Genomic DNA, 72089 nt, shown 5'->3' on the forward strand with positions numbered 1-72089 from the left:
TTACAGAAGGCTAGTTTAGTTGTACCACACTTTATCACCGTTTGGGGCACCAATGCAAACCTATCCTCTGGGAAAAGAAATAAGTACTCGAAAGAAAAGGATCTGTGCCAAACATTTTGTGGCACAGATGAATGCTTGTAAAGATGCAGTGCCCAAATATAAAGAAGTGTTTTAAGATGCATCAACTACTACAGAAAAAAATGAATGGAAGGAAAGAAGGGATTCTTTCAGTCAGTATATACTTACTGGAAACACAAGCCCACCAGTGAACTGAATATTTGTTGGAGTGATTCCGGCAGGCACCCTTTAAATCACCTTCCTTTTCCTTTGTTACCTCATCTTTCAAGTATTCTGGGATTTAGTAAATAATTATGAATACGACCATATACTGTTGTCTGCTATTTTTTCTATTACTAGCATGAGCTGGGGCATTTGAACAAGTAATTCACTGGGGACTATTGTTCCCAGTTTCTCCTAGGTTCTGGTTTCTGCCTATTTTCATTGGTGCCCTGAAGCATTTCATAGTTTTGTTGCTTGAAAAAATCAGCTGCAGCACTATATTTACCTGATCACTCTCACACAGCAAATTCAATCAGCAGAATCCATTCTGCGGCCACTTGTTTATTTTTTGGTGGTGGTGGTCAATTACACAATGACAATTGTCAGGACACTGGAACAAGACTGTGCTCCCTAACAGGGAGGTGAAATGATATTTCAGCTGGTAAGTAGTAGAAGCTCAATTAGTACATGAATCATTTAAAACCAAATTGAACACAGCAGTCAACAACATTCTTTTGGGAGTAATCTTGCGCTTGCAGAGGGATCTGTCTACTTAGCAAGGTAGCCTCAGGGCTGCTCTAACCTGTGCCTGAGGGCTGACCCTGCACACAGAAGCCCCAGGATGAGGGGAGGGCTTAGGTAAGAGTTCCTCTTTCTGTGCATTCCCTCCCTCCCTCCCCAAATTGGACCGTGCACTTAGCCACCATACCTGGAGATCTGGCCCAGGTATCAGCACTTTGTTCCTTAGCCACTTCTTCACTATCCAGCTGCTTAAATCGAATGCCATGGGAACATGAAACTGAAACCATTCCTTTTAACATCATTGCAAAGGCTTCTTTTTTTCTCTCTTTTATTCCCACAACTTTTGAACTGGCAGAACAAGTGCAATTGGGATGTTAACAGCAAGCTGGGACCAATTGCAGCCATCAGACTTAGGCACCTAATTCCTGCTTCTAAGTGTTTAGGATGAAACCCCGTCCCCCCCTTAGGTCTTACAGATTTCACCACACCATTTCCAGGTAAAATTATTGCTGCCATCATGTATTGCATTCTATATCAGCTTGACTATAAATTTGTATAATAGTTATCATATTCAATTATATTTAATTTTTAAATTTACTTACTTCCTCCGCCATGTCTGCATCTATAGATGTAATCACTGGATCAATTAAGAAGTCAGACTCAGAGAAGTGGCAAAGAATCTTCTGAAGAAAGCACTGAAAACTAGGTCTACAAAGGGATCCAACAGAAATACATGCCTGCCCTGCACAGTGCAGCATAGGTGAAGAATGCCAAGTTAGCACAGACATACCTGGAAATGCTAGCTTGGGTCTGAAAGCAGTTTAACCATATCAGTGCATTATATCTTCGAGCTTAATGTTGTACTGGCACAGGTATAATACTTGCAGTATGACAGCTGGCACGCCAGTGAGAGGTGGCTCAGAGGCCGCAGTATCATCCTGCGTCATTGAATATAGATAGGACCAAAGAGGGGCTGAGGTCCCAGCTGCCATCCTCAAAATTCTTCTCTGCCTAACACCAAGGTCCCGTAAAAAAGCTCATAAATTTTTACTTGTATACACAGCCAGAAGCATCTTAACCTTGATAACTTTGAACTGGATCAAGTTTCCTCATGGAGATCCAGAGCCTGGTCAAGAAAAGGGATGAAGAAGGAGGCAACATCCTGTTCTGCCTTTTAGTTGCTAGCTTATGCGAATTCCCATGTACAGATATCTGGACTAGGAATGTTTAACTTTCCAGCTCACTGCCCACTGGTCAAATTCTCAGTCTTGATTTAGGGGTTCTGTCCTTACCCTGCTTGGGGACATACTTTAAACGATAACCATGGCAGCTAGTAAGCTAAATGATGAGTTCCCTGTGTTATCCAGTAGTAAATGAAGACAAGAGGTTTCATGCTTGTTCCTCAATGCGTGTTTGCTCAGAGAGACTGAGTGTCTCCACTCAGGATGCATCCCTCCCCAGCGCTGGGTGTTTAAGATAGGTCAGCCCCTTGAGCCAGAGAGAGATTCTGTAGATACAAAATTGGGCTAGGGTTTCCACAAGGGAAAATATATCTCTGCTACTATAAAGATCGCAGCTTACTCTTTTCAGTGATTTATATACTGCTAGTGTATAAACCTTTTTGTCCCTATATGAACTGTAAATGGTAGCCACATTTTTTTCAGATATGACAATCTCATGCAGTAAGTTATTTTTTTCCATTAGAACACATACCATTAAATCCATTATCCTTTCTAGGTTCTCTGTCAGTGCAATCTATCTCTTTGCTTTGCTACAGTTAATGCCACTATTAATTAATCTTATCCTTAATTCATACCTCGTATATTTTTTAAAGTAAACGTAGAGCTTGAAATGAGCTGGACTGACAGATTGTGAGATCAAAGGCACAGATCCTCAGAAATACATGGGTACTTAATTACTATTTAGGTACGCAACTTCTATTGATTTCAGTAGTAGTTAGGTGCCAAAATATCTTTGAAGATTGGTGCCAAAGTTTGGATTCATGCTGTAGCACAAAGTTCCCATCACTAGATTCATTTTGAGGCAGACTGTGTCCAAAGGTGTTAGAACATAGTGCAGACTCTCATAGTCCATTCGGTCACGGACCTTGCTGCATGGATGTGAGTGTAACTCTACTTGCACATGTAGCTTTATGATAGGACAAAAGTTTCTACCCAGCTGATGGCTGAGCAGTGAGTTCCACCAACAATTTATACGCAGTTGGAAAGAACTACTCGCTCCCTTCAAAACTCTCACCAATGTCCAGGGACAAAAATCAGAATTCTCCATCTGTGATTAATTTTGTATTCAAAATGATGAGGAGGTGGAGGAGCCTTTGCAATTTATACAGGACACTTAGCTCAGTCTGCATCTTGTCTTCTTACATTGTCTCCTGTGGATAGGAGAGAGCAGCTGTTCTGCTGAAAGTGGTTGTGTTTTTTAAAATACTGTGGCTGAAGCAGCAGTAATTTGAATGATGGGCTGCAGCACTGCACTATTTTCCGTTCTGCCGGGTGGCATGCAGTGGCATGCCGCCTGTCCCTACACAGCACAGCATGCCAGAGTGCACTTGCCTTTAAGCCTATAAGCAGCTCCAGTGAAGGCAGCCATGACTCTGAAGTTAAGCATTGCTTAAGTGCTGTGTTGGATCGGGTCAGAGTGCTAAGTGTTTTTTCAGATTGTATCTCAAATGTCTTAGCAGCCCAAAGAGCTCTACCTCATGCCCTGAGGGCAGCTGCTTACTCGTGTACACTAGGTTACATTAGCAAGCGATACCCAGATACTCCTACTTTCTGTATGAACAGAGATAATAGGACCCCTGCTATCTTTCCTCAAGTTTGCTTACTTATACAACAGAGTTTGATCAAACTCCAAGGTAGGCTTGCTATGCTCTTTAGCAAAATTTTTCTTCCAATAATATTGTAATGTTTTGTATTGTATTGCACTGTAATATTTTTCATATCAAAAAGCAAAATGCCTAATGCCTATCATTCCAATGGAGCAGCAACTTTAGCGGAGGCTGAGCTGTCTTTACTCCACAGAAAAAGCAGCAGAAAGTAACTCCCTTCCAGTTACAGGGTGATGTAGCCCTACAGACATGCTGGAGCAGGCACTCTGCTGCTCCCTTCTTACATTAGGGGTCATCTGCACCACTTAGCCTCATTACCACTGAGGACACGAGTCACGTGGGACTGACCGAGCACTCTCAGTTGTATTCCTCATCATCTGAAATGAAAGAATATTAAAGGAGCTTGACACTCTACTTCAAAGGTCAACAAATAACTCTCAGTGTCTCCATATATAAAGCAAATGACAGTGGACAATGGGCACAGCTTTGTCTCCTGTGCTGGTTGTAGTTTAAAGCAAAGTGACAGGAAATAATGAGGTTTAAATTGGTGAATTGGTTTGTGTGTACTGGGGATTAACCTGTAATACACATTGCACCCAAATTACAGAACTTCAGAGAAGAGCAGCTTTAAAGCATTGTAGCACACATGCTGACTGCAATGATATCTCATTTACGGAAATACTGGTATTCCTCATTACTGTCCCATAGTCACATATCATTAGATCAACTTAGATTAAAATCTGAAGCTACCTGCAATAAAATTGAGTGGTATTAGAAAATGAACACTGCTGAAAACTGATTTTAGTAAGGTGAGTGGTAGAGAACATGAAGTGCATCAGCTAAGATCTTGTCCAAATGTTACATTTTTACTAATACTTCAGCACCAGTATTAATGAATGAAATAAAGTACAAAGATGCACAGGATGACTCATGCATTTATGCTTTTTAGACAAAAGAATGGGATGAAATAACTGTGCTGCTTACACCCTTCCAAACACTCCCCATAACAATCCAGATGTAGATTGCACAGAGAAAATGAGTGGCAGCATATAGACCTCTGTGTCACCATATGTCTCCCTGTGACATGAGGAACCACTGTGCAGTCGCTAACATGTTCAGAGGTCATAAACAGTAGGTAGTGAGTTCAGCAGCAGTGAGTAACAGAAATGACAGGATGCTCTGCATCCTCTAAATCTGCTGCTGTTTTCTCTTGCCCTTTCTAGTTATTCTAGTGGGTGGGGTTTTTTGCCCCAGGAAACTCAGCCTGAGCTCACATGAAATGGGGTTAGCAGTGTGACAACACAAGTGCTGTAAGCTTGATGGGTTCAAGGATTCTCAGGCACAGGATTCAATATAAATTAAGCTGTAAATAAATAAGGACTCTTACTCTGGGAAAGATAAGATTCAGGTGAGAGAGAGGACAGAGCAATGCAATTAATAGTTATTACACTAAAGAACCTTTATCACCAGCAAATGATATTATTAGGGTTGAAGGCAGTAATTTGAGCAAATAGTTCCATTCACATGCTTTAGTTGAAGTAGGTCCCAGGAGACTATTTAGTGTGCTGATGGAGGCGTATTCTTTGGGTCTGAGAGTTCCCACTGTTTTGGCTTTTTTTTGGCCTTTTAATGTCTTTACTCACCGCCCCCACTCCCCCCCACCAGGCAGAACATGAGGATGACATCTGACATAGCATAGTCAATTCCAAGCATTTAAAATCTGAAGAGAGCACTCAAAATACCAGAAAGATTGACTTGTATAAAAAATCAATACGCTGAATTATTTCCAAATCAAAATAATATTCCTTCTGATTTTTCTGCGTGTAAATTTCATTGTTTGAGGAGGTTCTCTGTTAACCATGATGCCTTGAAGCTTGTTCTGACCATGACAAAAGAAAGATTCCTTTTCACATACTCAGATACCTCCAGAAGCTGAGGCATTGCAAAAAGCAATAGTGCTGTGCAAAAGGCAATACTGCTGTGTTAGTTTCTTGGCTGACTGCCCTTCTGTGCTCATCAAGCCTTCTTGAATCTATCCTCTCTAACTGGGTACCCTTGAGACTAACAACACTTTATTTTTTTTAAGGGATTCTTTCCCACTATTACCCCTATCTTCAAAGTGCAAATTTCTCCTTAAGCACATGTTTCCTCCTGTAAGTCAAAAGCTGAAAGCTCCAACAGTGCCTTCCTCATGATCAGGGAGGTGTGGATTCCTCTCCTGCCCTCCAGAAGGACTCCATCCCTATTTTAATTTTCAAATTATTTGTTGGTTAATGAGGAGCACCTCAGGCTGTCAGTGTCTGAACAGTCACAATGTCACAGGGATGGAATATCTGCCTCTATGTATTTAATCACACGATGCAATTTTAATCAACCTGCAAAAAAACCCACATTAAAATAGAGGACAGATCATGCTACAGTTAAACTGTGATTTTGCTGTTGAGATAAAAAATTGATATTAATGTTCATGCTGCAAAAGAAAAGTGTACTTCACGGTACATAAATTAAATATATGAAGTTTGTTATTTTATAATACATTTGTCCACGTATTTTAGAGTATTGTTCTGTTTTATTACATTTCTGATCAAGACTAATGCTCATTAAAAAATCTAATATGACAATGAAAAATTTTATATGGAAAATTCTTGTCCTCTATTACAATTGCTATCTGCTCCACTTTTTGGAAACCACAGCAAATTAGTCTTGGGCCATGGTAATCTTAATTATATCTTGGAATAGATGATGTTGGAAATATATTGAATAAACTCTTTTGGTGAGATTGCCTCTTAATGCAAAATCTCTATGTTCATATGCTTGCATTATTTAAATTACAAAAGGCAGGCATCTGAAAAACGGGATGCTTTGTTGGGCAGTCATATTCATGAAAATTCATTCAACTGTGAGGGGGGTCAAAAAACAGGGGGGAAAAAACTGCTTGCTGATCAAAATGTAACATAAGCTGCGCCATTTCATTTAAGCAGCAAAATGCATAGACTAAAAAAGAAAGTTTTATATGATTTCAGAACTGTGTTTCTATGAATTTGGCATACTTTTAGCTAGATAGCAGTTTTAACCCATCTATTTAGTTGTTTTATTTCAAAAAGACAGGAAATAGGGGCCATTCTAATAGGTGACACAAGCACTCTGCAGATTGAGTGGCTGATGATACTTGTGAAGGTGGCGGATGAGACCTTCACCAGCTCCAAGGCTTTTCTTTTCTCCAAAGTTGTATCAAATGGAAACGTTGCCTCTGTACACAACTAAAAACTTGACCAAGCTTTTATCTCATCTCAGTTGGCCTGTGAGAAGTATGAAATAAAGCATGACTTAGCATAATGGATCAGCTGCTACCATGATCACTTTGCAAGGTGACTCTTACTGCTGGCACCGTAGCATCAGCTGGATGCTCACTGTCTTGCAGTGTTCCCAGAATGGGGGAACTTGCAGAGCTGCTCCAGGAAAAGTGGTCAGGACATGTGCACATGTAGTGCAGGTGATACAAGTGGCAGGTTCAGGTGTGCCACATGCAACAAGACACAATGATAAAAGCGGTTCAGTTACAGTAAGCACTGCCATGGGCTACATTAAGGGTCCCATTTCACTCCCATGACATTACTACCCATTGATAAGGAATGTGTTTAAATAACACTTAGAGGAAGGGTCTTTGAGCAGTGATGTAGAATTTGCTCAGGCCTCCCCACACTGCAGCCCTGTGGAGAGCCAGCAAACTGTCTGTGGGCACCTGAGGGCACACTAAACTGCTGGGATATGTTTCATGAACTGCTCAAAAAAAATTGCAAATTAATCAGCTGTTCCAGCTTAATCTGATGTTTGCAATGTACAGGTGATATACTGAACCACAAACCAAACTAAATTGAGCAAAGCTGTCTGATCTTGTACCTCCACTGTAGAGGTTCTCATAGTCTCTTCATGGAATTGATGGTGTTATCAGATTTGTGCAGGCCTTCTTTCCCTCCTCCGTTCACTAAATTCCCTTGAAAGACTGTAGAACACCTTGGCATATACTTTGTTAAAATATTTTTCTCTAAACACTCACTATCTCCTTTAACTTCTTAAGGTAATTTAACTCCCAGAGAAACATCTCCCTCAGCAATCTTTGTCGCTATATTTCCTTGAAGACATTCAGGATTCTAAAATTTAAACAGCAACTGCTGTCTGTTTGGTCAACCTACTAACAAAATGCAGAAGTGGTTACATGGGAGGCCAAACCCCACAAAGCCCATGAGCCTAATCAGACACATGAGGTTCTCAACCATTCAAAGAGTGCCCTCTTGCTACAATAAGACTCAAAGAGACCAGCTAGTGGTATTCAGATCCAAGTCAAAGACATTTTAAAAATGTGGATTTCTAGGCTTTCTTCTCTAATCTCAGAGCACAGTGTCTAAGCTTCAGATGAAACCACCCGCTGATCAGATTGGCTAAAAGAAAATCTTCAACACTTGCTGCTGTACACCCCATGAAGCGCACCTCATCCTGTTAGACATCAGTGGCATTCAACCTTGAAAAAGGAAAAAGTGGTATCAGGCCCAGAATCATCAGCAGTTGCAATTAAGAGCTCTGTTCTGGTGCAAGGCTCTGCCACCATTATGGGACCTGGAGCAGCTGTCACATCAGGCACTGTTAGGGAGGAGGAGACAACTCTCAGCCCCACCAGTAAATCTAGTGTTGATGTGGCATCTTTGACTGACACTTAACTCAGATGAACTACCAGATAATGTCAGCAACAATCGTAGCTCCACCACAACATTAAGGAATAGACATCATTGTCATAAGAACATTTTTTAGGCATAACATGCTTGCTCCCCCATCTTGATGAGATTTTGCCTATCCTGTTTAGAGGCTATTTAGGTATGCTGGTATTCAATAAGAATGATTTGTCTCTTTCCATCTTGTGATAGAAGACAGGAGTTCTCTTTCCCTGTATAAGTCTTTATATTTCATTTCTGTCTTTAAGTTTCTTACCCTTTATCATTTTGATTGGAAATCAGGCATGCATTCTAATTTAATTTTTATGGAAGAGATTTTTGAAAATATATTTCCTGCAGTTCAGCACCTTTGTTCCTCTCTGTAATCAAATTTATATTTTGACTTCATAGAGTGCTCTTTATTTACAAGTAAACTTTCCAATTAATGAAAATATTTGGATTTGCCACAAGACAATAAGGAACCAGAAGGAAGTAGTGATCAGTGCTAGCCCTGATGACAACTATGTTCCCTTTCTTTTTATATTACAAAACCGACAGAAGAGAAAGAAACCTGTTAACACAATGACTTTAAATTTTGGGATAAATATATTTTTTAATTTTTTTTTTCCTAGGGAGAATAAAGGGAAAGAAGAAAGCTAATGGCTCTATATCAGGGACATAATGAAAAATGTAGACATTTGCAAACCAATATAGAAGATTTATGAAAGACTTACAGGAAAATGTGGAGCTAAATATTTTCTTTCTATATATTTTAGCATACGTAACACAAATATTGGAAGTGCACAACTAGAAATAGTCTGTTTGAAAGACATAAAAAATTTTAGTCTGTCACAGACTGACAGGCATCCTTCAGGTGAAAACAGAACTGCCAAGTATACAAATATTAACCGGGGGTGATAATGGATTTCCTTCTTATATTCTGAGAATGTTAAATTATCTGTTGCAGAAGGTTCCTGGAATTCAATAAATACCTTCACCACATTCAGAATTCCTTATTTGGGAGGAATTTTGTACAATGATTAGAACTGAAAGCTAATACATCCATCTCTCTATGTAAAATATACACTCCTGATTCACCTATTGGAGCTGTTTGTAAAGTTGATAAGAAGAGTCTATCAGCACTTCCTGGCATTGAAGATGTAGGGTTTTTTCCATGTTTTCTCCATTGTAGGCTGAAAAAAAATCTCTTCTTCTTCCCTAAAATCATTAACTTCCTTCACCCAAGTCAGCATTTACAAGTAAAGGGCAGAGAAATCCTTCACCTAGAGTAATCAGCCACAAGTTTCTCAAAGGGACCTGAAGATCTCCAGCATTCAGAAGCGAAGCCTCTGCCTCCCACAGCAGCTTTGCCCTGCAGCTCTGCACTCCAGAGTAGAGCACGTGAGCAAAAGCAAACAGCCCAATTCATTGTGTTATTACCAGCTCCCAATCAAAAAACACTCCACCTCTATTCAAAATCTACTCAAAGGAGACATACAACTGAACATACTTTCCAAGGCTGAGGACATACTGGCTATCTAAAAAAATACATCTTGAAGAATCTTTCTAAAGTTTTCGAAGTCTTTATCTACAAAATAGATAACTCCTTAGTTGCAACCAAATTAACCCAAACACCAATGCACTAGGCAACAAAAGGGAGTGATTTGTTAAGTTATCCCTGTCCAGAAAAAAAAAAAAAGGCTGTTGAACATATGCTTAGTTTTAAACACAGATGGAATTAAGTATGTGGTTCAATTCTTTTCTAAGTCAGAACTAAAAATTGAAAACCATAGCTATGTAATACTTTGCCATGTTACAGTAGAATCAACTAAAATGTTGCCATCATATTCTTTTATATCATTTCAATATCCTGCTTGAGCAGGGGGGTTGGACAAGATGACCCTTCCAACCTCAGCCACTCTGTGATGCTGTGAATACTGTAGAGATGAAAGCATGTTTCAGTTTTATACTTATTCATAACATAAGTAACATAAAGAATTGTCATTGTTTATGTAAATACTCACAAAATTACAAAAAGGCAAATGTGTCATTTGGATCATTCATTTTTCTTTATTGAGCTTTGATGAAATACAGTCCATTTGAAATATTTCCAGCAACCATTTCAATTCCAAATGCTCAACACAAAAACTTGGTATCAGAGTTCAAACATATAAAGTTACTTCTCATTATAATTTAATATTTAACAAAGCTAATCATTTTGGATTTTTCATAATTAAGTTTACAAAAATAATGTTACATTTATAAAATAAATCAGCTTTTCCCAATAAATTACAGTGGTGTTCTCTTATTCAAAAATGTAATATATCGTACAAAATAGATAATAACTTTTTGTCAGATAAAATACTAAAGTATATTTTTCATCCAGTACATTTTGGCAGTGTGTGAAAACATTTTATTGTACAGTGTAAAGTACAGTGTGAAAACTAAACCCATTAAGCTATTATGCACATTGCTTATATAAGGCAAGCGTGGCCAACTTGAGGACTACTTTTTATTTCCAGTTAAATGTTTTTAGTCAGACCAATATTTCCACATTTATGCAACTGACTTAATTAATCTGACTCAGTAAAGTCATGCAGATCCAACTTGAGCCAAACACTTTCTATGACAAGTACACAAAAGTGACTCCCATCAGTCAACTTTCGGGCTGCTCAGTATCTCTCACTCATGCTTTACCTTTGTGTTTCCTCACAAAGCGTTGGTGGGCAACTTGTAAAAATAGCACAGTCCGGATCCCCCTAAAGTTAATGGCAAAACTTCAGTACTTTATTCTGTCATAAAAACTCATACTAAAAGGGACTTGTAAAAAGAACAATGCATTGATAAAAAATAAACAGTAACCAGCAAAAAGAAAAACATACTAAAAAGCAACAGGTAAACATTAAGAGCTACTGTATGCAGACTTTACAAAAGCAACTACTTTAAAATAACATAAAGAAACACAGCATCTACTTGGTGGTAAGTGTGTTCTCATTAAAGCCTTTTGAACGTTCAGGTCAGCTCAGCATTCACTGTGTTGCATTTCCTGCCTGCAAAAATGTATATGAAGAATCATATCAGTTTGTTTGAGCAACGTTTAAAGGTTTAACTACACCATCTTTGGATGCTGTGATTAATGCAGGTGTCTGGTTCAGGATGATCAACATCTCACCTTGCAGAATTTCTGACTCCACTATGTTTTCTCTTTGCAATAGTTCAGCAAACTGCAGTATTTTATTATCTTTTTTTTTCTCTGTTTGTCTCTTACATAACTTCTGGGAAGAAAGTCTACTTTAAAGTACTAAAGCAAAATCATTGCTGTCTGGAATAAATAAAATGTGCAAAGTGGTGATTTTCTTATGACATCAGTATTGTATGAACAACAGATCACTTTATATATCATAATAGATCATTTTCACAAACTGTAACTGAGTATATGCTCAAGTGAGCATGTGTCACAAGGTCCCCTTTGTGCAAATCCACAGAGGGTCCAAATCCAGATGGGTTATTATAAACTCCAGACACAAAACTTAGTCAATGTTGGATCCCTCCAAACTGGAAAGGAAGGAAGAAGAGGAGGAGAAGGGCGCTCATCACAGCAAGTCAATTCACCTCAAGCTTCTGAAAACTCTTAAAAATCCAGAGAATGAGTATTTGGTGTGCTGGCTGTCTTCTGGCTTGAAATACCATGACTCAAACCAGGAACATCTGGAGCTGAACTCGGGCATGTCTGCTGCTTGAGTTAGTAAGCCATACCTCCCCAGACACAGAGCTACTACATAACTACAACTACTCTGTAGGTGAAGTTTAGAGTGATTGCTGAAACATGCATTCACCAGCCAGTTAGGCAAATAAACACAATGGCTACATTTACACTAGTAAATCAAACAGTACAAAGTCTATACTCCAGCCCTGAGGTCAAGTGGCATGGTCTGGCCATATTCCTAGTTATACTCTCTGCGCCCCTAAAGCGAGGTGGCCATATCCAAAGCATGTAGTGAAAAGTGTCCTAGACTAGCCTAATTCCCAAAACGTGCCCAGAAATTGTTTGGGAGAGTACTTGTTAGTCCTTACCAAAAAGCATACCAGTCGCTGTCCTAATAATTTAGCAATATAAATGCCTGCACCCATGCCTCGGCACTGTCCAATTGACTGATACAGACATTACTGTGTATGCAGATTTTAAAAAGTCCCCAAACATATTTGCACGTGGCAGGCCCTCTGATTCATACAAAGAGGTAAGCGGGGAGGATTCAACTATTTTGTTGAATTTTTACTTGAAAAAGATGGTTCTTTCAAGTCAGGATTTTTTAAAAAATTAATTGGGTATTTCTGTCCATTATTTTCTCCTTTTTATTTAATGCATGTGCTTTGTTTGGTAGCCTACTGTTTTACTATTTAAGGAATCTTGGCTTTTATTTGATTAACCTGCTTTTTCATGTCTACAATTCACAGCTAAACAAGCGCTAACCAGTTCCGTCACAATGAAAAAAAATATACACACATCTAAAACAATAATATTAAGACAACAACTGAAACAGGAAATAAAAATTAAACTGTGCAGTTAAAAGATCTAAAAATAATATCAACCTCTATACATATTTGTCAGACTGCAGTGTCCACAGTTACAGTTGTATGTCACACAGCGGCAGTCAGAACAGTGAGTATTACTTGCCAAATCATGAGGTGTTTTAAGAAACACCCACAGTAGTGGCTGCTGAGGAAATAATTTCCTTTATCATCCTGAGATTTTAAATGTGCAAGTGTCCTACCAATTTATCTAGTGCATAAAAAGGAAGGAGGGAAGGAGGGAGGGAGGGAGACAGACAGGGAGAGAGGGAGGAAAGGAGGGAGAGAGGGAGAGGAAGGAAAGGAAGGAAGGAAGGAAGGAAGGAAGGAAGGAAGGAAGGAAGGGAGGAAGGGAGGAAGGGAGGAAGGAAGGAAGGAAGAGCAAGACAGACAGAGGAACATTATCACAATGGTTTTTGTTTCAAAATAGATTGCTGTGCAATGACTGAAGCCTGATTTGTAGATATTTTGTATTCTTGCCCAGAGCCTTGTGGAGGGGAAGGTAATGGAGTTTCTGGAGTTGCTGAAAAATAATATAGAAAGAATTACGTATTTTTATATTCTGGCCTACTCTGCATACACATATACCTACTACTGCCCCAAAAGGAAGTTCTGTTACATTTGGCATGCTAGGTAACTAGGCTATTTTAATCATCAGAATTTTTAGTTTATTAAAAATTGTGCACATGAAACCAATGATACATCAGAATGGTGCTGAATTTTTAAAATTAGATTAAATTCAGGTCAAAGTCTCTCACTTAACACTGTTTATATACATACATTTTTAATGCACAATTATTTTAGTTTAAGAATGATGATGAAATACCTCTATGAACACTGACAGGCCACCATTCTAATTAATATTTTTAACTGTAACAGTGAAATGTTATGACAGAAGGCTAACTTGCAATTACTTACAAATCTGTTCTGTATGTACAGGAGCAGACATTGAACTTATGAGGATAGTTTGGCCAGTTAATGGATCTTGGGCTAAGTGAGGATGTACTGGGTGATGCAGATGACTGGCATCATTAGAAGTACCTGCAAAAATAACATGAGCACATATCAATTCAAAAGAGCATGTTGTTGCCAGCGACTTATACTGCAATAATTACATTTCCGTAGAGCAAATATTTTGATTGGCAATTTGAATAATTGCCTCTGGGTATTCATTAAACAGTATAACCAGACTTGAACCATATTCAGCGCTGTGTTTATTTTCACTGTTTTGACTGCATTAACAGTGGATTTCATGAAATATTTGTAAGAATTCTTCCATCTGCCTAGGGAGTTGTATGTCTAGATACCCAGGAATGACTGAGAAGTACACAGCACAATCTGAGGTTGTAGGACTGTAACAAGATGAGCAGCCAAGACAAGAAGGCTTTAGCTAACAATCATATGACTCAAAGCTCAGCCAGCAAGGCAGTGGTCAAAGTGCTTGCTTACATCATGATTCCCTCAATGTCCCAATATGCTAAATTCAACATAATACAACATGGTAAATTTAACAAGTTCTTAGCTTACCTCCCAGTAACATTTCCTGAAGCAAACTGTCAATTTTAACAATTCCAAATAGTTTAACCAATTGTATTTGCTCAATCATTTGCCAAGTGATGCTCTGGAGTGTAGGCAGTAGAAGCAGAAGTTCTCCAAATCTGCCTCGGGAGTCATACTGACGGTCATTAATATAATCCTCTAAACTGATTTGGACTTGGAACCGCATGTTCTTAATCTTCATTGGATTACTCAGGCCCTTTGCATCTTAAATAATGACAAAAACTTAAAGTCAAGGCAGATTATGATTTGGGAGGAGCATCTTACTTTTTTTCATTTTATTCTTTTCCATCCAGCTAGATAACATCAGCAGATACTACATCAACAAAAATTACTTTCAATATAGTCATGTGTACAATAATTATGAGATATATTTTTGAAAAGGTACCTGGATCAAAAAACACAATTGCTTTCAAGCAAGCATACTCATTGTCATCTATTTGAATTTCCTGGAAGGGTCGAACTAGTTCGTCTAGAATCCGATTTGCCACTCGGCTGATCTCTACTTCAGTACTGTTGCGATGGATTATGTAATTGTTGCCTTGGAGAGAAAGAATACCAACATATGGATTGATATAAAGACTTTGATGTAACATACTAGATGTAGCCCATTTTCAAAAGCACCTTTTATTTTGTTTAATCAAATAGTTTAATTTTTTTTTAAGTAATAACTCTCCTTTGTTTCATACAAAACTGTTCTTTGCAAGTAGAGTATATGTGAAAAATACAGCTGTCACCCAGTAAATAATCTGTACATGTAAATATGCTAACATGTACAGTTACTGATTAGTCCACAAGACTGAGGTCCATATTTGAATGCACAAGCATGGAGCAAGTAGGCCTTTATCTTTACATAATAGATAAATATAATGGTAAACTGATCTTAAAATTTCATCTTCCCCCATTAAAATAATATATCCCAAGCTGAATGATCAAGATTTGACAATTGGACAAAGAAGCCTTCTTCCAGAGGAGGCATCAGCAATGTTTCTAACAGATGGTTCTGCTACTCCTAGCAAAATTTAGAAGCATCTTAAAATTTTCAGTAAAGAATGACTTTTCCCTGCTTTTTTAATTTTAAATTTTCATTTTGGGGAAGTCTCCACCATGGCATCTTAATTCACTTTCTGTGCAGAAATCATCTAACTTAAGTGGTGAGAACAGCAGAAAAGCCACAGAGCTTCCAGCAGCCACCAAGCAGTTTTTGAAAGAAAAGCGGATGATTAAATCACAAGAGATCCATGCCAAAATTACTCATAAGCTATACAGATATCTACCTCCAAATATCAGAAATAAGCCTTGGAGCCTCAAACTGTTTCTTCTTTCAGTATATATGCTGATATTGGTGATGTTGACTATAATTTTCTACTTATTATTTTCTCATTATTTTGCTTATTATTTTCTCATTATTTGTCCTTATTATCTACTAATCCTAATAAAACTGCAAATATTTCCTTTTTATTTCTGCTAAATTTGTCAGTAAAACTGTATCTAGAGAAAGAACTAGGTTAAGAAGGGAATTTGTATAGTTTTTAATTTGAAAGGATTGCTGGTTAGAGTAGTATCTCCAGAACAAGCCCTTCCTGTCCCTTTAATGTTATGATATGTGTAAAAAGATATTCAAGTTGATTAAGAGCTATGAAAAGGCAGGCCCAAAGAGGAAGGAGGACAAGTAGTGGAAAACCCCGCTGTACCACACTACCGGTGAAGAAACCAGTTTGAGTCCATATTCTGCATAGTCTTGCCTCACATCAAAAATCCTGTCTAAATCCTGTGCATTTTCTCACAAAACAGCCCAAGTGCTGCACATGTGTAATGAGACCATTTTTGGCAGGGTGTGCTTCAGACTGTGTGCTGGTTTTGGCTGGGATAGGGTTAATTTTCTTCATAGTAGCTAGTATGGGGCTATGTTTTGGATTTGAGCTGAAAACAGTGTTGATAATACAGGGATGCTTTAGTTACTGCTGAGCAGTGCTTACACAGGGTCAAGGCCTTTTCTGCTTCTCACCCCACCCCACCAGCGAGTAGGCTGGGGGTGCACAAGAAGCTGGGAGGGGACACGGCTGGGACAGCTGACCCCAACTGGCCAAAGGGCTATCCCATACCATATGCTGTCATGCTCAGCATATAAAGCTGGGGAAGAAGAAGGAAGGAGGACGTTCAGAGTGACGGCATTTTGTCTTCCCAAGTAACCATTACACATGATGGAGCCCTGCTTTCCTGGAGATGGCTGAACACCTGCCTGCCCATGGGAAGGAGTGAATGAATTCCTTGTTTTGCTTTGCTTGCGTCCGTGGCTTTTGCTTTACCTGTGAAACTGTCTTTATTCCAGCCCACGAGTTTTCTCACTTTTACCCTTCCGATTCTCTCCCCCATCCCACCAGGGGGGAGTGAGCAAGCGGCTGTGTGGGGCTTAGTTGCCAGCTGGGGTTAAACCACGACAGACTGGCAGAGTATTGTGTCAAACAACGCTAACAAATACTTCATCACATCACTATGCACACAGGCACACCTCTCATCGTATTACTGTCCCTCTGTGTTGTGTGAATGAAGGGAAGACATGCTTCCACCACACGATGACGTCCCCTTCCCTAACAGCCATGCTCTCTTTCTATAACCCAGTGAAGGAGCCGTTTCAAGTGACCAAGAATATGCTTATGCTGGTGTGGCTCCTCACCATGTCATGGATGCACCCATCTCCCACATGGCAGGGGACAACAGGCATGCTGTTTATATGTTGGCCACGTGGCGACTGTCAAGGAAGCAGTGAGAGGGCTCTTGGGAAAGTGAGTTGCAGGGAACAGGCTATCCAATTTTCTAGCCTGTAGGATCTTCTCTGACTATGTCTGAAGGGCTCTTGGGAAAGCTCCAGATAAATTATTTTAATGAAGACTGAAATTAGTACATAGGCCACAGGTTGGCTGCTCCTCTCTTAAGCAAAGTTGGGGGTTTTTTTGTTGTTGTTGTTTTGTTCTGTTTTTTTATGGGACAAAGGTGCAGAAAGGATGCTAATGTAAGGAAACAATTTGTCAGGAACAATAAGGGAGTTCCTGAACTCCTTTAATTTGTGTTTTCTGGTATCCAATAAACCTTTAGCCATATTAACTCACAGGAAACTGTCCACCTGCTTTTGCTGGAACAGGGAACGTGACATTATGTCATTAATAGCTATTTAGCATTCACAGAATGCATTGCTTTGACTGTGCCAGAACAGTTGTCCCACTTAAGTGATTACATGGTTGCTAATGTACTATAACATCATCATTATTAATTAAAACAAAACCAATATTTACCTAAAAGTAAAATGTCCTTATATGCCATGGACCGTTTTGCTGCTCCAAGCAACAGGTGTTCCCCAGCATGTGCTCTTAGTAAGGCAACCTCAAGAAAAAAACAGCAGATTCATTAGAATATAAAGCAGTAATTTCCAATAAGGGCAAAAGAAAAGAGGATGCATATTACCGTGAGTGTATTCAGCTACAGGTACATGTTTAAGACTGTTAAGATTCTAATGTAAAACGTAAAGTGAATATAAAAACCTTAACACTGTACTAACAGCACACTATAATTAAATTGTCATCCTCTGTCACTTCTAGCATTTGGTCTAGATTTTAAACATATGGCTCTGCAAAATACTTCTCAATAAATACAATACTTGCATTTATTTCCTAGTGCCTATTCCCTTAACAAAGTTTTATCTGGAATTTTAAGTTGATGCTAAAGACTCCAATGGGCTGGAATGAACTGTTACAGTAAATTCAGCACTATCAGTGTTTCATTTTTCTAAGCTTGAACCAAAAATTTATGTGGCATTTAAAAGAGCTTTTTCCTCAACAAAGCCAGGCATGCTAAAATATCCAGTACTGTCAACAAAGAAACCTGATTCATACCAGGAAGGCACTTAAAAATGTGGTCATTAGTTTACCCTTTGTCACCTATTTACTTTCCTTTTTTTTCATGTCTGCTTGAAACTTCAGTGCTAGCCTCTATTTCCTCAAGGAACCCCTCTCTTGCCAAGTAATTATTTTCTTACGAATCCAAGGCAATACTTTATGAGTGATGTAAAGGTACACAGCACCTAGGGATACTTAATGTGTTAAGACTTTTCGGGTTCTCAGTAGAGTTAACTTATCTGCTCTGGCCTGCTCTATGGTTTGTAAATCAGGCTGATTCCCAGATCAGGAATTGTTTGTTCAAAACCAGATGGTTTGTTTTATAATGTCCCTTAGAAAGAGGCTATCACAAATGCAAAAGTGGCATTTGTTTTAACTCCTAATACCTTTGTCACTACTCTTCTAAGGTACTTAAGGTTCCTTAGTATTTCCCAACATGTACTCTTCAAGTACTGCAGGGGTGTTTTCAGCCTATCTTTCTAAGCTGATTTTTTTTTTTAATACAGACAAGAACTTTTTAAAGAGGTCTGATCCTTTCTCTTTTCCTTCATGCCATCTTAACAATAAAAACAGCAATATTTTTGCTTCCTTTTGTTGCCCTTGTGTAACTGATGCATTTAAAATTCTCCTTGTTTCACATGAATAGATTTTTAACTTATTCTGATATGTTGAGCTTGTGCACACATATCATATTCTGTGGGTCTGCAAAGACATCATTAAGCTCCTATTTTGGGCGGTCTCCTGTGGCCTGAAACACCTCCATATTCCTGAGGAAAAGTATAAGAGGGAATGAGCTCAATTTGAGTCTCAAACCCAAGGATGATCTAACCCTCCTTGTAGGATTTTGTTAAAAACTGAGAGACTGAAGAGGCAAAAAGGAGGAATTACTCAATGCCACTTCACAGAGTCATTTTTCAAGCTGAATCAGATTTTGGTGGACTGGAATCAAGAGATCCTGAGCTGTGAATTAACCTCCTGCCCAGGCAGCCGGTGAAAGAACTGCTTACCACAATGTGGAGACACTGGTTCTGAGTGTGCCAGCACAACTTACTCTGAAACCCAGTGATATATTAGGATATATTACAGATGTGATGATAGATCAGAACTCTGTCATAAAAAAACCTTAAGAATTTTCAAGGTTTGATGCTTTTTTCCCCCACATTCATTATATAAAATGTAATTTTAGTACATTGTATTATATGAAAGATTATTTGCTATGGATTGATACCAGTACATTTGGCATTTGTTTGAGATTCTAATGGCTTTTATTTTTTGCAAGTAGAGAAGACCTGCTTCAAATTAAATAACACACTGTCTTAAACCATATTATAATGAAAGGTGAACTTGAAATAAATATTCTGCAAGGACAGAAAAAAACATGGCTTTTTTTTAGAAGATTGTTTTCATTTTTGCATGCAGCTTGGTATCTCTGCTTCCAAAAGAATACAGAAAGCACAAAACACTGAAAGACATACTGGTTTGCTGCTGCTTTTGTTAACGTGCTTGAGCCTTATCAATTTCCTCTATTTTTCTGTGGTGGTGCAATTTCAAAACTTTACAAAATTTTAAGATGGTGGGTCTAGCACCCAGCTCTATTTGATCAGACAAAAAATTAGTGTTTAATCATAACATTTAAATATCACAAAAATAACAGGACAGTAATTAAAGTTCTCTCTTTGGTCTCCTCTTATACCTGGTCATCCAGTGGCAATTCACAGAAGCCTGGAATATATTTAGCCCATTCGACCAGGACCAAAAGCTGTTGCTTCATAGATTCACAGACGTCACTAATACCAGCAATTTTCTTAACATTTATGTCAGTGCTAGCACCAGGACTGGAGATTGAGATCTGGCCATAGTGAGAGAAAAAATTAGCAATGTTAACTTTCATATAATTGCATTTTCACTGGTTAACAGCATATTTAAAAAAAAATCGCAGCAGTAATCATGCATACTCTTGAGAAATTCCTTGACCATATGGACCATTAGTCTGCATGTAAATTATAAAATTTTAAAATTATAAATATTACCAGTGTCTATTACAGTATGTTAAAAATGACACTATTCATATCATGATACAATATCTTCTTATTCCAAAATACTGTTTTTAAATATACCAGAGCCCTTATTATTTGTAGGGGGGAGGTGGGTTTTTTTATTCCTTTAAAATGGTTGGCATTTACTTCATTTCAGAAAAAAAGAAGAGCTCATAGGGGCATGCAGTAACATTAAGGGCAAAGAAAGAGAGAGATAAAGGGGTAGCATGTTCTTCCAGTGAAAAGATAAGTATCATTAACTTTAGAAGGTAAAACAGGTTTTTTTTAGTGCCTGGAGGAGAATGGTTTGTAATGATGAAGCAGCAGTATAGGCAGATGCCTGAGACATTTCAGAGCAAATGTAAAGGATATGAGTGTGCATTAGACCACCTGCAGTGAACAGTGTTCTGTGAAATAAGAAGAGAGCAATATCTTCTGGGCCTGAAGCTGGGGCACTTTCACATAATCACTGAGCCAAATCCTGAAATTCTTAATGACTTTTCAAGGAAAGGAACAAAACCAGGCTTGCTCTTAAGCCAGGCAGGAAAGACAACTTACGATAAAACCAAGCCGGAGAAGAGGTCAGTTTATAGGTGCTATCATACTGGAGAAGAAAAAAGAAAAAAAAGAAAGAAGAAAGAAAAAGAATAGGAAAAGAAGAAGAAAAAGAAGAAGAAAAAGAAGAAAAGGAAGAAAAAGAAGAAAACAAGAAGAAGAAAAAGAAAAAGAAGAAGAAAAAGAAGAAAAGGAAGAAAAAGAAGAAAACAAGAAGAAGAAAAAGAAAAAGAAGAAAAAAGAAAAAGAAGAAAAAGAAAAGAAGAAAACAAGAAGAAAAAGAAGAAGAAAAAGAAGAAAAAGAAAAAGAAAAAGAAAAAGAAAAAGAAAAAGAAAAAGAAAAAGAAAAAGAAAAAGAAAAAGAAAAAGAAAAAGAAAAAGAAGAAAAATAAAAATAAAAATAAAAATAAAAATAAAAAGAAAAAAAAGAAAAGAAAAAGAAAAAGAAAAAGAAAAAGAAAAAGAAAAAGAAAAAGAAAAAGAAAAAGAAAAAGAAAAAGAAAAAGAAAAAGAAAAAGAAGAAGAAAAAGAAAAAGAAGAAGAAGAAAAAGAAAAAGAAAAAGAAAAAGAAAAAGAAAAAGAAAAAGAAAAAGAAAAAGAAAAAGAAAAAGATCCCACCACAACAGCAACAAAACCCCACCACTGTACAAGGCCCATGAAACTGACTTTCACCTTATGTTTTATTACAGAAAGCATACTTGGGAAATTCTTTAGTTTGATTATCTTCCCCGCTCCAAAAAAAATTATTTGATCTTCCAGTACTGTGTACCTACAAATTTCAGGATGGTGGATGCTATTTTGGTTGACTCCTACCAAATCCCCTTCATTCCTAGATCCATGTTAAATCCCCCAGTGGGATCTGTGGTGAAACCCTATTATCCTTTGGTCATCAAAAGGAGCTGCACTGCTGAACTAAAGCTCAGTGCTTCCTACATAATTCAGTAGTTTAAAACACTGAAAACAGCTTAGATATTAATGGCAGTTAACCAGCTGAACATTAGTTCTCAGGGAAATATAGCAGCCAGGCAGGTGAAAAAATCCTCAGACACATAATTCAAAGGTTATCGTGTAGGAAAAGGGTTAGAGGTATTGTCTCTTTGTAGACAGAGCATTTGTGAAATCCCTGCTGTAATCATGAGTCCATTCTGCCATCTGTTCTACAAAAACAAAGTTGAAAATACTGAATATCCTTCAGGTGAAAGCTACCAGAATGATTCAGTCTAGAAAACCTTCAGTACAGAAAGAGACTAAAGAAATTATACATATTTCATTTTTTCCAGAAGAGTAAGAGGAGTCTTGATCATGACTCAAAAGTAACTACACAGAGAAGAGAGTTCTGATAGCAGGAGGTGCTCTGATCTACGAGAAAAAGATACCACCATACACCAACAAGAAGTTAATTCAAGAAGGTAAAGAACAGGCAGATTGTTTAACCATTAGACTTACTGACTCATGAACTTAATACATTGTCCTTCCTTTAATATCTTTTAATCAAAGCTATGCATCTCTATAAACTACATCTTCTAGGACAAACTATAGACTCTGTGCTGAAATTACTTGGTGAGCTTCTGCTGGGGATTCATGGGATGACTCCCATGGAGTTCGTTATGAAATCCTAGGGTCGCATCTCTTCACAAGGATGCGAACTTTCCTCTTTCTATTTCTCTATTGCTTTAACCTGCCTCTCACTTCTGGGGTGCAACAGGGCAGTCACTGCCTTCGTAGAATCATAGACCAGCCCAGGTTGGAAGGGACCTCGAAATATCATCTCATTCAACCTTTTGTGGGAAAGGGAGACGAGATGAGATTATCTAGCACCCTGTCCAATCGCATCTGGAAAACCTCCAGTGATGGGGACTCCACCACATCCCTGGGAAGGTTGTTCCAGTGATTGATTGTTCTCACTGTAAAAAATTTCTTTCTTATATCGAAATGAAACCTCTCCCGGTGCAACTTATACTCATTAATGACTTGATGAACATGACAATATAATACTATATCCCTATCATCCTAAGAACCATCTCTAAACACATGTCTTTACTGCTACGAGAGTCCAGCATATCCCTTTCATATTTACACAATCCAGGAAGCCTCTCCTGGGTCTGTAGGAGAAACATTGTACTTGGACAATTTCCCCCCGTAAGGGATCTTCAGGGGCGAAGTAATTAATTTTCCCTATATTAATATGAAAACTTTAAAAGAGATGAATGCCACCTTCTTCCTCATTTCACAGCTGAAGGACTTGGCCAATTATTTGTGACACTACCACCTCCTCCAAGTCTCTCCTCAGGACTGAACTCATCTTATAGACCTATTCAATTGTGGGAAAAACAAGGACTTTTAACGCTTTTCCACCATGTTAATGTGGTCCACTAATGTGACCGAAGACCTTGGTCTTTGAGGCCAAGACTGTATCTTCACATATGCTTGGCATAGTGGGAGCAATTCTCTCCTACTACAACATACCAATTAATAAGTAGAATAAATTTGTGGCTATACACAAGACAATGTTATAGGCCAGGAATCTACCAGCTGAAAAGAACTTTGTGGCAGGGAAGGGTGAGGAGGTGATTCTGTTTAAGACGGCTCTTATTCCTGAATTGCATATACCAGTTGGAAATGATTAAGGGAGTAACACAAAAAAAGCACAATAAGCAAGTTCAAAGAATTACTAAGGAGGTAAAGATAGGTATATTTTTCATACTGTATAGGTATGAAAGGTAAAAAGGTCCATTATGTTCATCTAGTCTGCCCAGACATGCAATATGTGCCAACGACTATCACCCAGTAATTCCTGCATCAATTCTTTACAGACAGTTCCACCCTAAGAGAGATGCTGATAAAGGATGAGATTACAAAACATTTGGGGATGTATAAATCAGTCAGCATGAAATCATAACGGTGGCAGTTAAATTCTAAGTAAGTTAGTAAGAGGTGCAAGAATGCAGAATCAATGACCATGATTTATCTGAGGTGCAGAAAAGGACTGGAGACTGTTCCATTCAGCAATTGATTGGATAGGGAAAAAAAAAAAAGGAAAATGAAGTTCAGATGAGACAAAGAAAATTTAAAAGCAAGATGTGAATAGACTCTGCAGTTGGAACATTTCTGTTTGCCTTATTTATAATGTCTAAGGATATTAAAAATGGCATTTTTCAAAAGAATGTAAGGAAATGAGTGTCCACACCCTTTTGAATGTAATGGCTTTGAACAATTTTTTCCTTAATTTTTCCTGGGAAAGCCAGCCTCAGGATAGATAGATGCCACCAGCTGCCTGAGACAACAACTGATTTAAAAGCAGTAAGAACCATAAAGCTTTATTAAGAAAGGTGCCTAGGACATATTGTGCTGGACAAAGTAGAATGTTTTTATTGACTTTTCTTTAAGAATGTGTTCTATTACTCATTCTTTCATTGGGAAGAGGAAGCTGGGTGCAGTTTGGAAGTAGAAAAAAAGTAATCTCAATAATTATATTTAATACAATAAGAAAGTGAATAGTATTTAACTTTAGAAAAAATGGTCTTAAAGTCATCAAATAATTTTGTGGTAGATCTCAGTACCTGACGGGATAGTGTCTCAGCTTGTGACAATGTACTAATAGAGGGAATGTTGCAGCCATCAAAAGTGTTTCTTCTCGTACTTATCCTGTCCCGTTCATTTTGTACAGCTGGAAAAGAATAATAATCTCATTTATTGACTTGTAGACATTGCCACACAATATAATTTCAGAAGTTTACTAGATAACTATAAGAATCAAAAGGTATGACATTCAAAACAGACCTTGTGCTTTTAGCTCTGAGTAATGAGGAAGGATGACGATACATATTTATGGTCTTTATTGGTATACTGTTTGCCTGTAAAAACTACGTATAACTAATTGTAGATAGATACTGAATTATCAGCACTTTTGTGACTGGCTTTATTACAGTAAAACCTGTTTTTGCCTTTGAACTCGAACACATGCTGTCGTTTTGTTATTTTAACCAATTTAATAAGTGAGGCCTTATGATAATGGTAGAAATGGACATCTCCAGACTGCTGAACAGGTCAAGAGGTACAGCACCACCACTGACAAAATGTCTCAGTCAGAGGAAGTGTGAAAGCCCTACTCCTGCCCTCCTGTGAGAAACCCTGAAACAGGAATGAATCATGAACTTAATCCACTAGTAAGATAATTTTGAAATTTAAATCTCATGCTCCTCCTTAGTGATGTTGCATTCCTAGGCAGTTTACAGAACATTAACTAAGTAAAAAAAAAAAAGGCACCAAAAAAGTTTCAGGCCGGTAAGTTTTGTCTCATGGGGTCCAAAAAAAGGCAGCTGAATGGGCTTTGGATAAGGAATCCTTAATCAGCACATGCAAGGCTTATGAAGCAACAAGGCTTACTTTTGAATTGAAGGAAGAAGAAAAAGTAAAACTTTCCATCAGATTTTTCTAAAACCTAGACCATGTCCAAGGTTAGGCCAAGGAGAAAAGAAAAGAAAAAATAAAAAGAATTGTGCTGATCAAAATCTTTTTATTGCACAAGGAATCTCATCATCTTTTAAGAGCAGCAGCTTTATTTCCAAAGATATGTTTGCTATTTTGCGGGAAACAATCTGCATTACAGAATTTAGGAGTACTACCAAAGGCTTCAATAAAAAAATAAAATACTCTATACACTGAATAGTTTTCAGGGTTTATCTGAACAATGCATATAGTTTATTCCAGAGGTGTACTAACTTTTTGCCAAGGACACTCACTGATGGGCCTTTTATTAAGGTCACAGTAAGAAATGTTGTGCAGTGATAAACACAAAGTGCTAAATGTTCATGTAGACAGGAAACAAAAAATATAACCTTTTTTAAAAGAATGGAGAAAAAAATATTCACTGAATCTCAGCAGCTTAAGTGCTACATAGATAATTAAAATAAGGTCAGCGCTGATTAGTATTAGAAAAATAGTAAGCTATTCTGACAGTCACTAGTGAAAGTCACTGAGATTCTCATTAGAGAGTCATAGGGAAATGCTTCAATTTTCTCCTGTGTATGCATAATTTTGGATTATTAGACTGGATTGTCTGTCTTGCTAAAGTCTTTTTGTCAGTTCATGCTAAAATTGCCTTAAACAGAGACTCCATGAGGAAGGGGGAATATTTGCTCAAAGAGGGCTTGTATAGCTGAAGCCTTTCTCACCCTCACCCTGAAGAAAAGAAAGCGATTTGCTAGAAACAAGCTGAGAAACTATCATATAGACTATGCTACACTTATGCTATGAGACATCCCCTGATGGTGTAGAGAGGTATATAACAACACACAGGCAGTGAAATTTACAGTTTAGCGTTTTGAATTATTTTAGCACTGGGAAGCCTTGAATAAACACGGCTCGGACGCAATGAAAAATGGAAGTTTTATAGGTAGTGGGACCAGAGGAGGCAGAGGGGTGCAAATTAGGTTAAAAGTTTTGTGCAGGATATATATCTTCCCTTCATAAACATGACTCAGCAGCGTGTCTTGGGGCAATGTCAGCTAGCTATGCACTGGGCTGCATTAGCATGTTGAGAGAAGTGATTATTTCTCTGTTTAGGCTCCCCAGTACACAAAAGATGCTGGAAAACTGGGCAGTGTCCAGCAGAGGGCTATGGAGATGCAACCCACAAGACACAAAAGGTGAAGCAGAGCGGGGCATCTTTGTTTATGTGGAAAAGAGAGGACCAAGGCAGAGTTGCAGGTCTTAATTTCTGTAGTTTACAGAAAATGGAGCCAGATTCTTCTTAGATGCACAGTGTGAAAGGACAAGAGGCAATGGACACTACCCTAACTGCAGTAAGACACATTCCAATTAGATATAAGAAAAAACTCTTCCCAATAGGGTGGTCAAGCACTGGAAGAAGTTGCTGAGAGAGGTTGTGGAATCTCCCCTCTCAGGGACTGTATAAACCTGTCTGGACGGGGTCCCAAGCAACCTGACTGAACCTAGAAGTTAGCCTTGCTTTAAATGGCCTGGACTAGATGATTTCCAGATGTCCCTTCTGAGCTAAACTGTTCTTTAATTCCAGGGTTTGAAAGTCTGTGAGGCTCTGCTTTTTGCAAAACTTTTAGGGCTGCTGTGGACACACAGGTCTTCTCTTTTCTTCATGTCAGATGGATAATATATATATGTTACTGATTTTAATGGCTCAAATTCCAAAAGGCTAAAGTGTGTTCAAGGAGATCCACAAGAACTAGCAAACCTGTTTCTTACATACACAGTGTAATGCTGTTTAGACTATCCCCCTCCAGCTGCAAGGAGAAAATCTATTTTACCTCACACCAAAACTTGACCACTAGCAAAGCAGTACTATAGTATAGATATATAAGAGCATAAAGAAACAGCTTCCTTTATCTTAGGAAAGCTATGCATAGACTAAAAATATTATAGACTAGTTACAGTACAGAACTGCGCACCTCACATTGCAGATTGGCCTTCAGGCAGATACACCATGCTCCCAACAAAACAGGTGGCAAAGTTTGTGATGGAAGAACCATTTTTGAGTGCTTTTTTGAACCATCCTTTTGAAAAGGATGCCTTTTGCCTCTATATCATAATTGCCAGTGAAGCAACAGTCCCAACAACCCGATACAAAAATCCTCTGATATTCCCACTGCCTTTCTTTTGCTATTGCACTGCTCTTGTGGTCATCTGGACATTCCACTTTGACAGGAGGATCAATGTGACACCCATGTTTCTTCATGTCTGTCAGTGAGATGCGTAAGTAACAATCTTCCTGTATTAAGCCCTAATGAGATTAGAAATGTTTTCAATTAATGTGGACACTCCACTGACAGCTACCACTACTGTTCTCACCACCACTTTTTCGCTCAACTTCACGCTCCTTCCTCTGGCTTAAGTGCTTCAAACATTTAAATTTAAGGGAAGAACCAGTAAATTGGCACTGTCATTACTTAGGTAGGGTAGAAACAAAATCCCAGATAGAGATTTTATCACTCAAATTTGGTAAAAATGAAAATTAAAATCTCATACTTTGAACTTTTCCAGGATATGGCTCAACACTTAGAAATCAATGAATTTTGGTGCCAGGATTCATGGATTAAACAGTTGCAAATTCACTTTAAACTCATAGATTCGCTAATGCTCAAAGTGTTAGAACTGCTTACCCACCTGAAAATTAGATGACGCATATTTCACCTCAATATAAAAGCATTTCTCCGTCATGAAGGTATTATAGTAGACTTTCCATTGAATTATTCTGCTGGAGTTTTTTAGAATTTTTATTACATTTTAAAACTAATTCAGATTATTTCTCTCTGTATATGAAATAATAAATGATTCTATTACCTTCTTTTTTCATTCCTGCTCGAAAACACTTTTTTAAACGACAATATCTGCATTGATTCCTTTTGTCCTTGTCAACAATACATTGCCGGTTGAATCTATCAGAGACAAAAAAAGGTGAATGTATAAAGCACTAATATAGCAGCACCCTGATTATGAAGAAAAAAAGACCCAACTAATCTGACCTGTCAGAACAATGTCTATAACCACAAACTTTCTTCTTCTGTTTTTTTATAATTATTATTTTTTATTATTCTGTCTTGAGAGGTGTTTCGTACCTGCTCAGTTTGCAGTAATACATGTGTGTGTATACACACATATATGCATTGGAATGGGCAAGTGTGGAAAATGTTGGTGTCATGTGCATCATTTACACCTCAGTTTATTTGTGAGATATGTCAGTAACTGGCTGCATCAAATGGCAGTGGGGAAAAAAAAGAAGAAAAGCTACAAATAGAGAAAGGAAAGGACAATCAAGGAAAATGCCAAGCGTTACTGGAACAGAGGAGCCCTTAGCTGCAAATCCAGTACCCTTGGTTGGCAAAATTTACCCCTTCTGGGAGATACCAATGAACAAGCTATGTGTATCATTACAGATGAGAACCTAAACAGGAAATGAGAGGAAAATTTTCTAACCACACAATGAATAAAGACATGAGGAAACACACAGAGCATGACACTGCAAAAAGGCTTACCCAAGCTCTCATGTACATCTACAGGTGTGCCTAAGGGGAATGTATATGAGCCAACCCCTCCTCTCCCTGTTTGCTTCTGCCTTTTTGCTGGTCATGTGTTTGCTATATAAACAGATCTATGTTTTGCAGAGCTCTTCTTGAAATCACTTATATCAGCTCATCACACCACTTTAAGGATATGTCTATGCTGTATCACTGTGGTATGTCTATAAGGGAGAGATTTCCTTACAAGAGCATTAAGCAACAAAGGAAGAGTGCAGCAAACAACATTTTCAGTAACAAGCCATTCTTACAAAAAGTTTTCTCCTTTAGTGATTTGTCTAAACTCACAGCGGTTTCCACATTTCTGTGCATGGCTTAAAACTGACATTTTATGGACTTGTGTATGCACAGAGCAATTTGTCAAACATGGTGCACAGACCTGCAGTGTGAAAATCTGGGCAGCCAGACATCCAGAAATTAGCAGATTGCCATTCAGACTGACATGGGGCAAAATGGTCACTCAAAAGAGCAGTGTGTCACTCACAGTGGGAAGATGTGCAGATGAGCTTGTACAGCCCTAAAACAAGACTGATAAATCTTAGACTTTCTATTCAGAAACTGCCATCATAAGAAAAAAAAATTAAAAGAATTTTTAGAAAACAGTTACACTTTTCATATTGCCAGTGAAAATATGAGAATTTTTCCTTTTTTTTTTTTTTCCCAGGAGATGACCTTTGTAATCATAAATAAAAGAGTGAAACAGCTCTTGAGTGATGTAATGGTATCAACAATATCAACAGACATCTGGAATGTAGTATCTAGAATGTGTAATATCAAGTAGTCTTGAAAAAAAGACATTTTTTCCAATCATAAGAATTTACCATGAACCACATGCTCATCAAAAATGCTGGTTAGAATTCCTTAAAGAAAAAGCTGAAAACACCCTGACATAGTTCTGAAAAGGTCTGAATGTAATTTTTGCTTAAATTCATTAATTTAGTGCCTCTAGACAAACTTTTGAAATACCTGCATGTATAGACATGATTTTTCCGTATACTGCGTCTAAAGAATCCCTTGCATCCATCACAGCTGGAAGCACCGTAATGTTTTCCAGTCGCTCGATCTCCACATATTGCACAGAGACTACTGACCCCATTGTCAGCAGCATTCATGTTGACAGCTTCTCCCGAACTGTCTGAGAAGAGGCAAGAGCAACACACGTAGTTATGGACAAGACTTTCAACAACCACCGACAAGACTTTCAACAACCACCCCATGAACAATTTGTACTTAAATGGAAGCTTTTTCTGCCTTTTTCTCTTTTAATTGCCACTTACTATTTATATAGCACGGCATATCTTAATCTTTACATCTGGTTCTTATTCAGATGAACATTTTCGAAGTTATTGAGATGTTAACAGAACTTATGAAGTTCACAACAATAAATAATTTTATTCTAAACTTTTTCCAACTGAAAGGGGTTAAAAGTTAAAGTGTAACTCTGTATGTATGATTAAATATACATTCTTACTAATATGAAGAGGAACTTTGGTACAAAGCAGTGTTGCCTAGTTAGCTGGCAAAGATCTCGTATATCAGTTCTTATAAGAGCTGGCAATAACTGGCAACTACCATACAAAGATACAACTGCATATGTGACATTAAAAAAAATAAAAAGACAAGACAGTTTTTGCACGATACTTAATGAAAAAAAAAAAGCATGTTAAGAGGACTGTCGAAGTTTTATTTCCTTGAACAAACTTTCCAAAGGAACATTGGTGCAGACTTTACTTGCACAAGAGAATGTTAGCTATGTGATTAACAATTAGTCACTGAATATGGTAAACAATACTGAAGAAATTCACCTGAAATCAAAACAGATATATTTATTCTTCTTTGAGTCACAAAGTTTAACAGACATGTTCAAAGAAATAATTGCAAAATGGCCTTTTCTGTTATGCTTCTGGTTTTACGAAAGGAAAGCTGTTTCAATATGCCCTAAACATTTGTAGTTGTTCAGTCGGGGAGAGGAAAGAGTGCCACATTAATTAATTATTCAAATATGCATTCAAAAGTCAAGTACCTGGGTTCATGAACAGTAGATAGGTCGAAAAGTAAAACTGTTAATATTGATACATATTATTATTCATATTGTACTAGATACAACTGAAATGTATTACACAAATATATTATAAAATTTTCATTGTGTCCCAAAGAGCTTACAATTTAAACAGAGTTCTTTAGACAAAGAGAGAAGGAGCAACATGTTTTTCTGTTTTACAGAGACATAATTGATAGGAATTATATTAAAAATGGATTAAATAAAAATGAAATCTTAAAGGTAAGAATTCAGTTCTGTAAAGATTTTATATTAAAAGTAAGTTTGTCATGACTGGAAAATTATTTTTAAAAATGGGTTACAGAATTACTTTAGCTAGAAAAAGATAAAACCTTTCTTTTGGAGTTTTGGAATTTTGCATCATAATGATACAGGAGAATAATTAAAAATACAATATTTAAATTTAAGGAAGAAGTATCTCACAGCAATATAAGTTGTGTATATATATAAGGATATACTTATTTTCCTTGGTATTATTCTGAAACAAAATGTCTGGGAAATTGACCTGATTTTGCAAAATTCTTTGATTTCAACAGAACTGCATAATCTGCCTGAATGTGGCTTGTTAAACTTGTCTGAATGTTTCTAATTAATTTAGACAACTAGAAAAGACACATAGGAAGGTTCATAAGAGGCAGCTTTCAGTTCTAGACTAGCACTGTAGCTCCAAGACAATCTTTTTATAAATTCTATAAGAAAATATGTAGGCTAAACTCAAAGCAAACTCTAAACAGAAAAAGGCTACACCTAATAACTAATAATTATTACACTAATCGCTTACAGTGAATAATTTAACTAGCTCTATCACCAACACATAATGCAACACAACATAACCTCCCTAATCTGCTTTCCCATTTTATGTAACATTAACAGATCTGAAAGGGTGCTATTCAGCAAAAAACAAACGACCAATTAAATCACCCATATTAGAACAAAAAGCAGAGAAATAATCTAAAAGTTACATAATCACTGTTGATAGCTTCAAAATCACTTAGGGCATAAAGGTCTGTTTTTTCTTCCTAAATCAATAACCAAATCTACCATCTGTTTACTAAGCTTGCTGTAAAATAACATCAGAAATTAAGATAAAACTTCAAGCCCAACAATAGAAACTAACTTAGGTTCTATATGGCAGGAATATGTGGAAATGCAGGTGCTAAGTATTTTTCCTGCAAATCACTAAATATTTGTTCTGCCTTTGAAAAATATGTACCCCAATAGATCCATGAATTATACTTTATGATACAATGAAACTATTTTTTAAGTATATTAGAAGATTTGGAAAGACATTTTAGAGTAGTTTAATTTGCCCAATACTTTTCTTCACTTTAGTAGACTGACATTTCCTTTTTTTTTTGTCAGTACTTAATGATGGCAGAATGAACTGGTGTGCTTCCTATTTCAAGCATAACTTATTGATACAATTTCTCAAAAAATTATTGCATTAAAAATTCCACCAAAAGTTAAACTGTTACATTAGCCAAACGCAAATAGTTTTTCTCAGCTAAACAATAATCTCTAGAAAGCCAATGTGATCTTTTAAAAAAACCACTCTAGTTCATATATACACATACCTAGAAAGGCTAGATTAACATTTAAATAAATAAAATATTAGTCCAACAATTAGAAACTAGGCATCAAGAAACAGTAGCAAATTTTTTTTCATAAGCCTCTGGATCATTTTGTCCTGTCCTTCTGAGTGTTATATATGAAATATACTTTCATGTCCAAACTGTCAATACTAGTTATTCATTTGTCTTACAGTAAATAAAACAACTGCTGAATACACCATTTTCTTCCTTTGATTAACTGACTGGTGACAGTACAGTTCAGTTACTTTATTACATATAATCTCTCTTTTATTTTCCTTAATGTTAAAGAATTATAAAGTTACTAACTTAGAGTTAGTGATGAAGTGTAAAAGAGAGATTTGTAGTTTGAAAACAACCCCCAAATGCTCCATTAATAAAACGTTTAGCTAACACCTTATAGCATTACTAAACTTCACTTTTTCTGTTAACTGGCTTATTTTGCATCACGGAGCAGAACTCACCATTGCCATTATACAGAATTTGCATAGTTTCAAACTCCAGTGCCGTATACGTTGGATCTAAAACTTCACTGTAGTTTGCCATTTCCATGTCTAGCATTGGTTCCGAAAGCCTCATCATTGAATGCAAAACCAGTGAAAAAGCTGCTCAAATGTACAACCTTCCCATTCTGTTTCACAGTGATTGATAATCCAAAGTTAACTATAACTGTGTCACTTACGTGCTGCAAGGGGAGGAGCTGGAAAACTGCTTCTGCATGCTATATTCTACCTGTTGTTGTTTTTTTTCTTTTATGATACAGTGCAACCCTTCTGATAATCTTGGAATGCTTTATGGAATAACCTTATCAGGAGTTGTACTGGTTACAGTTCTTGAGTGAACCTAAGGACATGCAGGAAGCTATCTCCTATGGCCTGCTACACATTTTGTTGTCAATGTGTGGTATAAATAGTCCTAAACAAACCACTCTGGTTGTTCTATGTAAAGAGACTGTAGGTTCATATGCCATTTTGCTCTCTCTCTTCAGAACAATAAGGAAGTGTGATACGATTATGGACTATCCTCATACCCAAAACACCCATCATCATATTTTAAAAGACAGCTGCAAAACCTCCCATTTTTACAACGGTTAGCGTTCTTTAACAGCGGCAATGAGCTGGCTGTGTAGGCACGCTTAACCAAGGCCTCAAGTAACACAAGCTCTGTAGCAAGAAAGGGCAGTTTATAGATCCCCTCCATCACATACTGTGTTGCTGTGATGGCTCTAGGCAGCGGACCTTGCACACTCTCAGAAGGTGGCTTCCTGCTCCAACTCTTCTTCACACAAGATGTGATGGCAGCATATTGTTTTTAAGTACCATTCAGATACATAAGGAAAAAAAATCATTCACCTTCTCTGAAAGGAAGAACCTCTGGGTAGGTCCACTGCTCATCAGTTGGTACACATGACATGTACAAACCCAGTTAAAAACCCTCCTGTAAAGCCTCTTGAATCTGTGCAAAAATTGCTGAATTTCACTTGCAAATCAGGTGTTTTCAAATGTTGGATAGAAGAATTTCAGATGTTATTACTTCTCAAAAAATTCTTTACAGAAGACTTCCCTTTACACTGCTGACCAACAGTTACATTAAAGGTTACATATATAGGAAAACTGTCCAGTTTACATTTAATTAAGAGCAAATAACTGTATATAGAGCATTAAAATGCTTATATAAATGGAAAGAATGCCTGCAGTTGCTGTTCAGTAAAAGTAGCTGCAAAATGGCACCACAAAAAACTCCTTGATTAAAAAAAAAAAAGAAAAGCAATTGGTGACAGACAAGCTACTGATGAAAAAGGAAAATTTACAGGAAAAGACCTAGAAAAAAAGCATTCCGAAATTCATCCTTCTAATTTCCAAGTCCCCAGGGCTATCTGAGAGGCACAAATGATCCTGTCTGCTTGTGGACACATGGATGCAGTCTCAGGTCAATTCTCCTCCCGGCCCCAGTGAAGGCCAGTGGCCTAATTATGACAAGAGGATTCTTGTATAAGTGGCTATCACAGAGCTATCCCCAAACCAAAGAGCATTTACAGGTGTGTTACTGCTTGCACAAATTCTCTGCAGATTTTGGAGGGTCTCCACAGGGGCAACCCACTGCTATTCCTTTTCCTTTAAACCACTCATCCATTATTATATTCAATGAGATATCAAAAACCTGCAAAAGTTACTACTTAAAAAAGGGCAAACCTATAATGCCTTCATATGAATAGCACATTTATTAATGACCAATGTAACTACAAATACTTCCTATACCCTACAGAAGACAAATAATATACGGGAATTTTATAAGATATTTAAGTTTATGACTGAAATATTAGAATATTTCATGCCTACAATCATGGAAGAAGTTCTACTCACAGTATCATTTCACAGTGCTGGAAGTGTACAGTTTCACTGTCTTTCACCATAGCTAGTATTTTTTTCTTTTTCTTAAAGAAGCATACTAAGTATCTTTGTAAATTAAGATTGATGAAAAGCTATTTGTTGACAGCCTGTATTTGTTTAGGAAATCACAGTAGTTTCATCACAAGATGGAATCATTTTATACTATCTGATGGTTCATTTTGAAAAGTTTTGTCAGTAGCAGAATTTGTTGTATTTGCTACAACAATTTGTTGTATTTGTATAGTGTTTGCTACAAAACTAGTTACTAGTTACATGACAAATGATTCATTGCATTAAATAAGCTATTCAAAATAATATACAAAGGTTTACATGTTAACTAGAATTATCTTTTGTTCCTTAGTGCATAAATTTTGATAAGATTTTCTATAAATAATCTCTGGCTTTTTCATACCAAAATTGTATGCTGCACAAATACAAACATATCTAAGACTAGCTGAGTTTTATTTCAAAACTCCAGTCCCCAAAACACTCTGGCATATGAGTAACTTTAAAATAAGGGAATGAATGTAAGATGGAAGATATCATGTATGACATGATCAAATCCTGCTATTCCCACCGCTGTTAGCAGAACTTCTTCAGTGCTGCCAAAACAGGCCCCTCAGTGACTACTAAAGAGAGGGAATGAATTGACCCTTCATACTTCTGTCATATAAAAACTCATTTCAATTGATTTTTTAATATGGGAAAATGTACACTATAGGAAAGCCGTTCTTTATACTATTTTTTTCATGTTTTGCTAAGGAAACTTCTTACAGTCAAATCTTGCATTTATAAAAATCTGCTTTCTGGGGGATTTTTGGCATCATCAAGTAAATCATGAACAATTAATGTATTCTAAATGACTACTGTAAAATATTAATATGTTTTCTTTCTGCCTTAGGTGGATCAGAATGCAGTCCTGAAATTAGAGCAGTTGAGGAAAGAAGCTAATGATGAACAGCTTTTGGTCCTATGTCAGTCCAAGGTTTATAATGTTCACTAGTATTCAGAAGACCCCTACACATCAGGTTTCTTTTCATATTGGACACCTGCACTGTTTTTCAAATTCTGAATGACCTTGCAGCTTGTAGTATGAGATGCTCTTTCAAATTCTAAGTCATCTACTACTGACAGCTAGTAAATATTAGCCTTAGGTAGCGGAAGTTTTAAAATTGTATAATTAATTAGTCAAACTGCGAAACACTCCTTTCAGCTAAATGAATTTGAGTGAGAAATTATTTTTCAGAATAAATTTTGCAGTAATTGTGAATAAAGAGAAAGCTACACAATAATGTTTTTGTTCATGTGGTTTAGCTGTGTTTTTTCTTTAAATCTGATGACCTCACGATCACATAAAGAAAGCATTCCTATCTTATCTTTAAGACTATTAACTCTGTTAATTGTTCAGCTCTCCATATTAAATGTAATCATTCTTTCTGATTGTGGTATAAAATAGAACACAAGCTAATAAAATCAAGGTTATTTCCATAAAAGTCTTCCTGAAAATAAAAATAAATCTCAAACTACTATCACAGTTTTGGTTTTGTTTGGTTTTGGTTTTTTTTTTATAAGTAGTAATATGTCCTTTTATTATTCCAGCTTAGTAAGAAATGTAGGTCCCTATGAGAAAGTCTTTATTAAAAGTTTGGGTTTTTTTTTCTTGTTTCCCATGTGTTCTATGTAAGGAATACATCTTCACGGTATTTCTTTGTTTTGCAAGTACAGTGAGTTGTGGTGGACATACTTGGAAGGCATCCTATTTTTGCCAATAAGCTGGCATATTTATCCAGTATGTTAATAAAACACACATTTTGATATGTCTCCTCCCATTTGCTGGCACACATGTGAGAAGGGGTACGCAGGGAGTCTGTACTAACCAAGCCTAATGAAACCATACGCTGAGCCAGAATGTCACCATACTACGGTAAACTCAGCCAAAGATCTCCAAGTTAGAGTTTATTTGCCAAAAGCTTGCTACCCAGGAAGTGGTCTGCAAATTTCCACACGTCAGCAGGGAATCTCATCCTTGGCTTACAAAGACACACACCCATGTAATACCAGAGACCGAGTGTCCCTCTCCTGTAACACACCCTCAGCGCCAGGGAGAACACTGCCAGTCACCATCACATCAGCTCTGCTGCCACCCACCCCCAAGTATTTCATAAATGGTCCATGAATAATGAGTGGGAAATGTTTGCTTGTATTCTAAAACATATAAAATTACGATGTGTTTGACATGAGAAGATTTGTAACACTGTAGTATTACTTTATTTGATAGAGATGGCTGGCTTTTTATTTTTTAAATAAAATTGTTAGAGTTGGATCAGATCTAAAAATTAGTGATAAAATCTAAATGTGTATTACCAAACTTCTTAGCCTTCTTGGAAAATAAATAGCCTTTTGTACTTAAGACCTAAATACCATGATGGAAACATGGCTACAGTTTCTCTAAACTCTAAAACATTACAGCAAGTCTCTTAACATTGTCATGCCCCTCTCCCCGCCCAAAAAAAAGTTCAGAGCCAAACAAGGACAAAGTTGCCTTTGTGCTGGTTAATGTTAAAGGATTTTTCAGAACAATTTGTGAATCATGAGAGTAAATGCATAGCATAACAACTGCTTCCAGTAAGATGATCAAAGGCACCATCTCATACATACTTCTCAAACCCAGCATCAACTATGAGTGTTACCGAATAAATTCATGGCACTTAGATGCTTCTGTGCCTTTTCATTTCACATCTTCCTTTTGACTTTGTCCTAAAAAATAAGTGGTTAAATAAAACACTAGAAAAGCAAAGCCAGTACCAGAACTGAATAACAGGTTTTCACGGCACACTTATTAGGTAAGGTGGTAAGATTAATTGCAACAAATCATGCCAGATGAAACATAAGTACAGATCTTTGTGGGAAATCTAGGCTAAGCCCGTTTCCATTACACACATTTTTAGACACTTAGACCACCCCAGGCATTCTATAAACCCAAGATTTTTGCACATATTGAATCTGCCTCTTTTTTCATTTGAATTGGTGATTCATTATGTTGAGCTCCACTGTATCATACAGCAAAAATACATAACTTTCTTTAATAAGTTATGATGAGGGGGGTTTTTTTCCATTTTGGTGTAAAATGGAACAGACCATTACCGCGAGCTCTGAATTGTCTTTGTATTTATGCTTTTGGCTTCATAAAGTATCTGTCTTGCAGAACACCGGGCTACAACTTCAACAGCTATGGACATGAATAAACACAGAAAACAAAGAATATGCCTGGCTTCTGACTTCTCAAACACTATGGACCCACCCTACTTAGCACGTTTTGCAAACTGTAAATATTGCCAAAATAGTTATCAAGATGTCAATGACTAGTCTACATCAGAGTTTCAAAGCTGAATAGGAGATTTAACACTCCAAATTCTATGAAGTGCAATTTACAATTTTAATCTTGCATCCACTAGGGTCTTTGCCCTGTCTGTACTTGAGGGGAAATATCAAAGGAATATGAAAGCTCTAAAATATTTTGAGCCTGAAGAATAGTTGCTGCAGGATAATTTTGAAGATAATTTACAATGGCTGAGGATATAGCCTGCTTTCAGATCCTCCCTCCCTAGTCCAAATTTCATTCTCTGCAGCTTATTCTAAAAGGATAAATGATTTATTCATTTTATATACCACATTGTCATTGAAGTGATATGCTACTAGCATAGCAACAGTAATATAATGGTGCCGTATGCAAAGGGAAGATATTACATCCACTACTTAAGGTCAAGGTAAACAAAGCTGTGTGGTTTATCTGATTTTATTTATCACTTACACATGCGCGTAATACATGCGATTTTATTTATCACTTACACATATATCAGTGAGTGCCTCAGGTATCATCTCACAAAGTGCAAGACACATTCCACTTCGCAAACCCTTATTTGTGCTCTCTCTTTAACAGAAAGGTGTGTTTTGAGGATGACTCTCATATTGCATTCACCCACACTCTGCACAGACCAAAATTATTAAGGTAGCATCTTCTGCATTTTCCAGATGTGCTGTGCTACTTTCTGTCAATGGTTTAGTGAAACCAGTGGTATATCTGTGTGTGGTGGTCCTGCAGCTGCACTCTCCAGCCATTGATTGCCTACTAGAATCAGGAATATTTTTGCTAATGTTATTATTTCACTTCTTTATTATTCCCATGTGGCAGCGAATTTCTTCAACTAAGGAGAGCTGGATCACACCTAAAATAATTGTATGTCAGCAGCTAATAGTTAAAAACTTTCTTCTGAGGTTTCTCAGCCTTCAACTTAGCATAGGGATTTTGGACAGCCTTTCACCAAATAATACCACTGCTGAAGAGTAGGAAATAGTCCAGGAAAAGCCAACTCATAGCCAAGAGGTCACATGTGGACCACTGCATATAGGCCACCACGAAATGTCAACTAGCAGCTGTGCAACTGCACTGATGGAGAGCGGTGTATCTGGGTGATGGAAGAGTCAAGGCCATGATGGTGCTTGTTGAAGCAGCACATTTCTAAAGGAAGATTTAGAGGGACAGCTAATGGTGAAGTGGAAGCCTGATGACAGTCAGAACACAGTATGCCAGGTACAGGGGTTAGGAGGTAAAGACTGAGGACACAGAGTAGTTACATTCCTTTATCAAGCTGTTCCAGGAGGCTGTCCACAGTAGACTGCAACATATGTAGATATCAAATGTTATGCAGATTTAAAATCTCAGCTTATATATGCATATGTATGTGTATAAGTATGTGTATGTGTATATATGTACACATCGGAATTTATTTTCAGTGTTTTTGTGACAGCTGGATTTGCCTCCTGAATTATCATTGAGTATACCTACAAAAGTGGATTTGACAGGGGGAAGCTCTCCCTCCTACATACTGGATCCTAGTAATTTTTGATATTGTATTGTCCATGTGCAGGTTCTCTCCATGAACTAGTAGTAAATCTGTATTTTGCCACTTCAATATGTTTCTGTGCTTGCTTTGCATCCAGATTAACAGTAAATTTGCTAACCCTGTCTGGGGTTAGCAGGCACTATTAGAAAATTGTGCATTTTCATGGGGAGGAAGGATAAAAAATAGGATACATTTGCTTTTTACATAGCAACAGATAGGGTTTACTGTTAGGTATGAGAATTACTGTTAGGTAGACTTTAGTATTTAATATTTCTATTTTAACTTAATATTTTTCAGTTCATTTTATTCTTGAAAACTCACAATAGCCATGAAGTGTTACTAGTTTAGGGGGCTTAAAGGATTTTTGTAGCATAGAGTTTTGTGGTGAGATTTGCTGAGTTACAGTTAAATGACTGGAGTCACTTGTTAATTATTTGCTTAAATCAGGTAACTTATTATTTTCTGATACACACAGGAAAATTAATAAGAGACTTGTCCTGGAGAGCAGAACAAAATGAGAAGAAAAGAGGAAAGAGTTCAGGTGTAAGATAAAACCAAACCATCATGATATAGATAAGCAAGACTAAATACTCTTGTTCAGTCATGTCCAGGTGATTAGTAATTTCTTAATAAGCATCCTTGGCAGGTTTTTACACCAACTTGCTCATAAACAATGTTTTATATAGCCAGTTAGATAAATTTTACTTACAATTTAGCCACATTTATCTGGAGAAATACCATATAATGAGATTTTTTTTTTCCACAAGTAAACAACCTTGCCTTTGTCATACACAATGAAAGAGTTCAAAAACAGGTTAACCAGTATCAAGGCAAGGTTTGTTTGGGGCTTTTTTTCAGCTTGCCTAGAATCTTTCTTTTCCGTGTGATGAATTAATCACAGCAAGTCTTCTAATTTCTATATTCTATCCCCTGCTAAATGAGATATATATGCTACATAATGTTTCAAAACAAACTCAGTACACTTCTGCCCATGTTAGTGACTATATAACTCTTGGTCCTACGTAAAAGGCTAATTAAATAACTGAATAGTCAGACAAGTCCCATTATTTTCAGTTACTCTGTCTAAAATTAAAATTTTTAACTAAAGACTAAACTGACTCATCACATTCCTGCAGAAAGAACGTTGTGTCAACACACTTGGCTTAACTCTTCCAAGACACTGGCATGGTTATGCTTAGCTTGACAACTTGTCTCATTTTTATTGTTACAAAAATCAGTTAATGAGAAGTTCAGAGCATGTTAAAGACTATGAGTTTAAACTGAAAGTATGGCAAAGGGACAGAAAATTCAAAATACTACCCGAATAAAGGAACAACATGAAAGCATAAAGGCATATATTCTGTTTCAATGAACTTTTGGATCATCTCTTTAAAGTATCAAAATAACTCGATTTTATGCATCAAATAAATATGAAGATTTTTTAGAACAACTCATCTCCTGAAGAGGCATGCATGTAAAATACCCTGATTTTCAAAGGGATACTTTTAACTCTGAGAACAGTAATATATGATGGGATTGAGTACTGCTGAAAATCTAGCTTGTAAAGCGTATCAAAACCAACAATCCAAAGCTTCTAAAAATCCTAAATTTGGCCAAGGAAACCATTACACTAGGTCATAAACCAAGAAATTTTACATTAAAATTCTTACATTATTTTCCTTAAGAGAACAAAGTCATTCTTGGTTTCAGCAAACATAAAATGACAACAGTATCTCCTTGAAAATACAAACAACATGGCTGTCCTAAGAATCAGGGAGGCCCTGGACACTTGATATCTTTATGGGCAGAGGCATCTGCATTGTAAGTGCAGTAAATTCAGATCCCAGTGCACATGAAACAGAATCCTCTGGAGAAGGAGCTTAAGTCTATTCTTTGCTGTACACATACAGATCCGCTCTGCAATTGGCCAGTGGTTATCTCTTAATTTTAACACATGCTAGGTGTGTTCCCAGGTAGGAATAAAACATTAACTACTGTGACTTCCAAGAAATACAGATATATCTGCTCCCAACAGATTTTTTATCAGTGATTTTAATATGCTCAAAATCAGTAAAGGTCCCTTTTAAAAGCTGATGATAAATATTAGAAAAATAAGGTAGGCTGCATCCCTCTGATTAATAAAGCCGGAACACTGATCAAGCTGAGCAGGAAACAAATCACTGGCATGGAAACTATGAGAGAAACAGTTCTGCAAGGTTGTACTTAGTCTCTGTCTTAAGAGCAGGTAAGAGGAAACTTTGAGAAATGGTCATAGGTGCAGTTATGAGTAAAAACACAATGTAAATCATCAAGATGCAATCTGAAAAGTTATGTGTAGCTGCAATAATGTAGGTTACATGATCAGTTCTACCTTAAGTATTATAGGTAACAGCTGTGTCTGGGTGGGTTTTCTGGACATCAGCAATATTCATGTGGCTGTATTCCTTGTTTTTAATGTATTCATGTAGGTAGGCTCTATTATTTTATCTGAGAAGCTTGCAGTCAGTAACATTACCTCCATATCTGTGAGAGAGGGCCAAACTATATTCCTCTTTTTATGAACAGAGAACTGAGGCAAAGGCCAACTAAAGATAGGGTTTATGACACTTGACTACACGTGTCTACAACATAGTCATCTGCATGCAAACTACATGCCTAACTCCCTTTGTATGCAATGATCAGAAACAGGCACTTCTAAACAGATTCATCAAACCTATCTTTGATAGTAAATCTATCTTTGAACTGAATCACCTCTCAAAACACTAATTTCTTCCCACTGGTTGTCTAACCAAACACAACAGACACCTAGAGTTAGGTGGAGTGAGTCTACGCAAATGACTCCCCAAAATCAGAGAAGAGAGCTGATGGTGGAGACCCTGGATAGAGACCTACCTCCTGCACTACCCACCTGAGCACTTTCTCAAAACGGAAAGTATCTCATATAACCCACCTGTTACAGGTTATGAATGCCAGAAAAAAACATAATTTATCACATTTTAAAACAAATTCAAAATATTGTTATACTCCTAGTTCACATAATGGATGTTTACTCCAGCTTAAGACACGTTTCAGAGGGCCTGAGCTTCAGGAAGAGAGTCAGCCAACTTAACGTGTGCAATCATAAAATGATGGACACTATACCAAGTGAGGATTAACAGAATCAGACCCAGGTATCTCTGTGTTTGACAAAAACTGAGATACATGTAATATAATCCAAAAATAAGCTAGGCGAAGAACATTCCTCATAACAGAAAGCGACAAAGCAGATGTCAAGTTACCGTACCTAAATGTGGAGCAGCTGTCCTGCACGGTCTCGCCTGCAGTACCGGTTTGTGAATGTGTACCCAAAATCCCTGGAGGATAGGCCTCTATAATTTGCTTTGGAAGGTACACCAAGCATGCACACAGGCTCAGAGCCTACCTGATACCCTCTGTGGCCTGGGGTGCCAGACATACAAGGCACGCAGAGGACACAGGTCATTTCCCCACCCTGCTGGGACACTATTCAAGTGCATCTCCTGGGGCCAGGACTGTGATGCACTTATCCCACAGTGTAGATGCAGCTGCAGGAACAGCTTTCCACTTGAAGTTAGGCTGCCTTATCAAAGCTACACTCTATGTTGAACAAAAGGAGAAATCAGAACTAATCTGCTAAATTTATCACAGAGGACACACAAAAGTTGTTGCACTCCATGGTTTTTGCGATTTTTCAGAACAATGCAGTAAAGGTATACGTCTTTTAATCTGATTAAGGAGGAAAAGCAGCTGTAAACTGCACTTTCTGCTGATTAAATGCCCTGACAACACCTAAAACTGATTCATCTTCCAGATAACATTGCTTTAATTAGACACGTGAGAAAATATCTAAGGTGACAGTCCACTTTTGATCAATAAGTTCTGTAAATAAATAGCATTTAAAACACATTAGTATTTAAATACCCCTAGATGATTTGTGAGAACGGCAAAAGTAACTTCCTATGAAAAGTTAGTCTTTCAACTTCCAAAAAGAAGCAAAATCACAGTAGAAAAGAATGTCCTAATCAGAAAGAACTGCAAAACAAATCTGTTTAGGAATCAGGAAGACTGAGTCAGTAGCAGTGGTGTGCAAGGAAACAAAGATGACTTCACTTAGGTGATGAAAACGTCACTACTGGGTGTATCCTAACCATTTATGTTAAGGTTTTATTACAGATACAACTAATTAGTCATTTGAAAACTTTCAGAATCTGCAGGTTAGTGGAAAAAATAGGCATAACAGGATTTTCTTTTTTAGGTGATGTAAGGTCTAGAGTTCAAGGCACTGTTACAGTAGACTGACTGTTACACCTAGCAGCAACAACACAATCACTGCACCAAAGAGAATATCAACATTGGCCTTTTGAAGTGGATGTCCTGCTCGGTCTAAAAAATGCACCTTCTTGCTAAAACTTAGCCTTGCCTGGGCATTTGAATAAGTACAACTAAAACCCTGAAACTTATTTGTTATGCTTTTTTTTGACATATAATAAATGTTACGGATAGGAAACATGATAAATATTTTCTAATTGAAGATTGATGTGACTTGTCTCATTTGATCTGCATAGCATTCTTGGGAAAAAAAATGAAACAAAACTACAGCACTGTTGTCTACTGTTGTCTTGGAAGGAACAGTTAAAAAAAAAATCTGAAATCCAACCATTCCTAGGAAGTGTGGCAGAAATAAATACTTGGGACCCCAAAGTCTTCAGAATCATTGAATCCTAAAAAGACATTAAGACACAGTCTTTGTTTTAAGCAGTTTTATTTTATGTAAGTGAAGTCGTATTTTTCATTTGTTAGGAGAGAAAAGCAAAGAGAAGACTCAGAGGTGAAACAGGACACTGGGTTCTTTGCTAATATCTGAGACTGAAGAGAATTAAAGTGACTAAAGTAGTATTGTAGCAGATTGCTGTGCTATATTGTTTTGAAGAGAAGAAAGAAAAAGAAAGGAAAAGGAAAAGGAAAAGGAAAAGGAAAAGGAAAAGGAAAAGGAGAAAAGAAAAAGGAAAAAGGAAAAATGATAATAATTAAAAAAAATATATTACTGTCTTGATGTTATTTCCTGAAGGGGACCTGAATATAAAATTCAGTCAAGGAATAAGAGATACAGAAGTGAACTAAAAGGCTGGGCATTTCTATGACACCCGATAATCAGTTTTATGAGTTCAAAAGGAGGAACTATATGAAATACCACTATGGACATGAGGAATCCTTAATACAATCTTAACCCTTAATTTCAAGGACCTCAGGAGATCATCTAGTTCAACTTTCCCTTCAATGTAGATCATACCAGGTTGCTAAGGGCTTTATCCACTCATATATTGAAATACTTTGAAGGACAAACACTGCCCAACTTCTCTGGGCACCCTGTTCCTCTGCTGGACCTGATGCCCCCTGGTCCTTGGCAGGGGGATTTTTCTTCTTACATCCGGTCTGAAATTCTCCTGTGTCAACTTAACGTCCATAGTCTCTTGTCCTCCCACCTGTACCACAGTGAAAAGCCTGGCTCCATCTTTTCACAAACTGCCTTGAAGTACCGGAGGCTGTTGTGAGGCTCCCTCCCCCAAAGCCATCTCATCTCCGGGCTGAAACAGCTCTGGTCCATTAGCTTCTCCTCAACCAGGGAGGTGTTCCAACCCCTGACCACCTTGGTGGCCCTCCACTGACTTTCCTCCAGTTTACCCATGTCTTTCATGGAAGGAAGAAGGGGGCTGGGCAGGGAGGGGAGGTGGAAAAACTGGATGCACTGTTTCAGATGCCATCAAACAAGTGCTGAGTAAAGGGGGATAATCACTTCCCTCGATCCTGCTAATACAGCCCAGGATGCTGTTGGCCCTCTGCTCCCAGGACACACTGCTGGCTCAGGCTCTGCTTGCTGTCTACCAAGACCGCTTGGTTCTTCTCAGCAGAGCTTCTCTCCAGCCAGTCCCCTAATTCTTCCCCCAATACAGGATTGTTCCCCAAGTGTCCCCCAGTTTCTCAATCACAATACCTTTCTAGCCTCCCCTGGATAAATTACTACAGCATTCTCTATTTTCTAGATGTATACATAAATTAAGTTACCATGATGGACTTGGTTTGAAAAGATTGACTTATGACTTAGCTGTCTCAAACAGTTTTAATTAAAATACTGCCATATCTGTTCACTTAGCCAGAATAAGAAGTCAGCCAGTCGCTTCCACCAGTACTTCTGGAAACCTTTCGTAGAGCCAGCAGAACTCATCTACACCTCCTACTATCTGTCATTCATCTGACAGTGAATGGCATTTCTGCTTCCATCTGCACGAGGAGGGGTTTAAAAGCTGCCATTACAGCTGGAATTAAGGAGCACTAATGGCTTGCCAGCCATGTTCAGGGCATAAGAACGTACATCTTACAGAGGGAGACTAAAAGGAGTTGGTTTGCCCGTCTCAGGAAAGTGAAAAGCGAGAGGGAGTTTATTCTACAAATAAATCATGCATGGTAAACTTCGTAGGGGGGGGAAAATATTTAGACAATAAAACAATGCTGCCATAAGAACAAAGACATAAATTTGAGGCTGGCAAGTGGAAAGCTTCTAAACATGGCAGGGTTACAGCACTGTAACAAACCTCCATTTAGGTAGTGGAGGCGAGGAACCTAACTGGTTTTAAGACACGGAGAGAAATTTATGAAAGGCATTATATGGGGTGGTGACATCAGCCAAGTTGATGAGTGAGGAAATCTCTTCCAGTCTTATGTTGCTGAACATTTGCATCATTAATCTTTTTTTTTTAAGTGGTCAGTGAACAATATCAAGTGTGTTATTCTAATTATGAATTAAACAAATATAAATGCCAGAAAGTTAACCTTAGTGTGATAAGCAATTAACAGAATTATGCTGTAACTGCAGCTGATACATAATTAACAACTGCTGCAAATGATGTTATCCATCTAATTTGCCCAGATTGGAGTAACATTATTCTTAGGCATGTTTAGCAAGTTCTGCGGTAATGTGCACTTGAGTGAAGTGCTCTTTACTAAAGTGTTCAAATTCACAAAGCTGTTATTAGAATTGCAAATAAGGTATACACCAGCATCATTTCCTCTGCCCATCATTTTCTCTTCTTTGGAACTATCCTTGACAGAAAATCAAATTGTAACAAGTCCAAAGGATGTTTGCACAAATTGAGCAAAAGTGGCGTTATATAATTAAACAGGGAAAATGTGCAAAAAGTCATCCTGATGAACCAAGTGGGACTGAATTCAAAACACATGAGTTGCTGCTGAGTAGGAAGGAACAAGAATCATGGAGTTCAATGGGGGAGAGAGGGAAATGTCCATGGTAGAATTCACTTAAGAAAGTGGAAAGGGGAAAAATATTTTTTGAAGTGTTGTATATTTAAGGCGCAGAACTGAAGAATATCTGATCATTCAAAGCCTAATGAAATCAGTAGAAAAAATCACCACCTTTCAAGGACTGGGTCTTCAAGGTCAACACATGTCGGAGCTGCAAAGTCCTTAATTAGCTGGTTAAAGCATACCAATTAAAAAAAGGGAGAAGAAACTAGTGATTCACAGATCTTCTGTTCATCTTTCCCAGAAGGATATTGGAAAATCTGGACAAATGGAGAAAGTAATAATATATGATGAGGGAGCAGTTGCCTTTAAGGAAGGCCTTGGGTGAACACAGCCTTGGGTGAACAATATAATTATATCATTTGGCAAAAATCTTTGGGGTGTGCATACCTTCCACCAACCTACCAGCAAGTTCTCCAATTTCATTGGTATTTATGTGGCTTTCAGGAGCACATGAAACTGTTGGACCTTTCCAACAGTTGTGTCTCCAAAAGGTCATCATTTTCTGAGAGTGGTGTGTATTAGCCTATTGTGTATTAGGTGTGTATGTCCTATACCATAGGACAGCTAATGGTATAGTCTCTAGCAAGCAAGGAGGTTATTGAAGAATGCAGCAAAACTTTACTTACATTCAAAAAATAAAAGAACAGAGTACAGAAGCTTCAGTTCTCCATATACAGATCAGGGAAGGCTGATATCCGAGGCTGTGTTTCCATCCTCACCTCTAGGTAATACCTGCAGCCAATAAGAGTAAAATAAATGCTAAGCTACCTGCAATGCAAACCAACTATGCTCCTAAAGAAAATTCTTACTTGAATTATAAAGGTTGAGAACACAGTGCTTTCATTCAAGGTAAAAAGGCATTTCTGAAGATTAAAAAAACTTCAAGAAAATGCTTAAGTCATCAGACAATGTTGATGACAGATTTTCTTCCACTTGTAGAATAAAAAAGCATAGAATTTATACAATCTCTTGAAATACTATCTGGAAGGACTACATATAGGGAATAAGACAAAATGGTTTTTAAGACTGTGGAACTGTTGACATAGAAGCATATGAATAAAAGATTCCCTGCTCTTTGGATGACTCTAATGTTCAGGTACTGGGTAAACTACATAGTAAAACAGGGTTTGCAGTAGGAAAGCCTGAAAGAAAAATAAGTTTAATTTGACTATGTGGAGAGGGTTTCAAGAAGGATGAAGGCATGAAGGAAACAAAGGGACATTTTGTAGTAACCTTGAGAACTACTTTCCAACTCTTGCAGTCAGCCTCTCTGACTTTTCTTGGGTGAACTGCACTTTTAAATGCTAAGCTTTTGCTGGGCAGTCACTATCTTTTTTTTGGTTTATGTATATTTATGTCAATGCTACCTATTAGTTCTATACATCCTTATATATGTGTATGTATAATTCTTAAATACAAACAAAATATACACTGGCCACTCATAAAGTTCTGAAAGACAATTTTTTTTTTCTGCATCCCAAATGTAACTCCCTGCTATTAAGATCCAAATATGTGCATGTCATTTTTAGGTTTTCCTATTAAAAAAAAAATATATCCACTGGCTTCAGCTAAGACAGCATTACTTTACTAGAAACCTTATGGGTCATACATCGTTCTTTCCCTTGGAAGAAACTGACAACACAGAAAATCACTTCTAGACACCAGGGATGAAACTAGCTCCCCTTATTTAGATACAACAGGACTTTAGTCAAGAACAGAGATTCTTACAGTCTAAATTGTAGGTCTGCTGAGGCACTACATTCTTTATTGATCTTGTAAACTGCAGTGCATGCAAAATAGAAAGCAGTAAAATTATTAGCCCATCAGTACTTTCTGTCCTCAGAAGTGATACTCCTACACCAGTATACCAGATTGATTCTGGCAATATCAGAAATGAGAGTGTTTTATTTAATAGTTAAAGATATATAAAAGTAATCTTACCTGCATATTTTCACACGTAGACCCTGGATCAGAAACATACCGTTTGGCTAATTGTGGAGGAAAAAAGCACTACTTGTAATGACACAGCCTCTCCCACTGGGGCCACTATAAAGGCACATAAAAATCATCAGCTGTACTAAAGTGAGGATGAAGCCTAGAAATGGATCTGTTCTTTAAGTCCCTCTGTGCCTCTCTCCCTACCTTCACTTATCTATGCAAGGTAAATTAGTCTCTCCATCATCCATGATGAGGAAAAGTTGGAATCTCTATGGGAAGCACACACTTTTTTATATACCTCTTTCAGTTCTACATTTTCAGAACTCCCTTACCCGCCTAATCCTATAGCCGTTAGTAAGGCAATAAAACGACATAAAATGAGCAAAGAGCAATAAAGCAATCATATCCCAGCATGTTTATTTAGTCGTGGTCCTTAATGACGGAGACCTTCGTACTCAGTGATACCTGGAGCTGCTACTAATTCTCCTCTGTCTCAAATCGCTGGTTATCATTACTCTCAGACTTATGCCTAATGTTTTAAAGCCTGCTTCACACAAACTGTGCAAAAAAAAAAAACCCTCACAGAAAGAAAGATTAGTTTTATGAAAAATAAAAAGCTTTGCAAATTCAGCCCAAATCCATTTTCTTTTAGAGCAATACTGAAAGATTTGAGTTAGAGGAGGCAGAAAGGTGGAAGCAGTGGACATCAAGTCTGCCTCATCAAATGGGTACAGGCTGCATTTCTGCTGCCCATACTCTGACCTGGCTGGACGTGAATTAGATGCAATGCAAAATTTGCATAGCTGCACCGAGGTTGTGTTAAAATGTGTTAATGTGTGCCTTAGCCTGAGTGCTCTAAATTAGGTACATAAAACAGCTGTAAACACCAAACAGAGCTTGGTGGCTGTTGTTTAATATTAGACAGTAGACATATCCTTAGTAGTAAGACAGGTATTTAAAATCTAACTATGTACTTGTGAATCTGATGGCAAATCAGACTTTCCTCAAAATACTTGACAAGCAGTCAAATTTAAGTTGTACTAACTATAGCATATTGTGATTATTTTTACAATCACTCCTATGCTGATCTAAAATCCATTCCTTTAAAATACCACATCTCTTCAATGTAAAGAGCTATAGTTATCTATTAACTATTTAAGTAGAATTTCCTTTATCTTTACTTCACCATTTATATTATTCTTTAAGAAGCTTTAAGAAACATCATTCCCATAAGGGGACGTTGTGATAGTCTACACTGACTTCTGAGTAACACAGAAAAGTGCAATTTGATCCAGTTATTCCTAATGGGGACCATGAAGATGTGCTTGACCTTCAGAAGAACCCATTTTGATTTAAAAATGGCCAATAATAATATATAAAAAAAAAATCTCGGGACTAATCACAGCCCAGTGATTGGTCACAGTCACAATTACAGTCACAGCCAAAATACAGTAAATTACTTCCAGTTTGGATATTTCTAGTTTCACCTTTTGAACATCCCTGGTTGGTTGGTTGTTTTTTTTCCTATTTGTGAAAATTAATAAATATTATGTTTTTAGGGTTGCCTCTTTATGTCATGTAAAATGTCTATAGAGTCACTTTACCTTCACCTCACGCATGTGCTGTATATGTTCCAGTCTTTCCTTCCTAATGTTTCTGTCTTTCTTTTTTCCCTGTCCCACTGGCTCCTTTTCAGTCAATCTCTTCTCTTTGATTTTGTCATTTTGTTTAACTAGTTCCCTATATATAAAAATCACTTAAACATAATAAAAATATATATATTATTAAGCCAACATGTCTTTAGACTACTATTGAAATTAGAGAAATTATTTCATGGAAGCATTTTTCAGGATCAAAAAATCATATTTCTGAACCTGGAAGAGGCCACTGTTGGATTTCTTATTACATTGTACGAAAATGTCAGCAGATTTTACTTTTTATTCTTTAAAACCTTCATAACAGATGTTTATAAAATGCCTGTGAGTGACGTTATGCATTTCCTGTGGCAATTTGAACAGGTCTTTGAATCCTTTCCTTTTTAGTCTGAAAAAAATATCTGGAATTTTCTTTTCAGTAATTTGGGCGGTTTAAACTGCATTTCCCCTGCTGTATGATACACCTGTTGCATTGCTTGTTTTTCTCTTGCTCTCTTCATCTTCTCTAGACTTTTCCAGAGATATTCCCTCTTTTGGTTAGCGTTTTGTCAGAGAGATTGTTTTTACTACAGATTTCAGCAGTGGTTTGTTCCTCTTCTGTGAGCTCTGGGAACCTGTCCTCTTCCAAATTGGGATGAGCAGCACAAATGCAGAAGCCCAGCCATAAACTAGCAACTGCTCAGAACAAATACATTATGTGACCCAGATAACACGTGATACGTTGCATTAATATTGTAAGCAAAACATACGACACGTTGTGTTTGCACAAGCAAGTGCATGTGATATATAGAAAACACATATAGCTTGGCAACATTCTTCAAATAGCATGCTCTAAGTAGAAAACTTGGTAAAAAACTACTCTGAGGAAAAAATTCCCCATTTCATTTGAATTTTCAAGTGTCCAAATAGTATGCTATTGTGCAAAAAATGGCTTGCTGAAATAAAAATACAATGAAAAAGAGCTATGTGTTGAATTATTTCATTAAGCCAGAATCCAAAGTAAAGCACTGTGTATAAATCACATCATTTTGCTTAAAAGCAGGGGAGAAAAAAACACAGACAGATAGAGGAAAAAAAAGACAAAGAAAATCATGGGAGAAAACCAAAACAAAACAGTCCCCCTTTCAGGCTGATTGAATTTTGTTTAATCCATATTTTACTCTCTGCTACATAATTTTACACTCTTGACAAAGTGTCAGGCAATTGGAAGAGGGTTGGAAAAGCATATGCAGCTTTTTGTCAACTTTATGCCTCCCTAAATTTAGAAGACTTTTCTGAATAAAGAAACTAAAAATAAATCAGGAAACAGTGTCAATAATGGGGTCTGAATTATCCAGCAATAAAAAACCTGAAAACATTTTTAATATATTTAAATAGAATTTTCATAACATAAATAGTGGCAACGAGACTTGACGAGCAATGAAAAAAAGTGATTTGTAGCTGACTTACACAGATGACCTTTTAAAAAAAATTACACTGTCTATATATACTGTGGCTTGTTTACTTACATGTTTAAACTATTGTAAGAACTCATAGTTAAAATGTGGCCAACATGTACTTTACCTAATCTTAATAGCAAAACCTGGCACTGAAGTCTTGGATAAGCAAATATATTCACATTGATAGTTAGAATTTTAGTTTCCAGAATGAAAATCAATGCAAATTTACCTGATACTGTAAATAATTTAACAAAATATACAGAAAAATTAATGTCTACAGATTTATATTACAATTTTATTTTCGTCACATATATAGTGTGCTTTTGTGTATTTAGAGATATATAGAGAAAGAGAAGGTTATGCAGTTTGGCTTAAGGACAATTTTATGAGAGAGTCATGTTTAAATACAATACAATTATCTTTAACGAAATGTGCTGATAAGTTAAAAAGTTGAAAAATATGCATTTATATAAATATAACAGATTTAAGTCTGGATTTTCTAAGAAGAAAACTTCCACAATTCTTTAAATATTCACCATACTAATTCTTTGGTCATTAGAGTAATATCATCAGAGATACCTGACAAGAATGATAACTACTAGGCTAAGTCAAAAATTTGGTTAATCTATACAATTTTTCTGAAAAATCATCCACAAAATAATGGCACCGAAAAATGAAAAAAAGAGGGAGCAAGCTGGTTCTCAAAATCAACAAGATGTTAGTTAATCCAAATATGAAAAATTCTTAATCAAAGTTAAAAAAAGTCCTTTCAAACTTTAGCAAATTAAAAAATTTTCTACCTAGCTCTAACAATACTTAGATGCAACACTGAACCCAGGTTCATATGTACATACATTTCTGCCAATTCTTTACCTCTTCTCTATGAAATAACATATTAGGTCCAGAGTTGCAGCACATTGCAGTCCCCCTGCCTAGCTAGCCAACAAGATTAATTTTTTTCTCTTTGGGAACTTGTGACCAGTGAGGAGCAGAATGATCAACCAGCTTTTTTACAACCTCTGAATGAGATTAATCATGTCGCACCTTACAAGTCACTCAAGCCCCTGAAATTTTTCATTCTGTTACCCTTTAATGTCAGTCCTCTTGTTCCTTATCCTTTTCAATCTTATTAGGCTTTTATTTTCCTATGTTTCCTATATTTGCCACTCACTCTGACAAGTTCATCAGTGAAACCATTGTTCATTGGAGGTATGCAAAAGCAAATGGTATTAATTGTACCAGAAGTGTTAGTAGATTGTTGCTTTATCAAGCCACTCCTCTTGATTTTCCAACATATCTGCATTAAGCTAAACAAATATGAGCACACAATAAACTTCCAATATTTAACTGAATGTAGTCATAAAGTATACCACTCAGTAACCAAATCCACACACAAAATGTGCAAATTATTACAAAGCAGCACTACATCTGAAACTATAGCAACATGCACTATCTCCTAGATAGCACTAGGGGACAAAGGACACAATCCCTTTCAGTCTTAAAAAAAAAGGTATATCATTCAGGATACTTCCTTCAAACAAGCCTGTGAGGAAAGCTATCTAAAACTCTTAGTGATATGTAGAACTAGAAAAGATATTTGAGGCTAGAAATAGTAGTAAATCTAGAAAATAGATGATGGCTTAATGGCAAGTCTGATAAAAGATAATCAAATTTTAGTCAGACCAAGAAAATAAATTTTGCAGGTTTTTTATTCCATAAAAAGGAACCTTTGCAATTGTTTTATGCCATATAAATATTTATTAATGTGTTTATAGGCTGCCATTGATTTTAGTTGAAACATTGCATTAATTATTGGAAGACTTGGTATAGAAAACATCGTGCAAAGCAGTAGCTAGTCTCCAGGAAATTAAATAAAATTATGAGATGAGATGAGACAGGATGAGATGAGATGATGAGACGAGATGAGATGAGATGAGATGAAACAAAAAGAAATGAGAAGAAACAGTGAGATATACCAGCCTACTGATGTTCTTTTCATAGAGAACATTCTGTCCCCACCAGTTCTAAACACTGAAGAAGGTGGTGAGCAGAGAGATCTTAGACCTGCTTGCAACTCATCTTCTCAACAAAACATCAGTGGACAAACTGAAATGAGAAGTGCGTACAAACCACAGACCAGCAGAAGATCAAGTACCCCCATAAAAAGGAGCTGCAGAGATTTTTCAAAAGTATTCAGGTACCTTAAGATGCAAATACGCACTGTAAGAGAACCCACGGCTCTTGATAATGGCTGGCCTCATCCTGTTGGGAACCAGCATGCTGAAAAGCATGATTCTCAACTGAAAGAGTAAAAGAAGGAAGGACAGGATTGCTGGCATTCAGAAGAGACTGAATAAGAGCAAGTATCTTGTACAGAGACTTCTCCAAACCAAAGAGGATTCCCTCTTACACACACAGACACACACACACACGTAGCCATAGTATTCACTGTACCACCATTCTTAACAAGAAAGAGAACTAGCAGCTGCAACTATTTCTGATGGTTTTGATCACCCTGTTCCTTCTTGCTGGCAGACAAGACGATGAGTTTACAGAAAAGGTGTATGATAGGTAGGCTGTATTTCACTAGATGTCTACTTGCACCTGTTGATGCATGAACCCCTTTGAAAATTTAACCACAGTCCTAAGAGTCCTAGAGAAGTGTAATGATAAGAGTTTGTATTTGCTAGACCTTATTTTGTGTTGAGCTCATCAGTTGTGAATTAGCTGTAAATTATTATAGCAATCATAAATGCTAGCAGGCAATTCTTAGAGCTCAGTTCCAGGTGAACATGCAATCTGTTTTATGAAACAAAGTCTTGGAAATTATAAACATCAATTGATTAACTTGAAAATGCCTTTTTTGTAGTAGACATATCCTGAAAAAAGAGCCCAAGTTTGTTTTTTTGGTTTTTGTTTTTTTTTCCTTCTGCATGGATAGGAATTTCCTGGGCAATGTATACAACTAACAAGTCTAAAATAAATACATGACAAATTTTAATTTAATTGCCTCTAAATGAATTGAAATAACTGAAATAATTTTAAATATTTGCAATTTTTGACTAAACCCATTTTTCCCTCAAATTGGTTTCCATGTATCTGAACTGCATGCTCTACTATCAGCCACATTCTGCTATACTAAGACAACACAGCCAGTAGCAATTGAGAAAACACATTATACATAGCACTTAGTTCACCATGAAATTCTAGATGAGTTAATGATAGATAATGGCCTACAATTCATGTGTGACTTATTTTAGCAAATCTCACTGATACAGCAATTCAAGCGCACTGCATCAAGGCTGCACTAAGTATAATCAAATAGGCTTGCAGAAAAATCAGCAGAAATTACAAAACACTTAATAGAAAAGAAAGTGACATGCTTAGAAGTCCCATGAACTCAGTGTTGCTTGACTGTTTTAACACATCTGTTTTATTAGGATTTCCAGTGCAAAGTTTGTGGAGAAAAGAACTGAAGTGTCAGTCCTCATTAGTACCCTGCTCCTTACCTGCAGCTATTGAAAGAGTTACAAAAACCTGTCCAGTATCACTGTGATGGCTGCCATCTTGACTGACACTAAAATGATGTGTAAAGGGTATCTTTGCAAGCTCTCTTTTGTCTTTTTAAGTGGGTTACCAGGTCCACATCCAATGCTCAAGATGTGGATGCACACTAGATATACCCTGCGGCAGTGGGTCTGCAGCAACAACAAACTTTGCAAGCTCACGAATCAACGCCTTTCCAGAAGCCCTGATGAATATATTGAACAACAGAAGTCCCAGGAATATCTGTTTATCTGGACAGGTCTATGTGTGACTTCGTTAGCAATTTCCTTTCATTACGAAAGCTAACCTTAAACCTAATCCTAGCCCTACCCTTTGTTTTCTATCTATTAAACAATCATTAATCCAGGAAAAATCCTTCCATCTTAACCCATGATAGCTTTGTTTCTTCAAGTACCTTTTCAAGGAAATTTGCCAAAGGCTTTTCGGAAAATTAACTATACTGTGACAATGTCTAAAATCACGACCAGAAAGCACTTCAAAGCTCCTAAGCCTGACATACCCCAGCATTGCTACATATTGTATTGGGATGAGGTCTGGAAGGGCACCAGCCCCCTTGCTTCCCTCTCGCTGGCCTCGTCAGCAGGAGAGCAGCTATGGCGTTTGCTTGCTCTCTCAGGACAGGACAATCAGGGACCAGGACACAGGGAGCACACAACACCAGGAGGTCCATTGAGGCACGCCTATGTCAATAACATATCCTTTTCCCTATACCTCCTTGAAAGAACTGCAAACCTATACAGTGTTCACTCCTGCTGCAAAAATTCTTTTTATTAGAGATTTAAACATTTTTTTTCCTGCATCGAGCTCACACTGTACTTCCTCAGATTTCATCTGCAGCCCTTTAAAAAAAGAAAAACCCACATAAAAAAAATTGCATGGCATTTACCATGACATTCTAGTCCTTTAACACAGAGGTATAGGGTGACATAACAGACACAGATTAGTAAATATGAATCGTTCTGTAACAAGACAGTTGAAATAATAATACTCTCAAATACCTTCCTACTTGTGAACAGTGTGAAAGTAATGCCTGTTTTACCAGTACTATGTGCAAGAACCTCATGTGGAAAAGTTGAACAGGTGAGACAGAAAACATTTAAGGTAGAGCAAGAAGAGTCCTGGTTCCCCATCTCCTGCCGCCCTGCAGACAGTTCCCACACCACCACAGGAAACCAGCACCTCACTGCTGGTCACCCCAAATGCGCCCCCCCCCCCCCCCCCCCCTTGGGCTCTAGATGGCAGCTCTCTCTCTGCAGCCGCTGCCAAACCCACCAGTGATAATGGACTCACCTAAAAACAAAAAATCCACTCTGTGATCAAAAAGCCGTAGAAGTCCACAAATAATAGACGCTGGAGCACAGTCAGTAGAAACGTATCTGATCATTAATGAATGTCTGCATTCATTTGTGGTGGAAGGTCCATTTTTTATATGATGCATGTTATTTAGGTTTTGTTGTTTGGGGATGTTTGAGAAATACTAAACCAAAGTGAAGTAAAAATACGCATGCAAAAGCCCAAACAAATACCAGAGAACTTGAAACACCTTTTGCTATGAAAAATATAAAGAAAAATTCAGGAAACACATAATCAGGCAGAAAAGACATTGGAGTAAGATTTATCTTAAGAGATCTGGCAAAACTAGCCTATTTCCACAATAAAATATAGCCTGAAGCATAAACATTACCATTATTTAGTTTTCCCAACTATCTTTATTCATCTAATAGCAATACAAATCTGTGTAACTGTGTAGATACAGAAATCTCTTGTGTAATCATATTGCCTAAGTATATGCTTTTAATTAATAAACAGCAGACATAATAATTATCTAAAGCTGAATTACTGGTTTTACTTGGTATTACCTGTCCATTCTCTTCAACAAAAATAAGTAGGAACAACAGAAATGTCTTTGCCCTTCTGCTACTGTTTCTGTGTAAATCTAAAGATTCAGGGTTTTTAGACTCACTTTTTATAAATTACATGAGTTTGACATAATTTAGTTAATTCACATACATAAAGATGGGCCCTCTACAGAAATGTCAGCTTTGGTAGCACTGGCCATTTCTCAATATTTTACCTAGATAAAGAGAATAAAACAGTTCAAACTATCTTCTTAACAACAACTCCCCTAAGAAAAGCGTGCATCAAAACCTAACACCAACACACCATTTCTTCCAAGACCAGACATTATTTTCACCAAAAGAAAAATTATCTGTAAGAATATGTGTAACAGTGCCCTCTGGTGAGTATGTATATGCCCAAGCAATATGCTTTCATTATAAGGGTAGAGAGATTTTGTGGCAGGGCTGATAAATAATTTGGACAATTTTGCAAACTGAATTATGGTATCACGTTTCAAAACCAGCAATGAAGAAGTTAGGTGTTTTGAGATTATAATTACTTCACACAATTGGTTTATGCTCATTTTTTTAAACGCAAACTTGCATGAAGAAAGAGACAGTAGCCTTGACTAGGTGAAGATTTATGAGTGCTATAGACAGCATAGCTACTTTTATGGCTGAGAATGTAATAGATCCTAAGCAAACACTGATAAGTCCTCTGTTCTTCTGAGAAGTATCCACCCACCAAGTGTCCTGACATTGGAAAGCCCCACAGTTTTGATAAGAAAAAAGACAAGCTAACTGTAGAAAACAACTTCATTTCTTAAGTCAGTTCAAAACATTAATCAAATGTTTTGTGGGCAAGGACTCTGTCTTCCTCCATTACTGGACAATGACCACTGCATTTTCAACTCTACTGAAATGTATATATATATACACACACATAAAATACATGTCTATATATATATGTATACATGTATGTGTGTGTGTATATATATAAATTAAGTTAAAATATTGGAGAGACTTGTTATTGAACCAAGGAGTAAAAGTCTATTTTTAAAAGGTCTAATTGTCAAACACAACAAAAGGTACTTCATAAAAAAATAGTTTATATTAAATTGGAGTGGTTGAGTCCTCAAAATACCATTCTGGTCTAGTTTATTACCTACTATCTGGGGTGAAACCAAGAGTAGCTTAACCTAATGCTCCTTCATCAGTACCTCCCAGTGATCACATATGGTTGGTCTCTCAAGGTACTTGAGAGAGGTACCTCTAAGCCTCCACAGTGCAACCTAAACTATAGCAGCATTCTCATAAAGGCAGAACAACTTAGAGAAGTTACCAGAGCAGTTTGTATCTGTGATGTTTGCACTGCATAAGAATGAGAAAGTGAACTTAATGAAGATACTATCCGAGTCAACTTATCTATCTCTTATGGCAATCATTCTTCTCACTCATATTAAGTATGCCTCATCACCCTTTTGCTCCGACTGCAGTGACTAATTAACTTCACAGTTTTTAAGGAAGGAACTTGGCAGTCCCACTCAGTTGTTTAACAAATAAACAGCTGTCCCCAGAGGACTCAAAGGAGTCACTTCCAGCCAAGTTCCTTTGGGCCAGGTAAACATCAAACAAAAACCCACCTCAGCAGGTGGAAGCAAGAAGTGTGGGGGGACAGGATTGGTAAAATGTCATCAGCAAATAAAAAATCTGACTTCTACATTATTTTGCAATGTTCGGTGGTCAATTTATTACAGAGACTGTGATTATTATAGAGGACATTGTAGGTCTCGATTATACTATATGTCTCATCAAAGTTATGCATTAGTCCCCTCTAACACATTTACTTAACACCTCCAAACATCCAGCCATCAGATTTTCCAAAACAGAGGCACTGGTACTTTCAAGAGAGGACAAGCTAATTAATTGTACACACACAAAAAAAAATGAGTGTGGTATGTTGTAAACAACAACAAATTACAATACTTTCAAAAAGTTAAAAGTTCTCCCTCCTTTGCAAATTGTCACCCTGCCAAACACACGGATCGAATAAACTCTGTTTTTTAAAATCTAACCCAGTTTTGCTAGAAAACTCCACATGTGGAAAATGAAGCCGATTTGATTTATTTTGGCAAATAAAGAAGGGAAGGGGCTGTGAGAGTCAGGTCTGCAGTAGAAATATTAACTTTACTGATAATACTTCAGCAAGCGTTAAAGATCCTAGAACAAAGGCTACCTTTTTATTATGGCAGCAAACAGCATTCAGCCTCATGAGGCCAACAAGCATCACTGTAATATATGAAAAACATAGTAATGGTACAGATCAGTTTGGGGTCTTCTCTGAACCTCAGATGTAGGGTAAGTTAGAAGTCAGCAAATTAAATGACTGGCTTTTAAACTTTCCCATCATATATTTTTGTATAGCTCCATAGATACTTGTAATTAAGGCAGCTGTCAACATAAGACTTTATCCAGCAGCAAAATGGAAGAGTGAAACTGTAGTGTAAGTTGTCACCATTTGCTTATGTGAGGAAGAGAAGTAAGAGCTCAGTACAGCCATGTGAGGTTAAGTGTTCTTCACTGGTGAAGTAATTGGTACCTGAAGGCACCAGAATGAGAATGCAGTTATTTTGTGCCAGATTAATAATTTTGGTAGACTGAAAAAAACTTATCTAGGGTAGTTGAAAACAGTACTGCATGGGAATCTAGTGGAACTAAGACAGAAATTTAAAAGCAAACAAACAAATATGAAAAAGCACACTTCTGCAGAAAACCTTAGCAAATTGACAAAACCTGACAAATTTGTTACAGTCCTCCTAAGTTCAAAGTCAATGAGATTTGACTGTAATGGACATTTTTTTCAGGTACTAAAAGCAAGAACGTAAAAAAGTCGGAAATACTGTTCTGCTCGGGGGTTCAGCCCAGGCTTGTTCCACTTGCTACAAAGCTCTGCATTCCCTAGGGCGCAGCACACTCCCTTGTGTGTCACCAAGCCCACTGCCTGCTGCTTTCTCCCTGAGCGTTTGTAAAAGAGTTAAAGGAAGCTTTACTGAAATTAACTCCTTATTAATCAAAGGCAAAATAATTCTCTCTCTTCCAGCCACAGGCACGAGGAGAGGACAGTTACTTCGAAATTGGAGAGCCCTGGCAGCACTCTTGGCTTTTTTAGCTCAAAACAGTCCTTCTCTGTCAGTGTTGCGGCATGATTGCATCAAGCCGACTTTATTCTTCTGTTCACAAAGGGGTACTTCACATGTCTTAGATCAGCCACAACTTGCCCCAGTGATTCTAAAGGAAAAAGGAAGAAAAATAAATATACTGTTATTCTTGACTTATAAAAAAAAAAACCAACTGGCAGAACGCACAGATTTCTTTGACTGCTACTGATTTTCATGTGCATTCCAATATCTCAAGGTGTTCTGACAACAATGTTGCATAGTAAATAAAGTAAAAAGAAATCCACTCTAATCATATTTATTTACGATTCCTTCAACTATGTTACATTGACAAATATGGACTCTGATTTGCTTTCTTTGGGCTGTAGGATCACACCATTACAGATCCTTCAACACAAAGTTACAAGAAAAAGGGGGACAAATATCTTTTTCTGTTTTTAACAATTTTTTATAGCATCTAGGTTTTCCATCTCAACTGTTCTTGTTCAAACTAAATCTACTTCAGGAAAAAAATCCCCACCTCATTTCCCTGAGAATCTAGTTATTTTATCTACCTCAACAACCAAGCTACTCTACCTAGTCATTTCAATTTTCACATATTTTCTCTCTGTGTATTAGTTCTATGATTCAATGAAATCTCATCTCTTCAGTCCACTGCCATAAACTACTGTCTGGAACAAAGCTCTCTCTCAAATTCAATCTCAAACAAAATGAAAAAGAGAAAATCACGAATGAGAAAGTAGACCACAACCAATCCTATGGGTCCCATTCTCACAAGGTCTGCAAGTTATTTTGCTTCATCAAGTAAACCTGAACTACGGGAAGGTACTCTCACCTCTCTCGTTGCTGAATGCAAAACTGGTAATAAAAACAAGACCTCCTTCCAGGGACATTGGAGTGTAAATGTTAATCACTGATTTGGCTGAAATACACTTCTTGATCTTAAAAGTGATTTCCAGATGAAATGCAAACAGCTGAAATTTTATTGTTTAAATAAACAGGGATGCAGACTGTCACACATCTGGTAAAATTACTGTTGCTAAACTATGATTACTATAAATAGTAATTATTTACTGTAGTGATAACACCTAGAAATCCTTTGTGCTCATCTGAGTTTTCTCTCAGACATTTAACAGCCCTAGTAACCAGGCAGGCAAGAAAAACCTTTACATTTATGTTATCTATACCTCTGCAGAAAGCACTGAGCTGCAGAGGGTCTCACAGTTTAAAGAACTTTTAGATAAGGACAAATTTATTTTTGTTTCAAAATTTAGGACATTCATTGTACTTTCCTATACTGCCTTTTATAAGCTTTGTAATTACTGTCTTCAACTCTCTGCATGTGTTTTTTTTCTCCTATTCATATGCCTTCAATAGCTTGTACAGAGCCCCACCTGCTAAAGCCTCCCCAAGAAAGCTCTAATAGCTGTAACTTATAGGACTGGATTATGAAGGTTTTCCTTCAAATGAAAAACTGCAAAGCACCAAAAATAAAGCATTTATGTAGCAAACATTTATAAATGCTGGAATGTGAACCTGTGCGTTAAAAGGACTGAGCTAAGAATCTTTAAGGTTCTCTACAGTTAGCAAATACTTTGCCATATAATGGTGGCTGTAAGTAATTTTTGCAATCGAGAACAAGTAATTGTCTGTATCCATACTGTGCCATTGTTGAGGTACAAGCTAGGCAAGCCCATACAATTGCTTCAATGGAACTACATGCAAAGGGAGTTATCACTGAATTAAAAAATTAGTTTCACACAATGATAGTGCATTTTAATGAAAATGATGGAATTAATTTCTCCCTCTATCACAGTGATTTTAAACTGGTGTAACTCAATTAATGGAAGTTCGGTCAGCGGAAAAATCAGCAACAGAGTGTGCAGAATTGATGCAAATATTCCCACATGCCACATGATAGCAATGACGTACTGATAATAGCATATTGATGCCAATATTCCTAGAGTCTCTGTCACTATTAAAACAGTTTCATTTTGTTGAAAAGCTGTACTTAGAATTCTTTATTCAGCTGCAAATAGAAAATGTTATTAATAAAGCTATTTTTTACTTCTTCAGCTGCACTTTTAAAAAGTTAGGTTACAGTGAAAAATTGCTAGCATTTCTCCATGACTTTTCAAGGTAGTACCTCTGTCTTATCAGGTTTACCCTGGTGTGATTCTGTAAGTGTGCATACGGTACAGAATGAGACATTAATGAACTTGACAAGCTGCAATATATTAAAAGTAAACCTCTAACACGCATATGTATACACACCTTGTAATATATACTCATTTCTCTAATTCTTTCAACTTTCCCATTGCTGTATTGTAACATAAATCTATTGCTACTTTATCTGGAAAATGCTCATTTTTCATGTCTCAACATTTTGTTTTCTTCTAAGCAGAGAATCCTTCTTTTGTGGACTCCTGCAAGGCTCAGTTCTGAGCCCTCTGTTCTGTTCTCTCCCAGGTCATCACCTTACTACTTCCTAAGCATTGAACCTGAGGTCATCAGTCACCTGTAATCTTCACCACACCAGCTTCAGTGATGCTTATCTGTAGACACTTTAACACCTGTTAACATATCTCCTTCTCCTTTGTCCCTGCTGTTCAAGTAAGTTGTAGGCTTAAGACACCAAAGCCCGAGATGTGCCCAAACAAAGCATCTCTTTCATTATTTACCCCTTCTCTCTGCTCTCTCTCTCAACTGCTTCCATATTTCATAATTTCAGCATCAATCTGGTTCTTCTCCTCCTGCATTTCATCTGTTTGCAGACTGCCTGCTGATTCCTGAAAAATTCTCTGTCTATAAAAATTTCCTTGGCACACAGCTGGAGTGTGCTTTTTTTCCCCAAAAAACTGTGAGGGCAACAGCTTACTCAGAATCCCAGACCTAGCAATGGAAAGTTTTGAAGACTTTGTCCCTTTTCGAAGATACCTCTACCTACAAGTCCAACCCTGTTCAGTACTTGCTATGACTGATGCCTGAACTGTGATCTTCCTGGCCATAGCCACCCATGTGCTGGAGACCAGTCACTGCATTTCTTCCCTTCCAAACACAAGGTGGGAGAGCAGAGCCTTTGGAAATATGCCCTACACACATCTTCACCAAATTCCTCATCTTGACTTTCATCTGTTTTCAATTCAGCTACATCTCCTTCTGCCCTAAAGCCAAGCTCTCCAGCCCTACCGATGTACAGACTGTAATCCATCCTCTAATACACAGAATGATGCTCCGGCTCCTTGCCCAAGGGTAAGTTACAAAAAAAGAATTAATTTCCTCCAACAATAACCCCCTCCCTCTCCAAAGTATTTGACTGGAAGAAATCTACAGCGATGCAACAAGAACATGGTATGCCACATTTTTTCATGCTGCAACTGCCCATCAACCAGCGACATATAACATATGGCCAGCTGTTCGTCTTGTGTCTTTAGCAAAAGTTGGAGTACTCAAAGGACAAACAAAGGAAAAACAAAAGAGAACAAACAAAATAAGCCAAACAAACTCCCAAACACACACACAAAAAACCCAGGCATATATGATCAGCCTTTGTACACTTTCACACTATGTACCTTTGCACACTATTCTTGTTCATTAGTACTCAAGTCTATAAATAACTTGCACACACTCATGTTCATTCAGCTAGGGCAAGGCAATTCTGACGGAACTGGACAGCTGTACTAAAAATGGGAGAAAAATATATAACAGGAAAAGACAAGTTTTACCTTCATATAGGTTAAACAATTTACAATTTTGCTTAAATAAAAGTGTGCATAGTTGTTCTTCTTTAGAGACACACAGAGAAATGAGCTGTTTGGACATAGGTATCAACACAGACAGAACAGACATCAAGGGTCAATTTAGAGGCATCAACAGGCATCAAGAAATTGCTCGGGGGATTTAAAATGTGTGGGATTCTTTCCTTCATTACAACCAACTCCGTTTCTTAACATAGCTTACTAAACCTTAATTTTTTATTTAAGTAACAGTCTACAGTAAGGTTCTTACACGTGGGACATCATTCTAAGGTGTTCTAAGTGAAGTTCCTAGAAATTGAAAAATGTGTTGGTCAAGACCTAGATTAGTCAATCACTGATTTCAATTTGGTTTTAAATTTTATGTTTTCATTTTAAATATTATGTTAAGAATCTATTTCAAAAAAGAAAACATTGAAATGTTTATTGCTTTTTGGCTTTATTTTGGTGGAGATTATTCTTAAAAAATAAATTTAAATAAGCAAAGAGTTTGCTCAATTTAAAATTCCTGCATGTTGAAAATAAATATAAATATAGTAAAAATTAATTATAAAAAGTAAGAATTGTTTAATAAAGCAGCTGTTAAAGGCGTTGTTTTTTCTTACAGCTATGTCTAGTATAGCTGCATCTGCTTTGGTATTGGTGCACATTTTACTACACAAAAAAGTAGGTGTCACTGTACTTAAAAGCATAGCAAATCTTATTTCTTCACACATTCATTACATATGACATTCAATATTTTTCTAACTCAAATAATGCCTATCTTCAGTTTTTTCTGTAGGTCATCATCAACCCCATTTATTTCCTTTGGCGTAATTCCCACAGGGTTACTGCAAGGAATTTCAAAGATTCAGTATCATTAAAGGTTGCCAACTATGCATAAAAGTAAGAAGTGACCCTTTCTCACATTATAATCTGCTCAAATAACTTCCAAAACACTTACTGGAAGTTTTATAATAAAAGTCAACAATATTCTTCTAGGTCGTATGGTGGCTTTCAGGAACTCAATACCTTTTTCTTTAAATGTTGACTGTGCTGAAGTATAGGTCCCGTCTGTAAAACAATTTCTATATCTATTCACATTGACCATGCACCTTCTAATGGGCAATTGCACAGAATCTTTAAGAATGCATTTAATGTGGTACATTTAGTTCCCGTGAAAGCAACGTAGCAGATGAAAGAAGGAAGAAAGGTAGCAGTGGCATCATACTACCTACAGTACACTGTATTATCACTAAGTGTTTGATGGACCATGGTTTGAGAAGTGCTGCTCTGTTCAACTATAAACGCAGGTATTTATAGCCTATCAGATATATTTAGTGTCGTAAACATCCCCTTTGGTTGGAAAAATTAAATTACATACACTGTTTAATAATAGGTGGCTGGTTTGTTTTCTTTTTCTTTTATTCTTTCTTAAATTACAAGGCTAATGAGGCATACAAAATGATTCTAAGTTAATTTAGGAAAGGATGTAAGGTTTGCTTTATGGGAAGGTTATTGATTTTCAGCAGGAATCTAACTATGTCACATACTAATAACAGCATTAAATGTTTTGTATCAAGGCAAGAAGGCAAGCAAGTTGCAGACTCGTATGATTCACGGATTTACTCCCAGCCATAAAAAATATACATTCATCCAAATTTTGTATCTAAAGCTTGAGATATACTATAAGTAGTTCCCAGTGTTCTCAGCTGGAAGATATCCTTGTACGTACACAACCTCCTCTTGCTGTTCTAATATAACTACACCAACTCTAGGGTCAGGGTCATCTCAAATAGCCAACACTGGGTCTGACCAAAAATGGGTTAGAATTTTGAATTCAGTGGCATTAGGATCAGGATGCAGAGAAAGAGGCAAAGATGAGGATGTCTGTGTTCTTTGGCACACCAAACCCAAACTGTATATGGAAAGCATCTCAACTGAAAGAAAGGGATTCCTGCAAACAGCAGCCACTAGAAGCCACACATTTTTCTTGATATCTGAAAAAATGTATCTTGACTCATCAAGGATTACAGGACATGTTGAATTCTTTATCTAGCTAAGAGCACTGGAGCATCTTTAATTTTCCAGGATCACAAGTGGCATTTGTGGTGGGCAGATGTATCCTTTGTGGAGAAGTGCACCACACAATCTGTTTTCAAGATTTCTAAACTATTAATGGGTTGATGCCAGGGCTCCCCAAAGTTTCTACTTCCAGTTGTACTGGTCTGAGGTAGAACAGAGCTCTTAAACTGAAAAATAGAAATCTATTACTTTGACCACCTAAAATTACCAGACAAGGCAGACAAAGAAGCTGTTTTCATAGAGACTTCCTAGAGCACATTGTCTTTCTGGGTTTGATAATACGTTTAGTTCTAAACAGCAGCTTCCCTACAACTATTTAACTACGTTACTTTGCCCAACTAATGAAATACGTCTATACCAGAAGAGTTTTTCCTTCATGACCTTTCCTATACAGCTGAGGTTTAACAAGCACCTCATTGGCTTTAACTGCTCTACAATGCTGCTTTTTGTCCTCTTATGAAAAGCAAGAGACCAGCCTTACAAATTCAAGGCTGCTAGATGCAAAAGGAGATCATAAAGGGTTAAATAGTTGGCTGCAATCTCACAGAGATGTTCTTCAGGCCGTTTGAAGCTGTGCTCATTTTCTACCTGCCAAGGATTTTGCAATTCATACATGTATCGTAATTTCAGAATGCTCATTTAAGCTCTCTGGTACCATAGAAACTTGGGAATGATCATTGGGAGTGTTTTTCATTTTCTATCCTCTTTCAGCTTCAAATACATCTTGGGAAATAAATTACTTGACCTATTGGATTAAAATAAGATAAAAACTCCACTATTAAGTTCTGTACTAACAAAATTCATGGTAAAATTTCTGTTAAAATTTGAATCCCTTTCTCAGCCAGAGCCTGCAAACTGCTTAACTTTTCCTTGCCCTTGAAATGTAAGCCTATTCATTTAAAGTTTCCTGGTTTTGCTCCGTTATTAAAAACGTCTTTATAGACTTGCTATTGGAAAGATTACTATAGTGGAGTTGCTTGCTCTCCTACTTACCACTAATCAACTTGATGTTAAAAATGAGAAATGAGTTGCCTTCAGTCAATTTTTGAGCAGGGAAATACCCCTACCATTATATACCCACCAGTCAGCTTACTCTTTTGGGCAAGAAATGAAATGACTGATTTTGTTGACAGAACAATTTGTTGAGGTCTGGCTGCAATAGTCTAAAACTTCAGCCTCAGCTCTCCTCAGAGCTGACCATTCCTTTCAACGAGAACAGCAGAGGCGGGCACACGCCCAGACCTCAGCCATGGAAGTTCAACATCCACTAGATCAATGCAAGCGTCCCTGTATTCGGCAATTTAGGCAACTGTCTCAACTGTGGACAAGGACATGTATTAATCCTGGCACCTTTGTTATGGGGACAATGACCTTCAGGAGAGGTGGGAGATGAAGTGAACACGCAAGCAGTGCTAATGCCTTAAGCTGCCTCGGTTGTTTCGGCTGAGCCTGAAAATGGAACTGAAATGCATCAGCCTGCGTCAGGGAACTTGTACTGTTTCTTCTCTGCTCTTACTTATCTGCAAACAAAGGCATCTGAATGAAGCCTGAAAAATTTGGCTGAGGACATGGACCCCAAATCAACCCTAAAGCTCAAACCAGACTTGTGTTCTGTGAAGTGCAGAATGCACCTACATTTTTAAATGTAGTATGGATTGTAAATTCCTGGGAGCTGGGACTCTGCTTCATCCCATTTGAGTTTTACTCTCAATGCTACATAACAGTAGTTAAGGAGATACAGACCCTGTAAAGTACTTTTTATTTGAGATAAGTTCTTTTCATCTTGACTCACTTTAAACCAAAAAAAGCTGTAGCCAACAAACAAACAAACAAAAACCACTCACAAAGTTAGCCTAATACACCTGCAATTAGCTTAATGCATTTTACATTTTTACAACTAAAACTTCTTCCCCCTAATCCTGAGGCTACTATTTGCTCTTCGGGGAAATTCCAGTGGAGGCTTCCTTTTATTTTTTTTTTTATTTTTGCAGATAGTGTTTTGTCTTTGATATAACGATCTAGTTTTCCATGCAAGCTTGGGTGTCAACACCAAACTTTTAAAGGGACTAGTTTGTATCCCTGTAATTTATCTAGAAGATTCTGAAATGAAACACAGCAAGATAAATCTCATATTAAAACTGAGTGTGTTCCTTTGCATTTTTTCCCCTCTTACTATCATGGCCAAAGTTATTCATATTGCTATGATTAAATCTAAAGTTATGCCTTAAACTTATGTCAGACTAAATTCTGTCACTTCAAAACTGAAGTAAATTAAAAAAGCATTGTCTCTAAGTCTCCCTAAACCACTCGTTAAAATTACATGTTTAATATTAATATAAAAAGTCACCGAAGCTCAGACAGTCAGATAAAAAGGAAAAAAAAGAAAGTTAAAAGCAATAATATAGGGTAAGACACTGTAAAACATGAACTGATACAAGAGGCTTGGAAGACATTAAAGCCTTTTTAAAAATGTAAATCTTTTTGAAATGTTTTGGATTTGGACATTAAAGCCAGGAATATCACTGTTCTCCCAAAATGCAAGAAGGATATTAGAGAAGGATAATATATACCTATTATGTAGATAGTGTCTACCACCAAAATCAGAACTAGCAGGAAAAGCTATGCATTGTTTTCACCATTCCTAAGTAAAAAGCTTACTTCCATTTTTGTGAGGATGAAAGAAGAAATATGGATCAAAGGGTAACTGCCCAGAAGCCATATGAAACTACACACGCAGCCAACAACATACGGGATCTCTGTCCCACCTAACAGGGTCCAGCACGGCTACCAAACGGTCCAGCAGCTAAGACTGTTTTCAACTTGTTTAGCAGTTGGGAGCAGGGGAGTAATAAACAGGTGAATTATTTAGCAATTTGGTGAACAAAATCCTATCCATTTCCAAAATAATAATTTTACCCTTGGAACTACAACAGCAGGTACAAGCAAACACCTGACTACACCTATCAGGTGCAGAGAGAGGACAGTGAGTGTGTGTAAATGTGCAGTCACAGCATGGCCACCATCTCACTTCTCTGAGTAGTGTCTAGACCTCTACTGAGGTAATTTTGTCTGCTAATGTAACATCAATCTGACATTTCCTTGCAAAAGGAATAAATATTATCCTGAAGCAAAAGACACTGTCTGCAAGACAGTTCAGGGTGTGATTCTGAAACAGGTTGTATCAGTCAGAATCATCTTTCTCATCATGGTCATCAATTAAAAAAAAAAAAAAAGAGAAAGAAAAAGAAACTGTGTAGCTGTGGGAGGCACAAAAAGTGCCTGAGATACTATGAGGCAACACGGTCGTTGCTGTGAGCAATCTTCAAGCATCTGGACCAGCTCTGAGAGTATGAACTGGTCCCACTCAGTGCCCAGTGTTGATACTTTACATGTCAGCAGCTAATGAAAAAACGTCTTGTTTAACAAAGGAAAAGGGAAATTCAATGTGCATAACTTTCTGCCAGTGAGGCCTATTTTGGGTAGCAAGTAGCTGGTTACTGATGGACATTGCCACTGTCTCAGACAAGTACAAACCAGGCTGATGTAGCCTAGCAACCCCATAAAAAATTATTCTCAAAAAGGGCATTCTCATTGCATCATTTCCATAGATGTGCTATCGAGTGCAAGCTGAATCCTATTTGCCATTTCATGGAGGCTCAATGCCCCTCTCCACCTAAGCCTAATCCCCATGTTTGGACAGGTACTGTCATACATACACATCGAGAAATCCTCTTCCATCAGAGAACTAAACACAAATGAAAAACCACAAGTCTAGGGGCAAACTTTACCATGCTAGGAATAGATAGTGAAAACAGTGCTATTTGTATAGGTCTACTGCAGTTGGATTCCCAGATAAACAGGAGGCAAGGAAAATTCACACAGCACCTTGTATATTGCTGACTGTAATGTATGCCCTTGTTGCCTGGATACCTCTAGTGAATTACTGAGCAAGGGTGCGAGTCTTTTTCCTAGTCAGTATTAAATAACAAAATCCCAACCTACTACTCCATAAGAGGCAAGATGCACATGGGGGCTTCCTGCGCCCATGCCAGCTGAGTGCCAGAGACAGATCAAGCCTTGAGAATTTTAAATCTTGTGGGTTGCTGTGCCACGTTATGAACTAGATCTCATACAATTCATCACCCAAGTTGCAGAAAAACAGTTCAAGAACTCAAAATAATGAATTCTGTCATTTCCAATAGAAGTGTGAAGGGAGAATTATGAATGAACCTTTTAAAAACACGTATGTGGAGGGAGATTGCCCTTCTACAAAATGAAAGCAGCAGGCTTCTATTTAAATGGCCCAATCCTGAAAGCGAGACCTTTCATTTTCAATTAACTTAAATTGACAATTGAGAAAGGTTTGAAAATGTTGTTGGAGCCTTTCAGTTTGATAGATTTCAGCTCTGACATTACACACAGCATTCTGACCTGATTTTTAGGGAGTACTGTTTTAAAATTGAAAATTTGAAATGAAAAATATTTGATTCAATCAAAGCTGCTGCAAGACATTCAAACATCTTAATCTGTTAGAAATGCATTTTCCCTATTTTCTCATCATATGTTATATAATGCATCATTCATTAAGATACATTAAAACTTAAGAGCCATGCCTTCCTGAAACCTTATGTTCTTTTATGTTGCAGTGATATTTTCATTGAGAAATTAAATTCTATCACCGAACATATTGCCATATACAAGAGGTAACTATTTTCCACAGAAATAAAACCTTTCCTTATATTCTAAAACAGTCTACGTTACCAGCCTATATTACCAGAATAATGCAATTATCTAATATTTCATACCTCATATCAACATGACACAACATAGGCAAATCAAACTAATTTTCAGGCTTGATATTAAACAGTCTAGATTGTTTCATTCACTTTTAAACACAGAAAGACAGCAAAAGAAAGACTTCCAAACAGCTGAACCACTTCATTAAATAAAAAATGAAAATAAATAAATCAGAGAATATTTCAAAGCTCACAAGCAAGAGACAGAACTTTGAAATCATTGAGAAGTGAGGCAGAGAGATCCCCGCATTGAAAGAGTCCGTTTATCAATTAATAAATGGAGTACGTTGCCCCTGCTACTTGACAGATGTAAAAGCACAATCTGCTCAGCTCAGAACCACATTATACCAGCGATGCAGTCTTAAATTGGTTGTGAATTATTATTGTTTTGTTATAATAGAGTCAATTGCCAAATAAACAAAAACAAACAAAAAGTTGACTTTTTTTCCATCACATGGGTTACCACATTACTAGTTTTGAATTTTTTTCAGGAAGTCTCTTTCAATTAATGACCTGCTAAGAAGAATTAATATGGTTTAAAGTAATGTTTTGTTTCTCGTAGCCA

General features: G+C 37.1%; 1 protein-coding gene across 1 annotated transcript; it reads right to left on the bottom strand.

Annotated features, from left to right (window-relative positions):
- Window positions 1-13268: 13268 nt before the first annotated feature.
- Window positions 13269-48022, bottom strand: HNF4G (hepatocyte nuclear factor 4 gamma). Its single transcript, XM_072851223.1, has 10 exons — window positions 47923-48022; window positions 29983-30151; window positions 28283-28377; window positions 24526-24632; window positions 20068-20223; window positions 17775-17862; window positions 14870-15022; window positions 14452-14688; window positions 13843-13965; window positions 13269-13447 (listed from the first exon to the last, which is right to left on the bottom strand). Exons 2-10 carry the CDS (start codon window positions 30126-30128, stop codon window positions 13329-13331), a joined length of 1224 nt encoding a protein of 407 aa, XP_072707324.1. The 5' UTR covers window positions 30129-30151; window positions 47923-48022; the 3' UTR covers window positions 13269-13328.
- Between the last annotated feature and the right edge of the window lie 24067 nt (window positions 48023-72089).

Source organism: Ciconia boyciana, chromosome 2 (genome assembly GCF_034638445.1).
Source record: "Ciconia boyciana chromosome 2, ASM3463844v1, whole genome shotgun sequence".
Taxonomy (NCBI): Eukaryota; Metazoa; Chordata; class Aves; order Ciconiiformes; family Ciconiidae; genus Ciconia; species Ciconia boyciana.

Coding starts and splice junctions, on each gene's coding strand:
- HNF4G (XM_072851223.1), bottom strand. CDS start 30,128: ATGAATGCTGCTGACAATGGGGTCAGTAGTCTCTGTGCAATATGTGGA. Junction 28,378..29,982: donor AATCATGTCTATACATGCAG/GTATTTCAAAAG, acceptor TGTCTCTGATAG/ATTCAACCGGCAATGTATTG. Junction 13,448..13,842: donor TGTACATACAGAACAGATTT/GTAAGTAATTGC, acceptor ATTATTTTTCAG/CAACTCCAGAAACTCCATTA.